Raw genomic sequence first — 71,287 nt, 5'->3', positions numbered from 1 at the left:
TGGTTCATGGGTTGATTTCAATTGAAAATTAAATGAAATCGTGACATATATATTTGTTATCAGGTGCTAAGCAATTCATACAAAAGAGAGAGACTTGGAGAGAGTGCATATATTCTTTATGTGTCTACCTCTAGTGATGTCCATTTAAGGGCATGGGCTAGTGCATGGCACACACACAGTGATGAGAGTATCTCTCAGATAAAAGGCACATATAGCTAGCAAAATAGACACACACATAGAGAGAGACAGTCACTGCAGCTAGCTATGTATCTGCATCAATCTGCAAAAGAATTATGGGGTGGCATGCCCTCATCCATCATCATGCTGACTATTGATATTTCAGATAAAATATCTGAGTGACATGGACAGCTAGCTAGCAGCAGCAAAGGCCCTCATTCCTGGGCTCTTAGGTTATGAATGAACATGCTTGTGTGGTTGTCATGACCTTGACAAGTTCAGTGAAAGGAGTCAATGAACCCATGTGCAAAAGCCAACATTTTAGGGTTGTTTTTGTTTATTTCTTTCCCAGCCCACTTACAATTCTGGCTCAAAACATCCAACTAAAGGTATGTTTGGATGTGGATTCAAATTGGGGTGTAAGAATTTTAAAGTAAATTTATTAGTCTATAAATTCTGTTTTATAAAAGGAAAGGTTTCCATGTTTCTCGAAAATAGAGGTGGACCCAGACGTAGGTTTGAATCGGAAATTCAAACACGCACAAATTAAAAATCCAAAATGGTTTTTGCAAACATCATGTGGGTTATCTATTTTTCACTTCACAATGTGACTTTGTCCTTTTATGCATGTCTAGTGTATTTTCGTTTTTGTTGTTATTGTTGTTTGGTTCACTGACATGCATACTGTTTGTTATTGGAAAAAGCTACTGTATTAAATAAATTTTAACTATGTAGTGGTTTGTCGTGTGTGTGTATATATATATATATATATATATATATATATATATATATTTTTTTATTTTTTTTTATTTTTTATAATTCCTATAGGGAACTTTGTTTTGTCCTATGCGTTGGAACAAAGACAAAAAAGAGAAGAGACGTTTGTTTTATTTAAATATTTTTTTCCTAGGATAAACAGTAAACACTAGAGAAAACTCAGTCTGTTGATATCCCAATGAGATGGGAGAAGAAAGACAGTGCCCTGCAGAGAGTAAGGCCATAGGGCAATTGTCTTGTGCCTTATTTTATTTTTACGAATTATTGTTATTATTGTTTCTAAGTAGGAGTGGAAGTTCGTAAGATCAATTAGGGATGGAAGATGTTTTTTTAAAATAAAATAAATAAGAAATTGATAATGACATACGATTGCAAATGATAGAAGCACTTTAATTAATGTATTTAAAGTTACATGTGTGAAGAGTCGTTCAAAGAAAAAAACACAATGTATGTGTATAGATAAAAACTACAATTACTTGTTTATATATTTAAAGGCTTAAATATATATATATATATATATATATATATATATAATTTAACATTTTTTTATTTTATGTTTTTGTAATTTTTTAAATTTTAGTTTTCATAAATTATATATATTTTTTGTATTTAATGTTAACCTCCATTACAAAAATGACGATATGACAAATAAAATAATAATATGATCATGACCATCACTTGATAATATCATGTTGTCATCTCAACACTAAGTGTTATATCATCATTAATTTATAGAAATTAAAATAAAAAAATACATAATTATAGGATCAAAACAAAAAATGACATATTTATGGGAATGAAAAACATTTTAAGTCTCAAATTAATATTAATATTAAAATAAAGACTTAATTTTTAAAATAAAGTCTCAAATAAAGCCTATTTTAAAACCATAATAGTTAGATGAGGATGAACGAGAAAAAAAAATATTGTATTGATTTTGAAAAATAAAATAAAATAAATTTTAGTGACATTTTAATTTATTTTTCAGAATTGAAAATATTTGAAAAAAATGTTAGGAGAAGAAATTAAGTAAACTCCAAATAAACTATTTTTTCAACATCGAACTTAAATCCGATAAAAAATGTTGTTAGATGTATTGAATGAAATATCCATTTTACATTTTATTTATTTAGAATAAAATTTTGGAAATACTTAATTATAAAATTTTGATAAAATATTTCACAATTCAGAAGTTAAAATATTAATATAAAAAATATAATTTATATTACATTAAATAATTAAAAACTTTACCTTAAATTTCAAATTCTTTTAACACAACCCTAGCTAAAAGAGTGAAACAAACATAGAAGCGAAATGGATCGACTTGAAGACTTTAAATTTAGAAATTGATTTTTAGTTTTCTTTTAAATAAGAATATTGATGCCATACTTAAGAAATAAATGAGAAGAAGAGTGATAAATTTGATTGTCATAAGTTATTTTGATAATATCATATTTAATTCTTTGTCCGAGTACCAGAATTGTCAAAATAAATTTGACTTAATGAGCATGTAAATTAGGTCATATTGGACTCTAAATTGAATCAAGCTATTTTGGCCTGACCCATCTAACCCACAGACCAAATGAGTTTAGGTTGGGTTGGCCTGTTAATATTTTGATTGACCTCTTTAATAATGTAATATTAATAATAATATTAAATAAGTTAAATCAAAAGATAACAAAACACTAAAAAATCAAACACAAACACTCAAATTATCAATTGTATGCTTGTCTTGTGAGTGAGCCCATCTTGGATGTTTGTGGATTGAATTGAACTGATTTTGAAGAAAAATTATTTAATTTAATTACTTTATTTTTTTAATTTATCGTCTAATCAATTTTGTTCAAAATTTTAATCCCATTTGATCCAATCCAATTTAACGTGGTTTGGATTGAATTGATTTTTTTTTTAATTTTAATCATATTTTTATTTTTTTGAAAAATATTAAATATATGATAATTATAATAAAAATTAATTTAAAATATCAAATATTTAGTTATATATCATTATATAATTACATTTATGCATCTTAAATCAAATAGTTAATAAAAATAATCTTTAATTAAATAATTTTAATAAATATATATAAGTTATATGATGATTTTATAAATATAGAAGAAATAAAAATATAAACATGAGTGGTATTATCAAATTATGAATAAATATTAAATCAACCATAAGATATATGATAATTATAAAAAAAAATTGATTTTTAAATTTTTTTATCCGTTCCATTTTGGTTTATTTGATTTTGGATTTTTGGATGGTTTTTCCGGATTTCAGTGGATAGGATCTGTTCTTGGTCACCCTAAGTCTGTGACTTTGGATAGAATTTTTCATACTTTTCTTATATCCTTATCAAACATTTTAGTTTGGATTTAATTAATACTCTCTCAATGTTTAGTTTGGATTTAATTAATACTCTCTCAGACCTTGATTATAAGAAAAAAAAAAAGAAGAAGATACGTATCGCATTTATTAAAAAAATTATTCAACTCATTAAATTGTGTCATTTTTTTTATTAAAAATAAATATTTTTTTAAACTATCATTCATTAATAAAACTTAATATGAAATATAAAAAGTCTTTATTAGCTTTATTAAATGAATTTTTTTAGAAATAATCTTATTAAATAAGGTATACGTAATTAAAATTTATTTATATTTGAGAAAAAAATAAAAGATTAATTTTTGTTGCTTTTACTCGTGACCGGATGGAGTAAATAATAATGAAGGATGTTATGTGTGAATATCATCATAATGAAATGGGTATCAATGTACCTGCTGCTCTACGAGGCATGCAGTTGAGGGACTTCACACTACCAGCCAAGTGTCAATGATAATTATAAAAAAACAAAGACAACAAAATGAACCTCTTCATACATTTTCTTGACAAACACATGGTAAAGGTAAAGTGGCCTGAAACTCACCAAAGAAACAAAAAGAGTAATGACAAAAATTTATGCTACGTACCTAATATTCAAGTTGATGCAATTGCTGCTTGTTTTAATACTGCACCCGTTAATTCATTTTTTCAAGTGTTGATTTTTTATTTATTTATGATTTAATTTCCAGATTTAAAATTATTATTTATTTATTTATTAATCAAGCTAATTTGGTCCCTTGGCCTGCTGGCCCGATATAAGGCCAGACTAGGCCTTGAAGACTTCAGATTTAGGACTCTCTTCTTATTTTATTTATTTTTGAAAAGAACCATCTTATTTATATACCTTTTAACTCATTTTAAAATTTTAACCAACCAATTTAAGATTTATTCCTTAAACACTTCCTTGATGTCTATAAGTATAAGTGGTACTCTATAGGGTCCCTAAATGGTAGCTAAAGCACTAGACAGCTAGGGAAAGATGTTGAAACACATAGAAGTTATTTTCTATGAGCACATCACTTAGATTTCCCGTTTTGAAGTGTGTATGTAGATCCCTTCTCATGCATATGCCATATTCATGAGATGAAACATATCTCCATTAATATGAAGATATTAGAGTTTTAAGTTTTAACATGATCATGCCAATTAACTTCCCCACCGACAAATATTTATCTGTTACAAAATCCCGCGTGGAAGCCTGGCAATTTCCTTTCCACAAATGGTTACACCAGATATCGGTCCTCTATTGATTATTATTGCTCACTAATCACAATGAAATTTTTTTATATTTTAATTTGACCCTATCAAAATTGTTATGGCTACTACAATGTTAGCCCAAAATGTTACCATTTTATTTTCTTATTATAACAGAATATATGTATATCAAACATATCAAATAACACTTTGTATTTTTTAAAATAAAAATTATCACTAGCATTTGTAAATTAATGAGTAGTTTTAAATTTAAGTCATGGCATGTAATTTTAAATTTAAGTCATGGTATATAACGTGTGGATCAACTAGCATTTGTTGTTCTAGCTTAATTAATGAGTAGTTTTAAATTTAAGTCATGGTATGTAATTCTGTTAAATACTTGAATGGAAAGGATTGTCATCATAATGATCCTACGTGACTTAGGATTTCAATGGAGGATACCTGTGGTTTAATTTTTTTTTACAATAATCCATCTCTTTGTGATTGCTTTGCCCTTTTCTTTTCATGGTAAGACCAAAATTAAGAAACTTTAACAGTAACAGTATCCTAATTCAAGATAGCGAGATTATGAATAGCACTCAGCCACTCAGATTCACTAACAATTTTTCTTGTAGATGAAAATGATACTGGTTTTGCCTTAACTGAGTGTGTTTATGTCATACATAAGCTTAAATAAACAGTAAATAAGCTCTTCCAAAGGTAAAATTAGTATATCCCTTCTTTATACTAAAGATTTTACATTTCAAGCACAATTTTCTTGATTGTGGTTGTTTATACTTTTTATTGTTATGCTGCTCTAAAATGTCTATGTTTTAGCTTGCTTATGTTAACTGTTACTAGCTTAGCTATGTTTACTGATGTTTTGCTTTGTACCTTTTTTCATTTAACCAAGTTATGTCTAAATTAACATTTCTGCTTTTTTTTTTGTCACTGTTCATGCGTCTTGACACATTGAAGTCCTCATAATAAGGTGGTAGAATAAATTGCTACACAAAAGGCTCTATCTAGTCTTGAGACAAACGAGTAATACTCAAATCACACACTCCACTGCCTTTTTACCAGTGGGTTAATAAAAAACATAGAAGAATATGCTGGCTATCATTGATGCAAAAATCTTGGGATCGTACAACAGTCCTAGAGATGATCGTTAAAAAGGTGGAGTAGAAAGAAATGGAAGTGTTGGAAATGAGGGAATGTGTCATGCTATTCTGTTTGGATGCAGAAAGAAAAAGAAATAGAAGAGAAAATGATGAAAAAAATTTGACGAACATTATTAATCTTTTAAAAATTTGGAGTTAGTCGTGTTAATTCATGCAAGATGAAAATATCATGTTAGTATACGAAAAAGTTGATTAATCTAGTCATTCTTTTACATCAATTTAATTTCTAAAAGAAATAAATTCTTTTCAGCGATTAAGTTGATTGACATTTTCATCTTGCAAGAATAAAAATGGTGACTCCCATCTTCCACAGACTAATGTGACCGGCTTCAAATTTTTAAGGGATCGAAATATTGTTTTACTTAAAAAAATAAATCTTATTTGTATGATGAGTAAAATGTGAGGAAAAAAATCTTATTGAATTGGCAAACAAAGAAAACATGAAAAAATTATGTAATTTTATATTCTTTCAATTAATATTTTGTGAATTTGTCATAATTTTTTATTCTATCTCCATTTGAATTAAACAGTAAGGATCTTGTTAACCAATACTCTTGGAACATTAGTTAAGAAATTAAAAGAAAAAAATATTTTATGTACTATCATAAGAGAACATAAAAAAGATTATAGACGGGGACATTGATTGATGATGAAAGGGCAGTGCTCTAGTCTCTAGACAAGAGGCAAAGAAGTTATGACTTATTATTAGGGGTGGGGTGGTGTGTGGTGGTCAGAACTCAGTGGTCACTACTTACTCACTAGGGTGTGTTAACTAGACAACTTGTGCAGTGGAGTAGTAACTATCATCAGGGACTCCCATCTCAACCCATAATCTTCCGACTATGCTCTAATGGGAAATGACAGTGTCTTGGGTGGAAAAGAAACACATTGAAACAGAAGCAAGGGATAAAAAAACACTGTGTGGTCCCTGCTAGACCAAATGCTTAAACAACTCTTCAAACTAGTACCACACTAGAACACAGAACCTACAACTTAGGAAGGGGAATAGACCTGACCAGCCCTGAGAAGAAAAAGTGAAACACATAACACAGTGGCCAGGGGCTGATAGCTTTGTTGATATAGTGATCTTATTTTAATCTATATGACTTCTGATTGTTTCCTTTTCTCAATTCTGTTTGGGGAGCTGTGTAGTCCATGCTAACAAGGGAGGTTAAGTCTAATGGTAGGAGCTAGTCCCTCACAATATGATGAACCACAATTCAAATTTTGACTAAGATAAGTGTCCACATTTAATGACTAATAGTTGTCTTTGAAGAATGATATCTGTGGGTAGAAAAAAATCTTAGGGAAGCACAAAGAATTGTAGCAATTTTAGAATTAGCAAGGTAAAATCAGATGAAGTCAGATGGAAATTTTGATATAGTGATGTTTTTTTTTTATAAATCTATATGACTTCTGATTGTTTCCTTTTCTCGATTCTGTTTTGTCGGGTTGTATAGTCCATGGTGAATTTTAACTTCTACTATCTTTGGGAAGCACACAATGGGGGTTAAGTCTAATGGAAGGGACTAGTCTCTAAAACATAATGAACCACAATTCAAATTCCAGACAAGGTTTTCTGTACTTTCACTTGGCATTGCAGGGGATAGCTGAATGACCTGTTTCTCCATTGGAGTTCCTGGATAATTTAAATGTTGAGTAAGGCATAAATAACTAATGAGTAAGACCCATCTTGATTCTAGTTTTATTTCTGGAATTATGAGAAAAGATGAATGCTAATTGGTAGTTCATATAGCATCAATTTAGGAAGTTCACCACTTTTTCTTGTCCCCCCATGACTTTTTGTACATCTCATCCCCTCTTTTTCTTTGTTTATATTTCTTTGGCTTGTGTTTCCTCTCAGCCCCAAATAGTGGTGTCATCCTGGTTGGGATTACTTCTCTGTGGTTGAGTTACAGCCAGTCTTTATTAAAAATTTAGGAAGCTCACAAGTGTTGAAAATTTCTTCATAATTAATGGAATGCCACATTCAGGTAATCTTGTTAATGCACAGGAGTTACAATGATGTGAGGAGTTGTGAGAAATTATAGGTTTATAATTAAAAGTATTCAATTTTTTATTCATGTAATTTTTAATTTATTAAATATTTTTTTATTGGATTAGATGAATTTATCACCACTCATTCCTATTTACATTCGCGGCAAATTTCTCCATTTGGGGTTCTTTTAAAAAGTATTTCTCCAGATGAGGTTCTTTTGTTATTATTTTCGGCAGGGGACACTTTTTTACGTGAAAAGCATGCCATGCAGTGACCAACTCGCCAGAACCAGTGGCGAGTTTGGTCTCAGTGAGCAAATCGCTCATGCTACTGGCGATACGTGCATGCAGGCCTGAAATCGCTATTAAAACTGGCGATATGCAGAAAGCGTAGGGAACCGCCAGTCAAACTGGCGAGTTCCATGGTCTGACGCTGCAGCTACGTCGCAGGCGCTTTTTCAGTGCAGGCTAGGTTGCAGGAACTTTTTTCAGAGAAAGGGGAGTTGCAACTGCCATTGGCGAGTTGGCTGCAAGTTGCAACTCCCATTGGCGATTTAGGGCACAAAAAATAGCCATCAGGAGTGGCGATTTTATGCTTATAAATATGAATACTCTTCTTTCAGTTGTGTGCTCACAATCACAGAAGTAGCTTAGACGAAGAAATCTTTCCTCTTTCAGCTGTGTGTGCTCACAATCAGTGGCTTTGAGTTTTCTGAATGCACAAGGAGTTTTGAGTTTTCTGAGTGTTTAGGGTATAGTTTTTGAGTTTTTTGAGTTTTTTCTGAGTGTTTAAATTTCTGAACTTTTTTCAGTGCAGGCTGAGTTTTGAGTTTTAGAAGGTATAGTTTTTAGTAATTCTTTAATTAAATTAGTTTTATATTTTTATTTCGTAATGTCCCGTAAAATAATTTGTATTATTATTTTTTTAAGTAATTTTTTGTAGCAGTTTCAATGTATAGTTTTTATGAAATTTTTAATTAAACTAGTTTTATATTTTATATGATTGTTTGTGTGTAAAAAATAGAAGAAATTTGTCATCATATTTTTAATTGGTTTGAAATTTGGTTCTTGAGGGTTAAATTTGTGAATGAGGTTCGTAAATTTCTGTCAAATAAATTATATTATAAAATATTTTTGAAGTAATTTTTGAGACCAGTTTGAATTTATAGTTGTTAATAATTTTTTAATTAAATTAGTTTTATATTTTATATCCTTGTTTGTGTGTATAAAATAAAAGAAATATGTCATGATATTTATTTAAAGAAAATTTTTGAGTCCTGAAAAAATTTGGTAAATATGAAATTTTTAGTATATTTTTAATTAGATTAGGTTGGTGTTGATAGTTTGTTAAAAATAACATGTTCTTATATATATTAAAAAAATTATAATTGATAATACGTTCCTTTTTTGGAAGTCAAAATAATACGTTCCTTTTTTGAAATTAATAATTTGTGTTATAATTTTATGTAAGTAATTATTTATAGCAGTTTGAATGTATAGTTTTCATTAATTTTAGAATTAAATTAGATTTATAGTTTATTTTGTAATTTCCCGTAAAATAATTTATATGAATTTTTTTAAGTAATCTTTAATTAGAAGTAGATTTTTGCTTTAAAGTAATTTTTTTAAGTAATTTTATTTATTTATTAGTTTGCAGTAAAATAATTTGTATCATAATTTTCTTGTAGTTATTTTTAATTAAAACTAGATTTCAGCTTTAAGAAAATTTTTTTAAGTAATTTATTTTATTTCTTAGTTTCCAGTAAAATAATTTGTATTTGTATTATAATTTTTTTAAAGTAATTTTTAATTAAAACTAGATTTCAGCTTTCAAGTTATTTTTTGTAAGTAATTTTTTTTATTTCTTAGTTTCCAGTAAAATAATTTGTATGATAATTTTTTTAAGTGATTTTTAATTAAAAGTGAATTTAAGCTTTCAAGTAATTTTTTTTAAGTAATTTTTTTTATTTCTTAGTTTCCAGTAAAATAATTTGTATGATAATTTTTTTGAAGTAAATTTTTAATTAAAAGTAGATTTCAGCTTTAAAGGAATTTTTTTGAAGATTTTTTTTTATTTCTTAGTTTGCAGTAAAATAATTTGTATCATAATTTTTTTAAGTAATTTTTAATTAAAACTAGATTTCAGCTTTCAAGTAATTTTTTTTATTTGTTAGTTTGCAGTAAAATAATTTGTATTATAAATTTTTTAAGTAATTTTTAATTAAAACTAGATTTCAACTTTGAAGTAAATTTTTTTAAGTAAATTTTTTTTATTTCTTAGTTTGGAGTAAAATAATTTGTATTATCATTTTTTTATTTCTTACATTTTACTATTTTGAATTTGTTATGAATAATTAATTAAAATATTGTTTTTGTAGGTACATGATGAATTCCGTTATAACAGTGTTGTATTTCAATGGAAGGGTATATGAAGATAATGATGGTGTAATATTTGAAGGCAGCAAAAAAGCGATTCAGATTAAACGTGGAATTAGTTTCAATGCTTTGAAGAAAAAAATTGGAGACAAGGTAAAGTTAGAAAATAATGAAATTATTTCTGCTATCAGTTGTAGATTTTTAGTGTCAGAAAAATATATTGCATTGCAAATTTGCGATGACGAAGACGTTGAAACGATGCTGAAAAGTTTTAAACAACAACAAGAAATGTCAGTTCTAGAATTGTACATAGAAAATGATATGGCTGGTGGTTCAATGTTTCATTCTGCAAATTCCCTTACATCATGTGGAAATTATGTATCTAATGATGACACACAACCGCCAACAAATATGAGCAATTTAAATCTTGACGAAGATGATGATCATGATGATGATGATTATCTTGTGTCTAACTCATACGTTGAAGAGTCGTTAGACGAAGATGACAATGTTGACGGTATATCAGATACAGACAATGAAGTCCCCGAGATGATTCCACCAGTAAGAATTGTTCACCCAGCAGAAGGTATGATTTCCTCTTAAAAAATACTTCACTCAATACATTTATTATTTCACGACAATTGTATTTAATGCTTAATAAGTATGATTTGAATTTTTTTGGACTATAAGGTGTACAAGGAATTCAGAAACCATTTTGGAATGATGCTTTGCATTATAATAATATCAACTGGAGCCATCCTGATGAGGAGGACATTTATGGTTTGGAGATGCCATCCACTTTTAATGTTGGCCAAGAATTATATGTTGGCATGAAATTTGATAGTAAAGATGCGGTCAAACAATATGTTATAAGGGTGCATCAAAGTTTCAAAGTGGTTGAAAGCAAATGGGACAAGTATGTGGTTTGTTGCTTGAATAGAAATGCAGATTGTCCTTGCCCTTTCTACATGAGGGCAATTCTATCTAAAAAGATTGATTCATGGAAAGTCACTCAATGGGGTGGACCACACACATGTCTCAATATGACCATGACCCAAGATCACGAGAAACTTGATTCAGATTTAATTGCCACTTGTGTAGTAGGTACGTATTTTATGTTCATATTATGTTATTGTTTAGCCTTAATTGTCATTTAAATTTTGTTATTCTATTGACAGACATGATCACAGAAGATCCATCGATAAAAATTTCATTGATTCAAGAGAGGATTAACAGTCAATTTGCGTACAAGGTGTCGTACAAAAAAGCTTAGTTGGCGAAACAGAAAGTCATTGCTATTGAATATGGCGATTGAGATGAGTCATATGCGAAACTTTCGTCGTGGCTAAAACACATGCAAAATCATTCTCCTGGATCGTATTTTCAAATACTACATGACGATTTTATCGTTGGAAATACGGTTAGTCGCGAACACCGCCAATGTCATAGAGTTTTCTAGACTTTTGGCCAATGTAAAGAGGCTTTCAAGTACTGTAAGCCAATCATACAAGTTGACGGCACACATTTGTACGGCAAATACCGTGGGACCCTCTTAATGGCCACATCACAAGATGAAAATGGTGGCGTCCTTCCTCTAGCATTCGCGGTGGTTGAAGGTGAGACGTTGACAGCGTGGTCATGGTTTTTGGAACACTTGCGTGAACACGTCACTGATAAAAATGGTATTTGTCTCATATCTGATCGACACGTGAGTATAAAGTCCGTTGTTGCTAACGAAGCACTTGGTTGGTAACCTCCCCACGGTTATCATGTCTACTGTGTGCGACACATAGCAAACAACTTCAATCGAAAATTCAATAATGCCAAACAAAAAGAAATGTTGAAGAAATTGGGTAAGATTTCAATTATTAAAATACGTACATAAATTTAATTAAATGACCATATTTTTTTCCAATTATTAAAATTTAAATTAAATAACAAATATTATAAACAAAAAAATGGTATTAAATCAAAAAAATTTCATGAAATAAAAAATTTAAAGAACGTATTTTAGTATATATATATATAAAATTAATAAAATATCATATATTTCAATAAAAACTATAAATAAGTCAATTAAATAATATTCACATTCTAACTAAACCTAAAATATCATATATAAAATACAAATAATATCATACAAACCTAATAAATCTAAACCAAATAATAATAACATAATAACTAAAATTAACCTACAAATAATTTTATCACAAATAATAACATACAAATTTAAAAAATCTTAACAAAATCATATTAATAAATTCACTACAACTAACGTACAAATCATAATATACCAACTCAAATTTGTAACATAACTAACCTAACATATATCTATATATATAACGTGCAAATCATAAGAATCTAACTTAAATCATAATATATCACTACAATTAAAGAAAATAATATATATCAATTTAACTATAACTAACCTAACATATATCTATATATATAACACAACTAATAACATATTATTTTTAAAACCTAACTTAAATAATATTAACCTATCAACTAGAGTTACCAAGTTAAGAATCACTTACCAAGTATAGAGAAGTCACGCGTAATATGAAGAGGAGAAGATGAGACAAACCACGTATAAGGAGTGAAACAAACCACAGCCCTACAAACATTAACAAAAATGAAGAACGCAGTAAATATTTATATATATATATGCACAATAAATATTTATCATTCAAAAATACTTACCAAAAACAAAAGACAGCAACAAAATGAAGAACGCAGTCAATCTAATGGAGAAACTTATGAAGAACAAGCAAAGAAGGAAGTGCAGCTGTGCACTCTCGAACCTCCAGCTTTTATAATGGAAGAACCAAAATTTTCAACAAAGGCAACCCGCTAGCCATGCTGGCGATCCGTGGGCAAGGCAAATCGCCATTACCATTGGCGATTTGGCCTTGACTGACGTGCTGCTGCACTGCCATGGCAGGACTAGCCCTGCTGCACCCTCAGCTATTGGAACTCGCCAGTTTGACTGGCGGTTCCCTACGCTTTCATGACTGCATGCACGTATCGCCAGCAGCATGAGCGATTTGCTCACTGAGACCAAACTCACCACTGGTTCTGCCGAGTTGGTCACTGCATGACATGCTTTTCACGTAAAAAAGTGTCCCCTGCCGGAAATAATAACAAAAGAATCCCATCTGGGGAAATACTTTTTAAAAGAACCCCAGATGAGAAAATTTGCCCACATTCGCAATGCCTAACAAAGGATTGACTAAATTTTAGAGCAAACTATACTATGCCCTCACCTTTTTTTTTTTGAATTACGCATATATATATATTTTTTATTTCTCCACAAACACTTTCTAATGCTTACAAATATGACACTAATACCCTTTAATATTTGAACAGAAAAAAACTCAGGGGTATTAGTGTAATTTGATCTAAATTCTAAAACCCATGGCAACTGAACTCGCAGGTTGAGAACCGTTAAACCCTAGCTTCTTCTTCCTCTTCGATTAGCGTCTTCGTCTCTCGCACTTCGTTTTCACCTTCAACTCGCAGAAGAAAGAGAGTAGTAAAAGGAAGCAAAGATGAATATGAACGAAGAGAGTGGTGAAGGAAGCGCGAGGAGGGTCCAAGTGCGCTTCGTGACGAAGTTAGGCGAGCCGTACAAAGTTCCGACCACTGCCATCGCCATCCCCGCCGACCTCGCTCGATTAGGCCTCTCCTCACTCGTCAACGCACTCCTTCAATCCAACGGTAATTTCAATTTCTTATTTTCTAATTTGGTTAATTTTAGATGATTGATGAGTTTTGGTTAATATTGTTGCTGGTTGATTTTTGCAGACGCTGACCATCAGCCGGAGCCGTTTGATTTTTTAATCGATGGCGAGTTCGTCCGGATGTCGCTCGAGCAGTTTCTTTTGGCCAAGGGAATCTCTGCGGTAATCATTTTAAAACGATTATTACAATTCCAGTTTTCACTATATCTGTTGTTGTTTGATAAAGTCTGTATGATAGAAAAGTGAAACTACAAATTGATTTTATGTATGTACTGTAAGAGAATGCATTTTTTTTATGGAGGTGTTTGGAACGAAGTTTAATGGAATGGGGTTTAGCTTTAGGAACTAGTTGTTTAGATAAGTAGGACTAGGAGTGCTTGATTTATCTCTTGCATTCCAGTGATTCATTTTATTTTTTGTATTTTCTTTTGTTAAGGGTTTGCTTTGACAGCATCAATGTGTGTATATCAGTGAAGCAAATAAATGCTATGCTTGTTATGGTGATAGTGTCAAATGGGATGATGCAGTGGAATGGGGGGTGCTTGTGAAGGAAGTTGCGGCTGTAGTATACTTGTTGCTAAAAAGGGGATAGTTCAGGTTGTCAGTACAATATGACTGTAACAGTGGTAGGTGACAATTGCCATGTATTGATTGACTTTGACTCAGTTGGACTTGGATCAATTGCTAAGTTGACTTTTTAAGATAATTGGTTCCTATGAGTGTATTCAATAATTCAACACTTCAATCAATTTTTCTACTAGACATTGAAAGATGATGCTCATCATGAACATTCTGTACTTATGTGAATTCAACACAGATCTTACATTAAACAAAATTTGAGGTTTCAATCATGTGAAACCGAATGATCTACAACCTTATGCCATTTAGTCACTTACAAGGAAGTTGTTGAAATTTCAGGTATTGAAATTGGGTATACAAACAATAACTTATCAATTTCTTTAATCTTTATTTTTTAACATAGGAAACAAACCATTGTTACTACTTGCTATGATGTCATAGGATTATAGCTAACAGTTTTGAATAATCAATTATAGGAAAGGATATTGGAAATTGAGTACGCAAGGGCTGTGGCTCCGCGGAAGGAGGAGGACCCTTCTCTACATGATGATTGGGTCAGTGCTGTTGATGGTTCTTCTTCTCGGTAAGCTTGCAAATGTGTAATAGTTTGATGGAAAATTTTCTCAAAGACTTGTAGTAATTCAATTTTTCCATAATGATCCTAGTCCGTGTTAATGCGTTCTCTATTAACTCTTATGTTTATTAATGCTAGCAACTGGCGATATGCCAAAATTTGTATGAGAAAATCCTTTTGTTTTACCATTGTTTGTGAAAGATTTTACTGAGGTTGGATGGTTGAATTTAAGTTAGTGTGATTGGTTTTTATTGGCTTCCCCTGATTTTTTAATCATATTTGGTGCATGGTGATGATGGCAAGAGTGATTGCTTATTGGTGTAAACTTTTGATAATGTAGGGTTTGAGTACATCACACTATCAGATATTCACTGTTTGAGGTTCATTTTTGCATTGTGGTTGATAGCAGTAGCCAAAGAACACAACCTAACCCTCTTTGTGAATAGGTTCTTTAATTAATGTTTTGGCCATTGGATGAATGAGAGTAATTGTAAAGCCTTTATGTTTGTTTAACCCATGACTTTGTGTAATTTTCATTGGCTAAAATATACTACCTCTGGTCCTATATATAAGAAACACCAATAAAAGTAGTTATATTGGTTACTTTGTCACAAATTTTAGTTTTATTCCATGACTACCCATGGTTACTTTTCAAAGATAATTTTTCAACCAATGAGCTTAACTTGTTTTGTTGATAGCTCAATAAAGACATCACTTTTATGGGAAAATAAATGTAATCATTAGGGGTAAAAAGGAAATTTAGCAATAAAGTTATCATATGTTTCTTATAATTAGGACCAAGAAAAGGTTGCATTTTGTTTCTTATATATAAGACCGGGGGTAGTAATAATTTTGGTTCTATTTTAGTAAGTTGAATGATTTTTGTACCTGTATGCCCTTTGACAAAGAATTTAAAGTCGAGTGTTACTATTTCTGCAGGTTCTTTTTGACCGGATGTTATGATGGTTTAGGGAGGTAATAATCTTGCACAGTTTTGTTCTTTTAGAATTATTGGCATGTTTTATTATTGATTAATATTATCATTTGATTACTTTCTTCATCTACTGAGCTTCGACCACAATATGATTAAATTGTATTTTAGGGTATGGAAAGGTGCTGGATTATGTACCCATATATTGGAGGGACATAGTGACGCAATTACTTCCATTAGTATCATCAATCCCAAAGGTATAGAGACAAGTATATTCTCCTACATACTGCCAACTTTATTCTGTTTATTTTTCTGATTGCCAGTTGTCAATTTTATGGTAATATGTAATTTATTTCTGATGAGAAAATGATAAAATTTTGTATCTAACAGTATACGAAATCTTATGGCTGTTTTGCCTTGGCTATCAAGATCAAAGTCATTCTATTAAATTAGCTGTTTAGGGTTTTCTCTTTCCCCTCTTCTCGGTTTATGACTTCAAAATCTGTTTTGTAAAACAAATTTAAGAAATTATTTATGAGAAGAGACTTAAAACGAAATCTGTTTTGGTAATTTTGAATTGAAATCTGTTTTAGAAATAGTAAATAAAAAAACTTGTTAAAATTGTTTTCAAAACATGTTTTGATAACTAAAAAAATAGAAAACAGGAAACTCATTTGATAGTATTATTGTTTTATGATTTTTAAATTTATTGAAAACTTAGATATATATTTAAATATGTTTTAGTCCCCATCAAGGATTAAAATCACACATTTTTAAAGATGAAAGTAGCATTGTCTTTTACTAAATGCAAGGACTAAAAAATACCACCATTTCTTTCTTATATAAAGTAACAAAGGTTGTAATCTGCTGGGTGAAAGTTACTCACTCAAGCATTCTTTTCAAAAAGGCTTGCATTCTGAACTTATACAAATTAATATGTTAGTTTAATTTCAATTTTGATAAATAAAAAGGGTTCCCTAGGAAAATCTGCTTGAGGGGTGATGTCAACAAATTATTTTTTAATTTAATCACAATATTGGAATAAGTTTTACTCCAAAAAATGATAAGATTTTGTTAATAATTAAAGTGTAAACAAACTGTTAAATTAGTATATGTATTATATATTAGTATATGTCTTGTAATAGTCAGTCCTTTCGTATCTTTTTCTCTGCTGTAGCCATTTGATAAGATGCTTAGTCTGCACCTCTCTATATACCTATATACTGTTTGGCTTTTGTATGATAATATAAGAAGCTTCAGCTGCGTGAGGGTCACTCGAGCAATATTTTTCATATTAATAGGCAATTAAGGCACCCATTAACATAATTAGCAGGGCACCAACATAACATCGTGGGCAAGTGTGATAATCATATCCTGAAAAATGCTTACATGCTTGCAAGACAACAAAAGTTTCAGAAATGATAAAGAGAAGATATTTAAATAAATGCCATTAATGAAAACTGTAAATTCTCCGCTTATCCGGGTGTTTTGTAGATTTTAAAGCAAAAAACGAAAACTGAAAAGCAAAACATCTTAAAGCTGTTTTTGTTTTTTTACTTTAAAAAATAAAATAGGAGGTAGTTTTAAAAAACAGTTTTATAAAACTCATCACTCAAACAAGATTTTTAATTTTTAATTTAAAAAACTAGAATTTTTTGAAAAGAATAATCAAATGGGCCCTTAACATTTTGTTCTTTCCCTATTCCTATATAGGATTGGGCTGATTATGTTTTATTTGATATTAGTTAGTATTTCAATGCTTTAATTTCCTTAAAATCACTTACATTTATACCACAAGATAAAATATGTCTTGTCTCTGCTAGTGACTATGCTTATATTATATGTGCAACAGAGCAAGGTTGTCAAGATTGAATTTTTCAGCATTGAAACTGAATCCCGCAGGGGAGGGGGGGGGGGGGGGGGGGGGTTGTAGGATTGTAACACATTGTAAGATTCAATTAAAATGCAAAACTATACGTGTGTATGTGCATAGAAAACGACATATTTGGGTTTTTTGGTTGGGATTTGGGAAAAGCTTGTTGCAAACATTTGTGGTCCTTTCTTTGTGTAATCCATATGTTATATTGTTCCATAATATAGTTGCATATTATTGTTATTGAATTGTTCCAAGATATCAAGATTTGTACTGCATTCAGGTGAGGAAACTGTTACAGTAGCTACTGCTTCGAAAGACAGGACATTGAGGCTATGGAAGGTAAAATAAAAGCTGTTGAGATACAGTTCCTTATGCTGTGCTTATGCTTACTATGTTATGTTTTCCCATTTGTGTTAAAGCTCAATGCTGGGGATCATGTAAACAATCCTATGAGGGTTAGGGCTTACAAAATCTTGCGTGGTCATAAGTCTTCTGTACAGTGTGTTGCAGTGCAGACTGCTGGAGAGATGGTTCGTATTTGCTTTTCTATTTTTAACTTCTCCACTTTTTTTCTCCTTGTATGAGTAGAGTAATAGTAGTGTGTAGCATTAGTCTTCTTCTATTGTGTTTCATAGGTTTGTTCAGCTTCTTGGGATTGCACCATCAATCTATGGCAAACTAATGACTTTAATGCGGAAGATGACCTAGTGTCTAAAAAGAGAAAAATTGGAGCTCAAGTTGAGGAGTCCCAACTAGAGGTTTGTAGATTTTCATTACACCTTATTTTTTTTATCTTCTTGTGCAGTTGAAATTGGAATTTTATGTAGTCACATATATTTCTTCCCAACATTTTGTATTTAGAATTTTGTTAACTTCCAAGGGATGGTCATAGATGGCATTTTACACGTCCTTCTCTGACATGTAATTGATGCTTGGAATAGTAAAAAGTTAAGGTTGTTGCTGACTTTCTGTATGTATTTTCTACCGGTTGAATGTGAAGTATCAAGGTTACAGTTTATGCTGGCGCCAGAGGTCATGGAGGAGGATGTTTTTGAAACTATTCTAGAAGAAATTTGACCATCTAATTCTGAGACAAGTTAAAAATTCTTCTAATATTATTGTAGACCTGTAAAATTGTTAAATGAACCTTGTAGATTTTGTTACTATTTCCCCCTGAATTGGTGTTTCTTTTCTGTTTGATGTACCAATCTTTTGTTTTCATTGACAAATAAGTTTTCATTAATATTTATCTGTATTGTAGGGAGAGGCTTTTACTACCCTTGTGGGCCATACACAGTGTGTGTCTGCTGTGGTTTGGCCACAACGGGAGTCAATTTACTCTGCATCTTGGGATCATTCTATTAGGAAATGGGATGTTGAGACAGGAAAAAACTTGACAGATTTAGTAAGTTGAAAATTGATGCTCTCTCTCCTCTACTTTAAAATTGTACTCATTTGAAGTGTTAAACTGTTAATTTTTGTCTTTAGGTCAAGCTGTGACATCTTACCCTTTGATGCTCTGCCATTGATTAACTATTTGTGGGTAGTCAGGCAGCTAAAATTGGTCGTTTCTTAATGTCGTTGTAGCGATGTTTAACTTATTTGTTTCTCTAGATAAGGTTTTGTCTACTCTTTAAATTAGTGTGTGCTAGTTCTTCAACTTTTTTTTCCTCATTATGATATTTTTACATGGTTCAAATAGTTTGTTGTCTTGTTATGAAGCAATCTTGGCTTTGGCCCTTGGTTATACTTAGTTTAGAATAAGTGTGTTGAATCAACTGCAATATTTTTTCATCTAACAAATAATTTTTAGTGCTTACTGTGCTGGAGGAAGTGGAACCCTGTCATGGGCATAACTCTGATTGATGAATGCGATGTTTTCTGGTTATCTATTTTGTTCATTTATTGTTCTAAATTATTTTCTATACAAAATTATTGTTGAAAATGAATGTTTGACAATCTGAAGTAGAAGAGAAACTCAATTAAAAAAGTCAGAATTTTAGATTACATTGTCTTCCATGTACAGTTCTGTGGGAAGGTTCTCAACTGCCTTGATATTGGTGGGGAAGGTTCTACTCTGATAGCTGCTGGTGGTTCTGATCCTGTCATTAGGATTTGGGATCCTCGTAAACCAGGTCTGTTAAACAAAGCTAATTATCGTTTTCTCTCACCTCCATAGTCAATCACATGCATGATAGTATCTTATAAAGCGTTTATTTCTTCCTGCAGGCACTTCTGCTCCTGTTTTTCAGTTTTCTTCTCATATGTCTTGGGTTTCGGCTTGCAAATGGCATGATCAGTCTTGGTTTCATTTACTTTCTGCATCCTATGATGGGAAAGTTATGTTGTGGGATCTGAGAACTGCGGTAATATATCTTTATTCTGCCAAGAAATTTTTACTCCTTACGCGATTATATATCCATCTTTGGGCCTTTTCCTGATAATTTTCTCCATTAATGTTGCAGTGGCCTCTTTCAGTCATTGAATCGCACAGTGATAAGGTATACCACTTTTTTTTCCATGTTTCAGCATAACAAAAATACCTCTCCACAACTGACAACATCTTTCTTTTATGCTCAAGAAGAGCCAAAATTGTCGTTAATAGAATTGTCATTTATTTAACTCAGGTATTGTCTGCTGATTGGTGGAAAAGTAACAGTGTTATCAGTGGTGGAGCAGACTCAAAACTTTGCATTTCTTCAGAAATTCCTGTACAATAGGGTAAACTTCGTTCATATTATGGCTGTCTTTTGTGATGGTGGGATAGGGGCAGATATTTATTATATGTAGAGAACGGGTCAAGTTTTTTGGCCAATTTTGTCTTAGGCACAACTGCCAAGTGTTTTATCAGTTGTGAACAAAGTCTTATTTTGTGTTGCTAACGGCTATGGATGTAAGCACTTGAAATTATTCATATTTTGCTACTCATTGTGCATGCAAATCTTCAACATTTTACTTATTTGTGTTGTACAGTTTGTTCATTTGGATTGTTTTAGCATTCATATTGCTAAAATACTCTACAGTAATCCTCCATCATAAAGCATAGTGCTGTGGCATCTTGTTGGAGGTTTGCTTTTGCCTGTCTGTGGTTTAGATCTCGGTTGAGTCCATGGAATGCTTAAATTGCTTTCCTCCTACTATTCATGTGATACTAACTAACTACCCTGAAACAAATATTTTGTTGTATGGTGCGCTATGGAGAATTAGTGAAGAATGAACTCACCATCTTTGTCTATGATGCAGTATCAATCATCTTTGGGATGCTAGATCCCAATACCAACTGTGCTGCTGATGCAGGACAGAAGGCTGCCCTTCTAATTCTCTTTTTCTCTGAAATCTTAACTGCCCATCCAATGCTCTGATAAGCAAGCTAGGACACATGTAATCTTCTCACTTTCTGATCTATTTACGCATTCGATTAGCTCCTTAAGTCATTCGATTATCATGTCCAAGTATAATATCAATTAAGTCATTTACAAATTTGTTCTTTAGACTATTTCTAAATGAATTTGGCTTGTTTAAGGTGTCTTTACGGGCTTAGTCAATATTGATCCCGGACTATATAGTTGCCTCTGAGTCAACCATGTCTCATAGATGAATCGTTGGCTTTACAAGCGTAACGTTTAAGTAAACTTAATATTTACCTTAGAAGAAATATAAATACATTTGTTTGGTATCATAGAATGACAATGACATTCTCATAAAAAATGTATCACAATGAAATTAAAATTTGTATTAAATATTTTAATAAGAAAATCAATTCAGAAAATTTTGTCATAATAAAATGTAATAATTGTATTAGAATTAGTATTAGCTCATAATTCAAAATTTTAATGAAATGTGATAAGTTGTTAGAATTTGTAATCAATGCCATACAATTATAAATTAATTTAATTAGAAGTTGCATATTATAATTAAGAGACATAATTTGATTAAAATTTCAGTATTGGAAGAATAATATAGTATGAAAATATTATTAAATATAAATATCAGAACCGAATAATGTTGCAGTGAAAATTAAAAATTCAGTATTGAATGAGCGAATAAAGTGTTACATAATTGAAAAGATTATTTTTTTAGCTAATGGTAATAACTAATAATAGATTTTTCAATTTAATAAGATGTTGACACAACATGACTCATAACAGTAGAAAAAAAACAATGAATCTTATATTAATAAAAATAATAATTTTTTTGACAGGTAGGAAACTTATTTCTTTTCATGTATAATAAGTACACTTATACAATTGGAAATATGCTAAAAAAAAAATATGGTTGTTAGTATAAAACCTAAATGTCCTAACTAGAATGTGAAGAACTTGGTTAACTTGCCTCTAAACTCACCGGATAAAAAGAGAGTTGGTTAACAGTTTTCATGTATAGAATAAAAAACTCTGAAGCTCCCTTGAAACGAGTGTGTAGGACATCCACAACAGTTTTGTAGTCAGATTCGAATTCAATGACAATTTCGGTGAGATCTAGTTGAGGTATCCATTTTAATGCTTGGAGAAGAGCCCATGCTTTCGCCTCCCTCGGGTTCGGACTTCCACTTGTTGCTACCGTCTTCGCGCGAACAAAAGCTCCATTGTGATCTCTTCCCAGCTCCATATATACCTCTGTATTGAAAAATTGCTGCATCAAAATTGACTTCAAATGCATTATGCACTGGTTTGACCCCTCGTGAGGTGATGTTGTGATCATGTTTGAGTGTTGAAGCTGTTGCTGACTCTCGGGCCTTGGACCATGCATTCTGCTAGAAATTGCAACACATGAGAAACAGAAACGCTTGGAGGAAGCATTTTATTCTCCCATATTTTCTCATTCCAATGCTTCCAAATGCACCCCAAAATGATGGTGAAAGTTTGAAGATGAGTACCTTTGCTGATTGTGCTCCTTGCATGTTTGTGTGGACTGTATTCCAGAGGCCAGTAGTTTCTTAAACTTTCTTGACTTGATCACTTCCAAAAAAGATATGCCATTCATTTTCCAGATTATTTTCACAAAAACTGCAACAAGGTGGACAAGATACTCTGTAGTCGCGTACGTGTGGGAAGACAAGATCTTTGGGTGCACCAAAGGAAGTGCTTCATTTTGGGAGAATATTGAGGTTCCAAAGAGAAGTCTAGCTTTCATTCACTTTCAGATGATCATTGCATATTAGTTTCTCCATTAAAAAGTGATATGCAGTCTTGACTGAATAGTTGCCCGAGGCTGTAAACTTCCAAACAATGTTGCCATTTTTAGCTTGTTTACGAGAGGAAATTTTCTTGATTTCTTGCGCATCTTCATCATTAAACAGATTCACGATTGTGTCCATATGCCAGCAGCTAAGATCATGGTCAATAAGAGAGCTAACATTTAAGGATTCAAGACCATTAGGCGGAGTTGAAGAGATGAAAGACTTATATGGTTTCTAAGCCAAGGTTAAGACCAAATGTTATAAGGATATGCATTTTTGGAGAAGTGGTTTAAGGACACAAAAGCTGATTGTTCTAAGGATATGCATTTTTGGAGAAGTGGTTTAAGATGATTGGCTAGGGTCTTAGAAATAATTCTTAGAAATAATTTTGTAAAGGACGTTGCACATGGATATGGGTTTGAAGTCTTTTCATGGAATTAGGGTTAGGAATCTTGGGAATGAGGACAATTGAAGTTTGATTAATTTGTGGGGGGAAAGAGCCATTTTCAAGCTAAGGTTGCTACTCTGAAAATATCTAAACCACAAAGGTTCCAATTTATTTTTGTAGAAAGGAGGGTTCAAGCCATCTGGGCTAGGTGATTTATTATAGTCCATTTGAAAAAGAGCATCCCTAGACTCATCAATGGAAAAAAGAGCAAGAAGGGAGGTGTTAAAGGAACATGATTCACTATTTCACGAATTTCAACTAAATTAAAGTAAGATTTTTCAACATTACAAAGTTCATTTATGGTTTGTGACAACCATACCATCATCATGAGTGAGGGAGACAATAGTGTTGATCTTCTTTCTTGCAGAAGCATATGAGTGAAAAAAGTGAGAATTCATCTCATCGTCTCTGAGCCAGTAAACCTTTTCCCTTTGTTTCCAACAGGACTTCCTGTGCAATCAGATTGTTTAGCTTGTCCTTTTTCACATTATAGCAATTTGCTGAATCTTCATAAGATGCTTCCCTAAGTTGTTCCATCTCTCTTCTACAAAGGTCAAATTGTGATCTAAAAGAAATTTTGACTCGGCGGCCCCATGAGTGCATGTAAGAGGAACCACTTTCGAGCTTCAAGATCAAATTGTCATTTGAGCCATTGTCTATCCTTCCTTAACGACAACATCTAGAGATGGTTCCAAAAGCCAGGAATTCTCAAAACGAAATTGCTTACGAAAAGATTTCCTGCAATTGGCATCAAGCAAAAGATGGATGGGTGAGTGAACAAATGAATGAGCAAGTTAAACTGAACAAATGAATTTAAATAGTATATAATAACTTATATTGTTCTCCACTGCAGTGCATATTGGCAAATGATCGTTATTTTGCCTAAGAAAAATGTTGTCATCTGATTTTATTCGTTACACAATAGGCCTAATAACTACCTAAAAAGAATTATTAACAAATCAGTTGTACTTTCCAATACATTAACATTAGCATTAGTCACGAACATCAATATTTTAATTATACAATATGCATCCATGTTTGTATTGAACAATGATTTGAAAGGATTTGACGATACTCCACAAAGTAAATCCAAGACTCCTGCTAGGTGGATTGTTGTTAAAAGTAAGTCATTTAAATAATGCTTCTAATTATATTTTATTATTGTGTAGACTAATTTGTACTTAAATTTGAATATTTAAATTTCATAATGTATTTAGTGTAATAGACAAAAAAGAAGCACTGAGTGCGGATATTACATCATGCGCTGGATGTTAACTATAATCTTAAGAAGTTTCAATAATAATTGGGAAACAATAATTGTTTAATTCAAACCTATTTCATTTTGTTATAATTGGTATTATATATTATTAACTTATATTTTATTATATCATGCAGTATTTCAATGATGCTAGACCATTGGAACCAGAGAGATTAAAGACGTTTTTCATCCAGTGGGCAAGCTACTATTTGAAAGTTAAAAAATAAATAATTAGTGTTTAAGTAATTTTGGAATTGTAGTTTAGTTAATTTACATTTTTTACAATTCATGTAATGTATGCACATTAAATATTCTCTTAATTCATAGTAAATATTCAATTTTTATGAAATTTCTGCTAAGAACTGCTTGAAAATAGATTGAAAATTATCTGTTGTGATTCTACTTTTAAATTTACAGGTTAATTTGGGATAATTTAAAAAATAGACAACATATTAGAAAAATCTAAAAAACAACATTGACTTTTAGTAAAAATCGATGTTGATGTTTATAATTAAAAATCGATGTTAAATTGTAAAAATCGATGTTGGTGTCAAATAACAACATCAATTTTTAATAAAAACCGATGTTGGAGAGTACAAATAACATCGATTAGAACTAATAACCGATGTTGGGAGTACAAATCAACATCGGTCTATTCTAAAAACTGATGTTGTATGTATATATTAACATTAGTTTTTGTAAGAACTGATATTGTATTTATAAGTTAATATAGATTTTTGTCAAATGATAATACTACAAAGTATCAAAATAGAAAGACACTCCTAAATTTTAAAACATAAAGACATTAACCAATCACGCTGCTATGTTGCAAAAGTTATTCACCTTAACACGAGTTATAATGTTTTTAAAAAGTATAATAAACTAAAGCAAATCATAGGTCATGGTAATCAATCATCCATGTCTTCATTGTCATTGTTGTTCTCTCCCTCAACCTCAACAGATTAATTAATCAAATTACCATTTAACATAAGCCCTGAATTTTCTGCACCCATCCATTCATCTCTTAGCTTGGCTCATCTCGTGTCTCATCATTTGATCCTCATTATCTTTTCTTTGGAGTGCAGCCTGTAAGGCCTCAACTTGAGCCTTCAATTCAGCAACCTCCCCTACTGAAGCTTCATTAGTACAATTGAAATGTAAAGTAGTACATAATTTGACAATATATAGCAGCTTGAGATCTCAATCCAAATATGCGTCATTTCCCGTCGATGCCTCCCACAACATCTTTTTCTCTCTTGGATAGATTTGTTTTCTTTTCCCTTTCTGTGAGAAATTAATTTTCTTTTGTGTTATGCTAAGTTGAACATTTGTTTGAATTTATTATAATTAGACTTTCAAGCCGTGCAACGCTCTCGGGTTTTTTTAAATTATATATATCATTTTATATTTATTTATTTATATATATAATTTAATTATCTATTTAGTTATTATAGTTTTTAAAGTTATCTCTTTTATTTCATATAGTTACTAATTTCAAAGAAAAATATATGTATAGTTAAGAAAAATATATTAAGAATATCAAAGTACAAGATACTCTAACTTGAATACAGTGTCATACAAGACCATATCAAAGAAAATAAAGAAAAGATACGAGATTATATTATTTGTCTTGGTCTTACACCAAGCTGACGATTGAAACAAAGAAAACCTTGTGAACATTTCAATCATTCGAAAAACATACTAATTGTTGCTTGAGTTTCATGACCATCTTAAGTTTAATTTGGTCACGTTGTTCGTATGTTATTTTATCAACTTTGGACTAATATATTTCTTCCAGCTAACATAATCAATATGCATAAAGTGTCAATCCTTATTCTTTAAGCCAGTTGACAAGCCTATTAAGATTCTCTAATGATCGACCTCCATTGGTTATGTTTTTCATAACTTTGTCCTTCAATTCCAGAGACCTTGAATTTATGTTCTCATCATTAAAGAGTTGGTCTACTTTTCTTTTTAACTCCATGCGTGACACGAGTCCATTTTTATCTTTGTCAACTCCCAGCCCGACCTTCAACTCATCACAAATATATGCTTTGTTATAAAGTTGGTCTCCAAAATATGGCCAGCACAATAAAGGAACCCCATTAGACAAACCTTCCATGGTAGAATTCCAACCACAATGGGTAAGAAAACAAGCTATGGTAGGGTGGTTTAGCACCTTCTGTTGAGGAGCCCAACCAACAATCTTACCTTTACTTCCCAAGAATTCATTAGGGTATACCCTTTTATTGTCTTGACGCACAACCCAAAGAAAAGGTCTATTGGTGAGGTCAATTCCAAGAGCTAGTTCATTGAATTGGTTTTGATCAAAATGAGTGAAACTACCAAAGGCAACATACAAGACAGAACCATGAGGTTGTTGGTCGAGCCAACTCATACAAGAGAGATCTTCTTCCCAGTATTGTCCGATTGATTTTGCAGTTGCAATTGTGTCACCATAACTTCTCAACAATGGACCAATTGGCACAAGCTTAGGAATAGAGGATAATGGCCCAGGTTCAAGTTCATTTGTGGTGTTGCAAAGCCACCATTCAGTCAGATTCAAACTTCGTGTACACTGAATCAAATATTTAATTACTATTTTACCGTTTATTGTGTCGCCCATATTCAACCAAAAAAAGTCTCGTGGGTCCATCTCAGGTATACCTTGTGATATGTGAATTGTCTTTTTCGTGGTTAGTGTTAGTCCTATAATGTAAAACAAAATTAAATAAATACCAATTTATAACAAATCTATTGAGAAGATATAATAAAGTTGGCTCATAGTTGGAAAAGGATGAAAGGAGAAGTCATAAATTCAAATCCTCTATAAATATCTATATTGAGATTTATTATGCTTCTCTCTTGGGTTTCAATGGCAATAAAATTTGCTTGCTTCCTTAATCAGCTGAGTAATAAGTGAGCTTTAAAAAGTAAAGACTTGTGTGGATAAACTTCTGGTTAAACATTTATAAGAAGAAGAAAAAATTATAAAAAAAAAATGCAATACACTTTTAGATAAACTAAAATTAGTTTATGTATAAATTAATAATAAGCTTTTGGAGAAACTAATAATATGATAAGGTTTCGACAATTAGTTTATTCAAAAGTTATAATTTTAACTTATAGGAAAAAAAATATTTTAGGATTAATTATTCATTTAGTCCTTATAGTTTTCAAACTTATTTCTTTTAGTTCTTATATTTAATAAGTGAATTTTTTAGTTCCTAAAATTTAATAAGTAAATTTTGAAGTTCTTAAAGTTTACATTTTAATTCCCAAAAGATTTTTTTCGTTAAATTTTTTTAACTCCGTTAGTTAATGAATTTTGACAACAAGGACCTTTTAAAAATTAAAATATAAACTTTAAAGATTAAAAAAAATTCACTTATTAACTATATGAACTAAAAGTAATAAATTTAAAATCTATAAAAACTTAATGGGTAATTAAACTCATATTTTATTTGTTATTCTTCTTTTCTATACAATAAGTATTTATAACAAAATGAAAAATATGTATTCGATTCCTAATAAATATGAAATTTTTTTATTCATTTTTTAATAAATATTTTCTTTGGATTGAGTTTCTAATAAGACAAAAAATTTATTTTTATCCTTTGACACTTTTTTTAATTCATAATTATTTAACAAATTTTATATTTATTTTTTGATAAATTTTTTATTTGTTATTAATCTTTTTCAAATTGATTAATAATAAATAAATACAAAAATAATTGTTAACAATCACAAACATATTTTATTCATAACAAAATTTGTGCCCATAGAGCCCAAATAAAATCAAGCAAGTTCGAATATATAGGAAAATATATGATATTCTTACCACCATCAGAATCTATGATCCCATCATCGATAAGCTTGGGGATGTTGTATAGAAGGCCAAATAAAGCTGCTGGTGAAGCCCACAACAGGGCTCCTTTGATTCCCAGTTTACTCCCAACATCCAAAGCCCATCCCATGCAGAAATCTGCAACAATTAAGCTGATTCTGTTGTCACCATTCAAATGAACATCCTCTATGAGCTTCTCAAGCATAGTTGGCATGGTGTTTTGCATAGCATCACATAACTTGCCCGCATCGTTTCGGTCATCATCAGGTCCTAAACCATCGGGGATAGAAACCAACTTTAGAAGTGATTCGTCAAGGCTATCTTGTTGCTCGCCCATGGAACCTACCACTCGCTTGTGGTCGAAGTCCGTGTTCACAAAAATGACTTTGCAACCATGCTCAACCAACTTTTCTGAGAGGGTCATCAAGGGATTGACATGCCCTTGAGCTGGATATGGTAAAGCTAGCACAGTTGGAATGCTCATGTTGTATATACATTTCTTTAAAGCCGATGGTGCATGTGTCTTATGTAGCTTGGCTGGTGGGATATAATAATTTCAAGAAAAATCTGTGATTAAATAATCAATTTAGTAATATATATCTCATTGTGATTTTTTTAGTCTATATACATGTATTATATTTTTTGTTTTAGGAATCCTTTTTAACTAGTAGCTATTTATATTGTTTTTTGACTAGTAGCTATTTATATTTTTCTTCCTTTAATTTGGAACATATATTTGGCAAACTTTTTGTTTTTGTTTTTGGAATTGATATTTGGCAACCTTTGTTCCGTGGTTGAAAGTTTTACCCGAGAATGTTACAAATGAAAAAATTTAAGAGAAATACTTAATGGTACAAATAAATTTAAGTGCATTTGCTGTTGCAGATGCTCTGGCTGGGATAGGCTCTCATAAGGACCAATTGTCTCCTGAATGGAGTGACCCACCTGATCATATTTAATTTGGCTCCTCTAGGATTTGACTCAACTTAGTGGACTTACACTTCCTTTTTCTTTTTCTTTTTTTGGATACACAACTTACACTTCCTATAAGTCGATCTCTTTTTAATTTGCTTTGCTTTGTTTTTTATTCCTAAGTACCCAAAAATAAAATAAAAAATATGGCACGAATTTGACAAAACATATAACGTGGATTCCTTCAAATTCACTTTTTCTTAATTTAAATATATGCCATTGAAGGAAGTTATATTCAATTAAGATTTTAATAACTTTTGTAGTATTCAATTAGTATTTTTAAATCATATAAATAAGTCTTTTAATATTTAATTAAATTTTTTAAATATTTTCAGGAAGACAATAAAATTTGATGATATTTAATTATTTTTTTTATAACTTATAAAAAGTTTTTTGGTATTAAAAAATATATAAATTATCATAGATTATATCTTAAAAAAGATTTTCATGGATTTTATCAATCAAATTCTTAAGATTTTGTTAGAATTTTTTTTTCTTTTATAATTGGTCAGCAAACTTTTTGTCCTTTCATCATACATACTTTCTTTTCTCTTTAATATTTTTTAAGATTTATGTGTCATATATATTTGTCTTATTCTTTTGAAATAAAAAAATGTAAAATATACTATTTTTCTTTAGTTTTTAAAATTAAATTAATGTTTGTCTTATGTGCCAAGTCTAACCATTTTTTCTTATATTGATTATATTCATCACCCGCTGCTCGATATATTATTTTTACGATTGTCACTCTTAAAACTTAGTAATCCTCTACTCATTTTTATTACTTCTTTTTAGTATATGTATATTATTACACCTCATTTAAATATCTAATTAGATTTATCATGAAATAATTATAATAATTAAAAAATAAATAAAAAAATAACGTATAATTTAAAATCTATTATTCATATCCAAAAAGTAAGAATGAAAAGACGTTAATGTACACAAGATTTGTATATGAGAATATAAAATTAGAATTAATATAATTATTAAAAGATTAAAAAATTTATATTAATTTTTTTTTATCCAAACTTCAATATTTCATATTATTTTTTTCACTAAATCTTGTAATTTTGATTATGTGTTTAAAAATTCACATAATACTTTCAAACCTTATAAATTTATAAATTTCTTTTAAATTTTTTAAATTCTTATGACATAAATTTATTAAAATTTAAATATTATAAAAAATTTATAAAAAAAAATGTGAAGTTATAATATTCTTAGAAATTTTTTAAATCTATAAGTTTTTTTTATAATAAAATAATATTTTAAAATTCCAACCCAATACACCCGAAATATAAACACATATTTTCCTGGGTTGTTCTTACTCAATATATTCAAACTGTTTACAAGTGCTCAAAATTTAAAAGCCGCTACTTATATTTGTATTAATAAGTCTTTATTTAAATGTAATATCATGTAAACTGCAATGATAAATAATTATGTTATGCATTGTTATAGAACATTAAATAAATATTGACATATTATTATTTATATATGTATCCGTTGATAAAAATCTAAAAAAATATTTACTTTTTTATTTATAAAAAGGAATATTATCGTGTTTATTTATAACAATAAAAGTAAATAAAAAGTATTTATTATCTGAAAAATATAAAAGAATCATTCAGTATTTAATTTATTAATAATTTAGTGTATTTAATATTATATAAATAATACTTTCATGCTGTGGTAGAAAAATTCCTTGTATAATTTGTGGCCGACGGAGAGATAAGCCATCGACACGTGCCATCATTCAAATACTTTCCAGTTTTTCCGGATGATAAGCTCCTATAATATACTTCACAATTGCACGTTTCTTTATGAATGTTACCCTCTTGTTTGAACTTTAGAAGGTCACAATCGCACATTTCTAGTGACATCGTGATTTTTCTTGTCTTATTCTCTCCATTATTATTATTTTTATTTTTATTTTTTAACTAGTTAATTTTAATTATTACACAAAAATGACTTTGCAACCATGCTCAACCAACTTTTGTGAGAGGGTCATCAAGGGATTGACATGCCCTTGAGCTGGATATGGTAAAACTAGCACAGTTGGAATGCTCATGTTGTATATACATTTGTTTTGATTAACAGCCTCTACTCTTTAGTTGGCTTAAACATAGTTTGCAAATTCACGGCTATCAGAGTATGAATTTGTTTATACATATACTGATCTGAAAGTAAATAATGTTTGAGTTAGCTATCTGTCATGATGGTGTAGTTATGGTGGAAATGCTTATTAGTTGGTGCTGGTTGTGATGTGTGCACCAACGATAGTGTGTGGCTTAAAGTCGTTGGTGCATATGCCTTATGTGGTCCTGGGAATGAAGCTTGGGTGTGATTGATGTGTTCATAATCATCTATTATTATATCTAAGAAAATTAATAAATTTAGTAATACACCTTATTCTGATTTTAGTCTATGCATCTAAGAAAAATTTAAATAAGTTTTTGAAGTAGTTCAAAGTCTCATTTAACTTAACTATTTTTTTTACATTTTATTTCCTAAATAACTTATATACTTATATGCTTATTTAAACATATTTTTAGTTCTTATAAATATTGATAAATTTATTTGGTTTTTTATTTTAAATTGTTGCTTTTTAGTCTGTTATTTTTTAAAATATGTCACAATTAAATTTAATTAATAACTCTGCCAATTAGACTTAACGATATCTAACTTTTTGAGCTAAAAAACCATTGTAAAATATGAATTATAAATTATAATTTGACTTTTGTTTGATTCACAATAATTTGGAGGACAAGACAACACTATTAGGAAATAAAGTTTTAATATGATTTTTTTTTTTTACTTTTAACATCGATTTTTATCGAATGTTGAAACTATCGGCGTTAACATTATCAATGTTAACATTAATTTTCATAAAATCGATGTTAACATACTCAACACATTAGTTTTTAAGAAAATTAATGTCGTATAATAAGCAATAAATAAAAAATGTAAAATATGCAAAAAATAAATTGATTTTTCTAAAAACCAATGTGGTGCATAAATAAACATCGATTTTTAGAAAAATTGATATTATGGTACACTTGACAAAATTGATTTTCCTACAAATCGATGTTGTGGTGTACTTACAATTCAAGATTCAATACAACAATTAATCGAGATTGTCTGGAAGAATCATTGTATTGAATCTCAAATGAAAAACTAAGATTCACGTGTAATAAACATAATTTGTATATAAAATAATAATCATTAATCACATAACACAAGTTATAAAAATATTCATAACAAAAAAAACTATGAAAGACATTCGTACACAATAATAATTTATGTCGTGATGATGATGCAAACAGAGCAAAAGAAAAAGTAGTACTTACAAATTACAATTACAATTGCAAAAAGTTATTTAAAGGGCTAAAATGAAAAGCTCATATTTTATAGAACCAAAATGTTATTTAACTCTAAAATAAATTATAAAATTATAAAAAATTTCATAATATCATTATTTTGATAATGATAAAGAATTCAAATAATTTGTATGAATTCTGAACTTTAAATTAATTATTGTTTTATACACTAAAAATTACATATGAGCTTTTATATTGACTTTGCTCATGTTTTTACTAAGGATGGACACTGCTTTTCAAATTTTTAAACATTTTCACCAAATCATCTAACCATTTAACAAATTCATATTAACGTCAATTTAACAAAAAAAGATTAAGGTAACAAACTCATGTTATTTTTAAATATGTCATCATATTTTTGTTGGCATTCATTTTATAAGAAAGGAAAGTTAACATATGGGTATTAGAGCCATTCTTTCCCATAGTGCAAAACAAATCAAATTGTTTTCCATTTGTTCCATAAAATCGTCGCGGCACAAGATAGAACAAATATCTTGGGAGATAATTAAAGCTCCAAATTTTGCTACTTGGTAAATCAAAGTACAATGTGTTGTCCCGCAAAATAAATATTCAAAAGATAAAATTCTCCTTACTATTTTTTGCACGTCTCTCACTCTTTATCGTTTTTTGCTTGCTCTTTTGTCTTTCTGCACCATGGGCATGTCCTTCTACTATTTATTTGATGTTAGTTCTTCATTCAAGAATCGCGGTTTCCTCTCTATTCACATGTTGTTTTCTTATCTTTCGTCGAGACATCAATTGTGGTTTCACGTTTGAAAGATGCTTTCTCACAATAGCATATGTAATTTCATTAGAGTTATGTAAAATTTTCACTTGTTGAATAATGGAAAACTCTCTTTACCTCTGTTTGAGTTTTATTTTGTGTTTGTCAGGTTCCCTCTTCATCTCTAGCTTTTTGAATCCCTCTTTTATTGTCAATATTTTGTTCAATTTCAATTTGACTTGTAATTTGGTGCTAGATCATTCCATGATCACGTGATTTGAGAATCCAAAGTGGGGTTAGTTTCTTGATAACTCTCTTAATTTTTTTTAAAGCCAAATCTGAATAATACTATTTAGATCAATAACTGGTACAAGTGGTAAAATTACAGATCAGAATACAAAAGCATGTAGTCCTTTTGATACAATTAAGCATCAAACCACCTAGTTAAAAGTGCAGTTCAATATGCTTCAGCAGTTGGAAGCCTTATGTATGCTCAGGTTTGCACTAGACCTGATATTGCATTCGTTGTTGGAGTTTTGGGAAGATATCAAAGTAATCCAGGTATTGACCACTGGAAAGCTGCAAAGAAAGTGATGAGATATCTTCAAGGAACAAAGGATTACATGCTCATGTACAGACAAACTGATTGTCTGGAAGTGATTGGTTACTCCGACTCAGACTTTGCTGGTTGTGTTGATTCACGAAGATCAACATCTGGTTATATTTTTATGTTAGCCAGTGGAGCTGTATCTTGGAGAAGTGTCAAACAAACCTTGACTGCTACTTCCACTATGGAGGCTGAGTTCGTTTCTTGTTTTGAGGCTACCTCGCATGGTGTATGGTTGAAGAGTTTCATATCTGGCCTTGGAGTTGTGGACTCTATTTCTAGGCCATTAAAGTTGTATTGTGACAACTTTGCTGCGGTGTTTATGGCTAAAAATAACAAAAGTGGAAGTCGAAGTAAGCACATCGACATCAAGTACTTAGCCATAAGAGAACTTATTAAAGAAAAGAAAGTGGTCATTGAACACGTCAACACTCAGTTAATGATTGCTGATCCTTTAACTAAAGGCATGCCATCAAAGAATTTTAAGGATCATGTAGTACGAATGAGACTTGGTTCCATGATGTAATTTCATTGTACGTACATTAGTTATTTTCAATGAAACTCTAATTCAGTTAGATATTTTCTCATATGGTTTTGTGCACATATTTATTTATTTTGAGAAAAATCATTCGGTTTAGATATAGAATAAACATATGGTTTATTCATTAAGTTGAGAGCTAGTGTTGAGAGACTCGATATATTGTGGTACATGGAAGATACTACTCATCATCAGAGGACCTATCGCCATGACTCATATATTATGTTTATTGTTATGGTTGATGTTGAGTTAAATGGACCAAGCGGGAGAATGTTGGAATCCCACGTTGCATTCACGTCCCACGTTCCTTTTTTATTTTTTTTATTTTATTATTTTGGAACATTTAGTTATTTTGAATCTGGTCCATTTTCCATCCACATTCATCCCATATCTTTGCAAATATATTTGCAACCACCTTCAGTAACAAATCACGTACCCCTCATTTATCTCACGTACTGATAACTTCTTATCTCCCGTCTGATACCTTCCTATCTCACGTTCTGATAACAACAAGTTGAGAGCTCTCGGATGGACAAACTCTATAAATAGGATGAAGTACTCTCAGTTTTGTATCACCAAACCCACTTCTCTATTCAGAAAAAATACACCATCTATTCAGAGTGAGTAAGGGTCTGGAAGAACAAAACTGTCTTTCAGGTTCGTGTGTGCGCCACTTCCCGTTCAATTTGCAATGGCGCTCGTAATTTTTTTTTTTAATTTCCGCTGTTTGATCTAAATATGCTATTTAAATTTATTTGCATGTTTAGATCAGTATATGTATATTTTTACATTGGCATAATCATCATTAAGAGAAAGACAACGATGACGTTTCCTGAAATGGCCTTTCCCAAGAACCGTCTTTGAATCAATAGGGTTGAAAACACTTCTACCAAGTATGAGGTCTTCATACATATGAAAGTTAGAAAATGTCGAGACATGTAAACATTATGCAGGGATAAAGTAGGAGTAAGTGCAATTGAACCCGCTATAGTGACTGGAACAGGATCTCCATTTGTTGTTACAATACTATCTTTTGAGGGTAAACGTTTAGTTTGAAAAAAGACGAATCATATGCCATATGATCTGTAGCTCCCGAGTCATTTACCCATCCAGTATCTTGACCAGTGGAGACCATTAAAGTGACACAAATAGTACCTGAATTATCAGTTGGCTCAGTCACATCAACCTGGTTGAGAAAAACAACAAATTGGTGTCTTGAACTTTGGAGGAATTTACAGAACTACCTTGACTTGTTGCTACAGCAGCAATTCCAGCTACATAATCAATGAGTTTTGCTTGTCCTGAACGCTTGCCTTTAGCTCTCTTTTGCCTCCTCTTCTCCAAGAACCATTCGGGATAGCTGTGAAGTTCAAAGCAAGTTTCCTTTTTATGTCGAGTCGCATTGCAATGACTGCATCGGATTTTGTCTTTCTTGGCTTCATCAAGGTCCCGCAAAGAACGAGGTCGCATCCCTGAGGCAGTTTTTGAAACCATTGCATGGATTATTCTACTACAAAATCCTTCCTTCCAAGCATAGTTTCTTGCCCCTGAAATTCACAGAGGATAATATGGCAACATTCTTCAAATCTCGGGAGCGGTTTCTTTCAAAGAATGTCACTTTCAAATTGGATTGAACTGTTGGTCAAGCCCGTTGAGAAAATCAAATACTCGATCCTTGTTAAGATCGTCCATACAGTTTTTTACATCTGCTGCACACACTCCATTCTACTTGGGCATCGCTTATCCATTTTGTTGAATCTGGGTTGCATTACAACACAGTTCATAATGTTGGGCTTCATCTTCTCCGTCATAGAACATTTGGGTAACGTAATACTATCCCAAATGTCTCGAGCAGTTGGTAACTCAATAAACATACCAATAAGATGAGGTTCCATGGTTTTCGACAACCATCCCTGTGCAACCGCATCTTCGATGACCCATTTGGAATAACTAGGACCGTCTTCTCCGACTTTCACAGTTTTTTCCATTCAAGTAGCCAAGTTTATTCAAGCACGCAGCATGAACCTTCATCATCTTTGACCATACATTAAAGTTTCTGTCGTTCAATTAAGGGTATGATGTTGATATTGGATGACTCAAAGGAGTCAGAGCTAACATTCTAACTTGAGACAGGTACAATCTTTGCTTCTTAAGCCATTACAGCTTATTTGGTTTTGAGGAGTCTAGGGTTTTAGGAAAGGAGAAAAAAATTGACCGTAATTCTTTCTGATACCAAGATACAGAAAAATGTTTTCTGTTCTTGTACATTATGCTTATTACTAGAAAGTATATAAATATGCAGTTCTAATTAAAGTAATTATAGTAACTGCACATGAGAATAATTCTAGGGATCCTTATTACAAGAAAAAAGAAGAAGAAAATAACGAAAATTTACATATTATCTCCTTGACTCATGCCAACATTAGCTACTAGATTTATTGACAGTTTCGATAATAAAATGGATGCGGTGATAACTAATTTTGGAAAATGGTGGCCAAAATGCCAGATCTTTCACAGCTAGATCCTTCAAAAAGAGATTTTAAAGAATTGGTTTAAAAACTGGGATTTAGTGAAGCCCCAAGAAATTGACTTGGCTTTAAAGTTTGCTAAAAACCCTGAATATCAGAAGTTTCTTTGGAAGTTCAAGGACCAACAAAGAATGAATTATGTCAAGAGGTTATCAGATAAGGCGATGAAGGAGCAATTGAGGATGATATTTATTATTTAGATAGGCTATTAGTGGGAGATTTCGTTTTTAGTTCATTTTCCAATAATCATTTTTTTCTACTATTGTATAGTAGTCTGAGTTCTCAGTTTCATATTCATGTGGGCAAAGGAATTAATCTTTAACTTTTTAGTTTTTCTCTGCCAAGGTTATGCATATTTGAATGTAACAGAATTTATCTGTTTAGAAACATCAATTTTAGGGTCCTTGTACAAGCATCTATAACTCATTTTCGTAGGCTATCCCTTGATGTTCAATTCTGCATCTTACAAATAGGAATTATATATTGAATATGCTCTCATTTCTGCTTTTAGCAATAAATTTATGAAATATGGAGGCAGACTTTATTATTCTGTTTCAATATAAATGAAGTATTCCAATGCAGCGGAACAAAATTGAAAAGGGTACATGGAAGCATGACAGCATGTTTTGCTGTAGAATATAGCTAATTTATTTGTATATATTGGCAAGTGTTTGTGGCTTATATTTTGGGATTAACATATCATATGTACTTGTTTGGTGTAGGAGAGTGCAGCCTTGATGCATATTTGGTGGCGTATTTTTTTCTTGATGCATATTTGTTCATTCTACCTCAATCATATCCTATCTAAAACCAATTTATTATGTATCTGACGGGCTCCTTAATTTAATTGATCTTCAGGCAGCACTGATATGATTTCACTCTTTGTATAAGGTAAAGAAAACTTGGGAGACAACACAAAAAAAGAAGAAGAAATAGAGAGAAACATGACATTTAATTGCAAAAAAACATGAGTTTGAATCACAGTACACATGAGTTTGTATTGGATTTCAATTTTAGTAATCCTGAGTAGCAATGCTGAATGACTCAACAACAGCAAGTGCGCATAACCTGAGTAAAGTTGCTATTATGCTTCTGATACATGTACAACCAGATTCACATGATTTTCAGAATGTACAGCTTCTCTAACAAGTGAAATTGCTATTTGCTAATCTCACTCACTCCCTCATCATATTTAGATATATGCTATGCATATGGAGATTTAAATTACACATTTAAAAAGAAAAGTTCTTATAAGAAATCTCTTATAGATAAAGAACTGAATGTAGAAATCCTCCTTCTTCGACTCTTATTTTATCATTGTTCTTTGGTATCATTAGGCCTTCACTAGCTTGTGTTGCATTTGTTTTCAGCTCTTTCAAATGTATAATCATGTCACCCCGCAAGGTTGCTTTGTCCAACTGAGTTCAAAACTATACAAAGAAAAATTCAGATTTATAAGATATGAATGAATAATTCAACATGTGAGTTTGTAATGACATGAGTTTCATTATTGAAAGCATGAGCAAAACAGAGTGAAACGGTTAATGCCAAGTAATAAGTCATGCAAAAAGAGTCGTATGTCTATGCTTTATTTGAGGTTTCTGATAGCATCCCTTGTAAAAGAGTCGCATGTCACAGTACAATATTAGCATTTTATAATAACTATAGATGTTCAATTATTTTGTCATCATGACCCTAGTAACCAATTTACCATTAATTTGAACAAAAATTTATATGCACAAATTTCTAATGTGTAAAAGGGTAATGAGAAAATAGCTAGTTGAAGTTACACCTCCATCTTCATAAGTTCTTTGCCTGATGTAGCAGAGACAACTACATTCTGTGCACCAGGCTTAATGAAGCCTTCTTTGGCTGATGCGCTTTGGAGTAGTTATTTTTTAAGGAGTAGATAGCTTGTGTCTTGTTTTTCTTCTTTCCAGTGTTTGTAATTTCAGCTGTATAAAAAAATTACAACTGAATAGAAATCATGTTTGTGATTTTGGGAGCTTCTATTAACTAAACAATAAAATCTGAAACTAACTAATTCACTAACGGCAGAATAACATATTCTTATCAATTGACTTATTCAAACTAAAATTAAAACTGCCTTTACAGATCCAAGGTACGTTCCCAATGTACTATCAGAAACTGTATGTGAACTTTAACCTGTGCTACACCTGACCTGAATATAAACCTTTTCCATTGGCTTTGTTGTACTCTTTTCTGCTGCATAGAGGTGTTATCTATTTAACAACATAAATGGTCTCAAGTAAGCAACAGTACCCTTGGCAAAAAAAAAAATCTTACAATCAAACCCCAAGTTTTATTTCTGCATATTCAGCACAGTTAAGTTAATTCATTTCAAACACTGGTTATTTAAAGTTTTGAGAAATAACTGATACAACATATTCCATATATTAGTTAGGTATGTGAGAGGCAGAGATAGAAAGGAAACCTCTCTGTTACTTACTTGCAAAGTAGGTTCAGTAGATAGAAATTGAACCTCTCTGCTACTATATCCCACTTACTGGGTTGAGTAGGTTTGGCCACATGAATCAATTGATGCCACTGGACTCCATTAACTAATGTTAGTTAACTAGATTTTGTAAAGTCACTGTGAGGTTAATTGCAGAAAAAAGTGAAATAATGCTCAGAGTAGGCTGTGTAATTGAGATGTGCCTTGGAATCCAAGAATGATATACTAGTTTGGAGCAATGTTTTTTATCTGTTTTGCATCAGTTTTGATATTGACTATGGTATTTCTTTAAATATATAAAAAGAAATATTTACATCTTAATGAGTTTTCGTGATTTTTTTTATAAGAAAAACATATTTAAGAATTAAAGTACTAAGAGATACTCTTAACTTGAATACAATGTCATACAAGACTATATATATCAAATGAAAGGAAGAAAGGATACTAGATTACATTATCTTTGTCTTAAAGCATCCCGACGACTAAAACAAAGAAAGTGACCTTGTAAACATTTCAATCACTTGAAAAGCTTACTAAATTTTGTTTCAGTTTCATGGCCATATATATCTTCATTTTTGGGCACCTTGTAGACATTTTAATCGCTTGAAAAGCTTACTGCATCAACTTTGATCTGATTTCTTTCAGCTAACATAAATAATACAGATGCATAAAATGTCAATCCTTATTCTTTAAGCCACTTGACAAACCTATTAAGGTTCTCTAACGAACGACCTGCTTTGGCTATGTTGTTCATGACTTTATCCTTCAATTCCAGAGACCTTGATTTTATGTTCTCATCATTAAGGATTTGGTCCACTTTCCTTTCTAACTCCATTCGTGACACGAGTCCATTTTTATCCGAGTCAAAACCCAACCCAACCTTCAACTCATCACAAATGTACGTTTTGTTACATATTTGGTCTCCAAAATATGGCCAACACAAGAGAGGCAACCCATTGGACACACCTTCTATGGTAGAATTCCAACCACAATGGGTGACAAAACATGCTATAGCAGGGTGGCTTAGCACCTTTTGTTGAGGAGCCCAACTCACAATCTTACCTTTACACCCCAAGAATTCATTAGGGTATACCCTCTTGTTGTCTTGACGCACAACCCAAAGAAAAGGTCTATTGGTGAGGTCAAGTCCAAGAGCTAGTTCATTGAATTGGTTTTGGTCAAAATGAGTGAAACTACCAAAGGCAACATACAAGACAGAACCATGAGGTTGTTGATCAAGCCAACTCATGCAGGATAGATCTTCTTCCCAATATTGTCCGATTGTTTTTGCAGTTGCAATTGTATCATCATAACTTCTCAACAAAGGACCAATTGGTACAAGCTTAGGAATAGATGATAATGGCGCATGTTCAAGTTCATATGTGGTGTTGCAAAGCCACCATTCTGTCATATTCAATCTCTGTGTACACTGCATCAGATAATTGAGTACTATCTTACCATTTATGGTGTCACCCATATTCAACCAAAAAAGCTCTCCCGGGTCCATCTCAGGCATACCTTGTGATATCTGAATTGTCCTTTTAGTAGTTATTCTTAATCCTGCAATTGAAAACAACACAAAATAAATACTAATATACAACAAATTTATGGTTATTTATTGGAGTTTAATGATACATACGGTGTCAGTGTAAAAACAAAAACTTACATTATCTCTTAAAATTTGGATTAAGATTTAACTCAATATTCAAAAACTGCTTCTAAAATAGGAATTGACACTCACTTATATATTTTATTTTGATCATATTTCTAGTAGATGTAGAACTAAACCACCACTCTAGTGGCCCCAATTCCAGCAGCCTCCAAAGAGACCACAACAAAAGGTGATCACAATTAAGACAATCTTCCAACACTATCAACCAATCAAAAAGCACACTATTCATATGACTTTTATTTTATTTGTTACTAAGAGTCAATTGGTTTGTACTACCTATTCCTATTTATAAGATCCAAATAAAAAATAGTGTTTCTTCTATTTTATAAGAATAAGTCAATAATATCCTTTACAGAATAAATTATCCCTAATTAAAAGAAGAGAGTTGTATTGACAAACATTTAGAAGTGATAGAAGAGAATTAATTCCAATGGTAGTTTTGGACAAATTAATCACTTTCATCGTGATGAATTAGATAATTATGTCTTATCATGATGAATTAGATAATTATATCTTATAAATAAGAATCGAAGTAGTAAATTTTACGCTCTGAGGAGTTATAAAGAGTAAATAGAGTCAAACAAGTGTACATATAGTAAAGTATGATACTCTTACCACCATCAGAATCTATGATCCCATCATCAATAAGCCTAGGGACGTTGTACAGCAGGGCAAAAAAAGCTGCTGATGAAGGGCACAACAGGGCTCCTTTGATTCCCAATTTACTCCCAACATCCAACGCCCATCCCATGCACACATCCGCAACAATAAGGCTGATTCTATTGTCACCTTTTAAGTGAATATCCTCTATGAGCTTCTCAAGCATAGCAGGCATGTTGTTCAGCAAAGAATCACATAACTTGCTCAAATCGTTTCTATCATCATCAGGTCCTAAACCATCAGGGATTGAGACCAACTTCAGTAGTGATTCGTCAAGGCTATCTAGTTGCTCCACCATGGAACTCACCACTCGCTTGTGGTCAAAGTCTGTGTTCACAAAAAAGACTTTGCATCCATGCTCAACCAACTTCTGTGAGAGAGTCATCAGGGGATTGACATGACCTTGTGCTGGATAAGGTAAAGCTAGCACAGTTGGAATGCCCATGTTGTATTTGGATTTCTATGGATTCTGACACCCTTTAATTATATAATATGTAGAACTTAAAATAACTCATACAATGCATAAAATAAAATAAAATAAAAAATAGATTTTTATTTGTAAATAAAAAATAGTTTTATACATATAGAAGTTATATGAGAATATAATAGATGAAATTATTAATATTTATTTAAAAAATTATTATTCATGAAATATATTTTTTACTATTAATATAATGTTGATTTTATTAATATGATAAGTTCTGAAACATCTTAAAATTATATCAAATAAATTAATTCTGTAATTATGTGCATGCTTTTCTTTAATGGTTTTGAAATTTATATACTGTAGATACAGATATATATTGGCCTACTTCATATATATTTTCTTAAGAAAGAAAGCTTATATCATCTATCTAATAAAATAATAGGTCGATGAGAAGTCCAAAATACTCCTGTTTAGAACATTAACACGTGACTTTCTCCACTTACTACTTCACCCTCCCACGCACAACAATTTTACAATCAAGCTCTATAGTAACATGTTGCATGTTGAGCTGGCCAATCCATGATAAAGCTTCCAAAACAGCATCAGCTTCCGCCTCACATGTGGTGGAGGACTTCCATGATGATGAACAACACATATTTAGCTGTTTCAGAATATGCACATACCAAAGCCAGACATCACGAGACTGCCTTTGTTCACGAGACTGTCTTTGCTCAGAGTGGCCATGTTGCTGTGAATTTATCATTCGAGCCAACTCTATTGATAGGTGAGATTGAAGCATGCATGACACCATACCATATTTTATCATTCCTCCGAGGCCAAAGGATCCAAAGAAGCCCAATTTTTTTGGTTTCATCATACTTATTTTAAACTTTTTTATTTATACTCAACTAATCATCTTTTATTGGATTATTCATTTTAGAACAAAGTAGTATCTCCCAAGATTTTTAAAACCGAACTGATCATTAAAGTGATAAAAGCACTGATTCAAGATTCAATATATGGTACAACCGTTTGGTTAAATTTAGTTTATAATATCCAACCACTATAATCACATTGATCTAATTTAATATATCGTTTTTTTTTTCACATTGATCAGTTCTCATATTACCTGGCCTCTACAAGTTGAATACAATTGTTCTAATCTATGCTCTCAATTGAATTTTTCTATAAGTTGTTTTCTAATTGCCTTCAATCTTGGTTTACTTTGTTGATACTATTAGTTTATAAACTTATCCATATATTGCCTAATTTGGTCATTTATCTATACATCATTGATTGGATTTCTTTTGCTACTACAACGTGCAGGTTAGTAATCAAACAATATTTTGGATGCAACTTCTTTCGTCAGTGCACCTACAGAATTCCCTGCAAACAATGACATATAAAAAATAGTTAATTGAAGAATACAATAATATCTCAATTAGTATGCATGCAGTTATTTTTTGGCAAACTTCTTGAACTCATGTCTCACTGTATAGAGAATCATGTTGGAACTGGTATAGTTGTATAGAGAATCATCATTAAGAAATTCATGTAGATTCCGATATATATATATATATTAAATTGATCTGATACACTAAACCTCTATTGTTTGACCCCTTTATTTGGTATCAAATTAATATACTAACATGCTTTTATTAAGAATAAAGGCCTTTTTATTCAATTTTGTTAACCAGTACCTATCAGTATTTGGCCTCAGAATATAATTTGCTCATATTTGGGACTGAATGCACAAACAAATTATCTAAACATCTTTCTCCAAACTCCAACCGGAATGGTTTTTTCTTCTCTCTTTCACTTCTGTGTTTTGGATTTCTATTGATTTGAGTAAAACCATTTATAACTAGAGACTTCTTATTCAAAAGTGATTTTGTTCCTGCAAGTACACATAAACCGTTTAAATTGTGAAGTTTTCTTTACCGATTTCAAACAGTATAAGCAATCACAGTTTTTTCTGGATGAAAGGCCACCAATAGTTTGTTGTTTTCAAAAAAGGAAAAAGCACAAGATTTGGAAATGCTAGAAATAAAGGAGCAAATTCAAAATTGATTGTCTCCTAGTTATTGTTATGAATTTTTTTTTTTATCAAAAGTTATTTGATTACGATGGAGTATTGGAATTGTAGCAAGTTCAATTTTAGACTAATTGTAAATACTTAATTATGTTGGAGGAAATGCAAAGTAGTTACTTTCCTATTATTATTATGAAATTGTATGTAATATATTGTGAATTCTAATGTAAGTATATTGCAAGATGATCTATCCTTTATTCCCAGGGGACAATTTGTGTACTTAAGCAAAAATGAACATTAAATTTCATAATTACATCAAAAGTCATGATATTATTTTCCCTGAGGTTATTTGTATCTTAAAGTCATAATAGACCTTGATTAATCTAAGGACACTAAAACCATTTCGTAAATCAACCAACTCAGAGAATCTATATTTTTAATGTATAAAAGTCAAGCTAAAACATCAATTTTAAAGAAATTAAATATCTCACTACTTAGATAATATATATACTCTTGACATTTTATGTGTATCTTCATCTAACTTGAAAATTTCTAAAATTTAATTGAAATGTACTAAAATTATTGTAAAATAATTGGATAGGAGTTGCAACAAATCTTTTGTTTGAGAGCAAGAAGATCTTTAATCAAATTTTAGTTTTCTCTCTTAATTAATTGCTTTATGTTCACTTAAATGATAGAAACAAAAATTCAATGCAAAATTTTGTTTCAATTTTTCTCATGATATTTAAAATTCAATTATAATGTACATGGGAGTAATTCAGTCCCTTAGATGTTCATTAATGATTGTGATCATACCTGCAAATCATTACAGGTCTGCAGGCTCATCACAGTTGAAAATAGTGCAACCCCAGTAAAGGCAAACCCAAAACAAAATATCACCAATCTTGAAGTTTTTATTAAAAAACAAAGCTTCCCAAGTGTGGAACAGAAACAAAGAACATCATCAGCATGGAAAATTTATTCTCATCCACAGCAATGTTTGCTGTGTAGGAAGGTGTCCTAAGATTTTTCCAAATTCATCACATGATGTTAGCAATGGGAATAAAGGGAGCTTCTAAGCAAATAATCATATGACTATCCACTAATCATTAAATCAACATACATCAATCCACTAATCAATCTATGTCAATGGGTCAATTAACAAAAGTTATGCCTACGTGGTAAGCACAAAAGCATAAAGCCACTTCTCTTATGCGGGAAGATACAAAAATGTGGCAGTAAAACTAAACGAGATAACCTAACCCATACAAAAAAGAAAAATAAAAATTGTTTATATTTCCAGAACATGAAAACCTACCCAACAAGCCCAATTGAAAAAAAAAATAGTAAACATAATTGCTCAAAAACAGATATGTAGATTCAGAGGCATCGAATTGTATACCATCACTCATAATAACTCAGATCAAGTGTTGGATTATATATTCAGCTTCATCATAACCCACCAAAATCTCAAACCAACATAGTACATAAACTATTATAACCAGTAAGAAAATATGATCTAACCTCAAAGAAATGACTCAACCGGTTGGCATAAAAACAATAACATCAATATTTCATTGTACCTCAATAAAAAAACCAAATTTCTGACAAACAAAAAGAGTAATTTAGTTCCTCAATGTCCAAATGCTGCATCAAAATTGCAACACTGGATAGCAAGGCGAACACACATTATTGGCTTCAATTAAGCACCACCAAACACATTGGAAAAAGTACAAGCAAAAATCTCAAAGAAAGCTGAAGCCTTTCAAACATTAAACCCCAATTCAAAAGAACATATTTAAAAAATTAAACAACAAAAACCAAACTTTCAAAAACAAAATGTAAAAGAAAAACTAAAAATCTGGAAAACAAAAAACACTGGATAACTCAGTCCCTTAGATGTTCATTAATGATTCCGATCATCCCCGCAACTCATTACAGGTAACTCTGTAGGCTCATCACAGTTGAAAATAGCACAACCCCTGCAACTCAGTCGACCAGAAAATGCAAACCCACAATAAATAAATGATATCTTCAATAGAAAATTTGATTTAGTTGCTCCTGTATTCTCCCAAAACCAAAGGATTGTGGAAGAGATAAAAAAGAACAACACAAATCCCTATTATTGCTGCAAGGGAACGAATCAAATGGGAATCAAGTTAATCCACATCCACCAGATAGCGAAGCATATTGTGAAAGCAAAATTCGAAAGTGAAACAGAGACTAAGGAATCATAAACCCTAATTTTGTAAGACTAGTTCCCTTTTTTGGAACTCTTCCAGGGGGTAGCCCACAAGTCTTACAAACTGGCCAGTTTTAAGGTTGGATGAATGTTGTTTTAAGCATGCTTGCACAAAATGAACAAACATCAGCAATGTGATATCAGAACGAGTGTGCAACCTATCATGCAGAAGATATGCAGCTCCATGTGCATTCCATTTCTCCAAATTGAACTCCCCACCACACTTTTGTCCTTTTATTGGCTGCTGGGTGACCTGGTCAATTGTGTCAGTAGATCAAACCTATAACTTAGAAAAAGCACTTGGTATTAAACACCATTTGATAATATTTAGTTAGGCAGTAGGAAAATAACTGTTTATTGCAATTAAGGGGAAAAAGTGAATAAAAATACCAAGCAATCAACTAATCCACAAGAGCCAATATTGGAACTGTTTATCAAAATGTCTTTGAATTTGTTGTCGGCAGAAAGCAATTAAAAAGAACAAAGAACAGAAATTCTACTGTTCCACTCCCACCAGCATAAAAATCCTAACAATTTATTGAGTTTAAATTTGATATACACTATGAAGCTCACTAAACAAAACAAGTAAGATATTTTTTTCAAATTTCAGAGCAAGTCCTACCCTATGTTCTAAAAAAGACATTGAAAAAATTGGATTGTAATGTTCGGTCTCATGGCCAGTCCCAAATGGTTAAGGCAGCGACGCTGCTCCACAAGGCAATTGAATATGAAACTGCTCCGGCGGAGATGCCACCCATGAGGGCGGTGCCATCTACACCGTGAGCATTGATTTATGACGGTTACTTCAGAAATATGCAAACACGGCAATAAGTTTTAATCATCCAGCCAAAGTAAGAACCAAGTTAAGAGAACAAACAATCGCAAGATGAAGGAGGAATGAAAGGAGAAGAAAACCCTAACCCTAACCCTAACCCTAACCCTAACCCCTAGCGGTCAATGGTGGCTAGGGACTTAGTGTAGAAGAGGAGTTACGTATTACTTATAGTAAGGGTTTTGAATGTTTTTTAATTAATAATTAATAATTTATTATTATTATTTTTTGTGATTCTTATGTATGGGCTTAATGGGAGAGAGCAGATAATTACTTAACGTACCGATGTATTTGCTTTAGTGCATCCGAATTGTATCAGGGATGGTCCAAACCGTTATTACCGAGAGAGCATTGCCTACTAACTACATTAGGCCAATTAGAGTTAGGTTGTGTTTGAAATGAATGAGATAAACAATATTGAAGAGTAAATTTATATTTTTCCCGTGATTCACATTTTATACTATATTTTAATTTTTTTTTAAATCTTATATTTTCATTCTCTAAGTCAAACACATCCTTACTTACTAAGAGAATAGGAATTTTGGTGCATTTTTTGGATGAGCATGAGCAAAATTGATTTTGTAAAGTTTGTTTTTCTTGAAATTAATTTTAAATTTACGTGATTTACATTTAAATATTTTTATTTATAAATCAAGTTAGATGTAAGTACAAAATTTTGAATTTAATGTAAAAAATATTCAAAATTATTTCAACTCAAATTAATTCTAAATTCTTCTAGACTAAACATATGAAAATTTATTTCTAAAACCAAAATTGCAATTAATTTACGGAGGATTTTGTGTTTTTAAATTAGTTTTTTTTAATCGATAGTTATTCTTGCAATTTTTTCGAAATTAAATAGTTTTTAATTATTTGTTGCTTTGGACTATTTGGTCATTCCCATTCATCACCAACGGACAACATATTTGAATCCCAATCCTTCATTCCTTCTAGCAACGCCTCACACAATTCGACCGTTGCAACCCCTTTTTCTCAAACGGTCACTTAATCTTGCTTCCACCATTTTCATCATATACTTCTTCCCACACACCTACATTCATTCCCATTGAACTTGTAGTTTCCATCAACACATTAATTTTCCTTGTTCCGTGGTGGCACACACCATAATCTCATGGAAAAGGAAAACATGCTCAAAACGCCTCCAAAAGTTCCAATTCAAGATCGAACACCCGAACCTGAATGCAAAACACCAACTCCAGTTCAACAACAAGACCCCAATGATCATAACTCCTCAAATGAATTGCGCAAGCCTGTTACCCCAGATCGTCTTAGAGTCCCCAAGGCATTCAAATACCCAGAAAGGTAATATTATCCATTTATATATTAAGAGTAAATAGTGTCGATTATTTTTCATTAATAGATTAAAATTTATCAAAAATTATAATTTTTTAAGTATGATGAACACTTCTCCATTGTGATACAATAAGTTTGTTGATTTTAACAAAATAAATAATACAGAATATGATTTTTAATTAATTCACGGTGTCGAAATTTTCACATTAACACCATTGAAATTAAACTCACCAATATATACGTAGTCTTTTTATGAAATTTTAAGGAGAAAACATGCAGATGAGTTGACAATTGGGTTAGTGATGTGAATATGTGAGGTCTTAAATCTTAATGTGTTTCTTCATTTTGTCAGATATACAAGCCCAACAGATTTGATGATGTCACCAGTAACCAAAGGCCTTCTTGCTAGAACTAGAAGGGGTGGTGGTGCGGTGTTACCACCTGGGGGTAAAAATCGACCAAAGGTAAACCCAATGAGGCAATAACATATTGTTCTGCATTCACTTTTTCTAGCTATGCTACTTTACTCTTTTTTGGTACTTGCAATTTGCACAGTGCTTGTATATGTATGTCATTTTCAACTATTGCAGATTCTAGACATGCCCTTGAAGGATGTCGGTCCTATCCAGAACAAGCTTCCAATGCTTATTGATGAGAAGATCAACTCAGCTTGAAGGATTCAAAGGACTTTTGTTCAACATGATAATTCATTTGACAGTGGTTCAAAGGGAGTTTAAAGATGATGATGTAATAACAATAACATCACACAGAGAGAGAAAGAGAGAGTTTATCTCCTTGTTCCCATGTTAAACAACTCTGTTCTGAGATTATAAGCTTATGAAGTTTGTGATGCTCAATTTTCTTCTCAAAATAGCCTTTCTAGCAATAATGTGTCCGTGTTAATTAAAAAATGGCTTAAATACATTTTTCTTTCTTATAGTTGAATCTTAATAATTTTTTTTGGTTACAGAAGAATCTTTTTTCTTAGTTTTCGTCATTAATGCGTTTTGGTAACATTTTTTTCAATATTCAAAGTATTTTTTATACGTTCAACATGTTATCTAAAATGCAAATAAAAAAAATAAAACAAACATTACATGGATTAAAATGAAATAAAAAATTACAACGACAAAAATAAAATAAACACTAAATTATATAAACGAAAAATTACCTAAGCCTAAAAAGTTTTATATTTTCAGACTCTATCCAAACTTGGAGAAACTGTGTTAGGTTTCTAGTAGGATCAATTTTTTCTTAGGAGAAAACTTAAATTAAACTCTTTTTGTTATCTAAAATGCAGATAAAAAATAAAACAAACATTGCAGGGATTAAAATGAAAAAAAAAATACAACGACAAAAATAAAATAAACACTAAATTATATAAACGAAAAATTACTTAAAGCCTAAAAAGTTTTATATTTCCATACTCTATCGAAACTTGGAGAAACTGTGTTAGGTTTCTAGTAGGGTCAATTTTTTCTTAGGAGAAAACTTAAATCAATAATTACATGTTGCAAAATTTTAAAGAAACATTCATATGTCATTATTTGATTTGATTGAACAATTTAATAAAAGGAAGATATAGAAAACTTACCGAAGGTTTTTTTTTTCTCCCCTTTATTTTACCCTTCCGTTGTAGACTTGTAGTAGAATTCATTTGATTCATAATTTCTTTCAACTTTTTTCATGTTACATTAAACAACTTTCCTAGATAAATTATGGGCCACACTTTGATACTCCCTCCAAAACAATATTCTATGGTAATGTTAGTACAATGAAAGTTGTTTTGAATTTAAATATCATAACTGTTCATTTAATTAAATCCTTTTTTAAGAAAATTCTCTTAAAATAAATATTAAAATTACAACAATTTCTCAAATATTTCAAAAGAATAAATTACATTTAATAAATAAATAAAAATTCTCGAGTCAACATGAGGTGTAATGCATCGAACCTCATATAGTAAGTTATATGAACTAGACCTAGACTGGTGGAACTTAACACGCACTATAGTTGGTGTAGCAAGCTATATGAACCAAAAAGTACTTGGTGTGTGATAGTGGTCTACCAATCAAAACATACCCCCACAGTCTTTTTTTTTTCAGTCTTTAGGTCTTCCAACAGCTTGTGGTATTTGTTGATTTGTACCTTGATGTCTTTTTCTTCGTTCATGGTCCAACGATAGTAGTTGGCGATGATGAATCTCTGTCTGACCACGTCCTCGACAGTGTATTTGAGTATGAGAGAATCACATATGTCTTTGGATTCCGTGTAGGAGCAGTAGACATCAAAAAGGTCATTAGACAAAGCACTTAACAAATTGTGACGACATACCTTATTAACTTGAACCCATTGTTGAAGTTGACTGGCATCATCAGCGACATCAGGTTTGGGAGTGGAAAGAGCAAAGACAACTCCATGCATGTCTAGCAAGGTATGAGCGCATTCCTACCAGCGACAGAAGTTTTGGCCAGTGAAGACCTCAATTTTTGAGACGTTGGACAATGGCTTGGAAAAGGTTGCAGTTAGTGGCGAGGGGTTGGAAGCGTCGGCATTATTGACAGGTTTTGTTGCTTAAGCCATGATATAAATATTGCAGTTAGTGGCGAGGGGTTGTTGCTGAAGTCAAAAATCACGAACACGATTAAATTTCCTAAAGCGTGACAGTCACTTACCTAAAAGGTTTATCCGTGATGTCCCACGCAAATCTCAAAAGATACAATAGGAACATCTTAGCAGAGCTAAGATTATAGAACTCGCAAAGAAAAATAATTGACCCAAGAGTAAAGGGAGAGAAAACTTAATAGAAGGATAGAGAAGTAAGAAAATAATTGACCTCATCTCCTTTTAAAATCAAGTTCAAAATCATTGCCATTGCCCCCCTCTTAATTTCTATTTTTATTGGCATTAATAAGAAATTTAAATTTTAGATTTTGAATTTAAATGTCATAACTGTCCATTTAATTAATTTTTTTTTAAAAAAAAATCTTTTGAAATAAATATTAAAATTACAACACTTTAAAATTATAGAAATCGTGCAAAGCTAATGAAAATAATATTTTGTTTTAATATAATCCTTCGATAGTTTAATAGAACATTTTCATTAGGCATTAACCATCTAAGGCCTAACGACTACCAAAGTTGGTTGAGTTCTTATGGCATAATTAATTAATCACTCTGTACATTAACGGAGTAGTTCCCGAGATCCTCTCCTTGCCTTTCTTTATCTTCATTGCATTGTCAAACTTTTCTGTGTTTCTCCATAGACAAACCCATTTACCCCAAAACCTAGCTTCTCCCTGTTTTTTTTAGATTTTCATCTTAATTTTCTTTATTATTTTCCATCTCCTGAATTGTGCAAAACATATTAATCTCATAATAAACCTCATCTTGCACCAATTATTTGACTGAAGGATCATTGTAAATTAAAACTACAGGGTTTCCAGAATTAATTCTTAAAATTTGAGTAAGTTTTGTAGGTTTTCCCCGATATTTCATTTGGCGATTGTACAATAAGAAAAATGTATTTATTTATTATTTTACAAGAAGATCGTATGTTGTATGCTAATGATGCAAATAATCTCTTCTTATAAAAGGGAAGGGTGCATGTAATGTGTTGTAGTTCTTATGTGCAAGGCCTATATTAAAATTCTCTTAGAGGCAAAAAATCATCTGCTACAAAAGCTTGTCAATTCTATTACCAAAGTTGTATGCAAGATGGCAAGAAATTTTGTTACACTTGTGGTCTAAAAGTGCTACTTGTCTTGCTTTTGTAAAGTTCCAAAACTGATGGCCTTCTTGAATTATGAGAGCAAGAGAGGAAGTGGTAAGAAACTAAAAGTGCATTTTGATCTTCCTGAGGATGATGATTATCCCAATCACAAGCATTCAAGTTCTTCAGTTTCATCTGAATGCTCATTAGATTCAGATGATACTGACAATGACAATAGCATAGACAATGTTGATTCCAAGTATGGTTCCTATGGCTCTCCTGTGTGGAGCTTTCAAGGAGGATCAGTAACCCAATCTCCCCCAGTTCAGTTTTTGAGTTCTCCTGAGTATGATCCAAACAGAATCCCCTCTTCTATATTTAATAAACCTACAAGTCCTATGGAATGGAGTGTAGCCTCAAATGAATCAGTATTCAGCATACACTTAGGAAACAACAGTTTCTCGAGGGATTATGCTTTTCCATTCAACAACAAATCTGGGGAATTGCCTAGGACTAGTGATTTGCCCAGCATGCCTGCAACACTGCCACCTGTTCAAGAGGTGCCTGCTAAAGACAAAAATGTGGACATGGAAAGACACTCTGTGTCATCGGATTCATCAAGTGAAACCGCGGATTCGGTTAGGGGGCATGACCATAAGAAAACATCACATGAAACTGCTGGTTCAGTTGGGGAGGTTGTTGACCTCGTGAAAATAGAAAATTCAGAAGACATTGGCACTAATGAAGTAGTGTTGGACAAAACTCCAGATGATCATTCCAATGAAGCAAAGATCCCTAATGGGGAAGCCAATAACTATACAAGTGTCTTATACCGTTCGGTGGAAAGCGATATGAGCACACATTCGTTTCAATTTCCTATATGAGTTCCCTTCATATCTTGCTTATATCTGTTTTATCATTATGCTATAACTTCCCTAAGGAGGGTGGATACTTCATGCATGCAAATCACAAGACTAGGAATGTGTTTTTATCACACACACAAAGCTCACAATAAGTAGCATATAGCTGTCTCAAGCTACTCTGAAATATGATTGAAATCAAATAGAAATTCTTGTGTAATGGAATCTTAAGCAAGAGTAATGTGTAATGCATATGCAGACTAGTTCTTCCAACCTCTAAAATGTTTGCTAATGACTCATACTATCCAGCATTAATCACTAACAACGTGTTGAGATTGGCGTATGTGCTCTCAATTTTTCACGTCAAATAAAAAACCGTAAAAACTACTCTTTGTAGTTTGTAGCTTTTGGTTTGAAGTGCATCCAATGCTTCCGATCGTGGAACCAAACACACGCTAATGCATTAATGTCATAATTTAGGTGTAAAATGTACTTTGTCAATAACTCATACTATTTGTATTTATAACTTTAAAAATATCTTACTATAAAAATTTGCCATCACTAATTTTTGTAGAAGATATTTTACAGAAATTAGATGTGCTGATCTCTGTAGTCTTTACTTGTTACTTCATGTCAAGACCAGATGCTCAATGTTTGGTTTTAGACAATGTTTTCAAACCAGTTGACCATATTACTGCATTTTCTTTGGATAGTTTCTCACATGTATCATAAATCTCAGCCATGAATTTTAATCTTCAGTAAAAGTGCACAAGAAATAGATATGCACATCATTTTGGTTTCATTTATCTTTTCTGTTTAGTTTTTGTTTTTCAAGTAGCACAATTTAATTAATTTGATTTGTTTAGAGGGTGGGATATCCTGCTATTGACCATCATTTTCTTCTTGAATTCTTTCAGATTGACAGCAGAAGGAGGAAGAACTAGTTCATCAACAGTAGAGTCAGAAAAGCAAGAAAAAAGTGAAAAGCATGAGCAGCAGCCAGAGAAGCCACAGCAGCCTCGCAGTCCTAAAACAGAAAAATCACCAAAGCAAAGTGGTAAAAGTTGGTGTTTCTCCTGCTCTTGTTCACCATGCTTTTGAGAGACAAAGGTCTTCATATGATGTTGGAAAGGCAATAACTAAATGACTAAAATAATGGTTACAATGGAACTGCTGGTTACATAGGAATCATTTCCTGCATTGTGCATATCTTTTCCAAAACTCTAGAGGAAAAAGGTAGTTCCAGCTTGAAACCCTGAGCTTCCAGGTGCAGATTTGGTGTAAATGGTTGAGAAGTAAATGATTTAAATGTGAAATGATATAGATAAATCTTTTTTGTCAATAACCTCATATATGACCAATCAATTGAATATTGATTTATGTAATTGATCAAACACTACTTGAAAACGGTTAGTGTTAAAAAATGAAATAGTCCAAACCCTTCCAGATATTATTGTTTTTATTTGATCATTTGTATCTATATGTATTAAGATCCACATTCATAGATTTTATGTTTGAGAATCAAAGTAAGAGAATTGAATTATTTCTTCCGACTCTTTCAAATTTAATAAATGTTGATTGATTGTGTATTTTATTATGTTTTATGATCAAGAGAATTTTGTATTTGATACCTTTGAATTCCATACTAAAAGTTTCGATTGAGTCTATTCAACTAAGTCAAGCCATCATATGTCATAGATTGATTTGCATTTGACTTCGTAAAGTTTTGCATAATGCTAATTATCTGACTTTTATGTTACATTTCTCTGCTTACCTGTCCTTGAAATTAGGGACAAAATATTTACCTGCATTAGTGGGTTTTGTGTCCATGAATGTTTTTTCTTATAGTTTTTCCTAAAGTTTTTTAATGATCCATGACCATGGTCTTAAATTCAATCAACAAATGACTTGGCATTGTACTCTATGTGATGTGATGTGATTTGTAATGTCTTTGCTCACCTTAAATTTGGTGAAATAATCATTTATTTTTTAAAAGTTTTTACATCTCACACAAGAATCCTTTGAGTTTAAAGCCTAAAAAGATACACAATTCACCTTTAGTCTCTCAAGTGTTGAGCCTAAAATGTATGGGTGCTTGTTATGCTTGGTGTTATTTAGTTGAACGGTCCATAGCCCCTCAAATGTTCGATCGACCTTCTTGGTTGGATGATCTATATCTCAATTTTCATTTGAGCAACACTTTGATTTGTCGAAATTAAAGAAGCAACACACAATTTCACACTCATTCACTATGTTGAATATCATTTTAGGATTGTTATTATCTATGAGCTGAAATGGTTAATTGGACTTATTTCTAGCCTCAATATGTCACATTCTCAACCTAGGTGCCTTTATTGTAATTGTCAAACAATACTCCACATTTCCAAGAACCTATTTTTTCTTTGAGTGTACCAAATATTTCAGTGTTGATTGTCATTTTGTTTTTCTTTGAGTGTACCAAATATTTCAGTGTTGATTGTCATTTTGTTCCAGATGAGATTTTAAAGGGCAACATTTGACTTGCTTATGTTTCTACCACTACACAATTGGTCAACACTTGATCTTGCTTGGTGTATGTTCGACCCGCTTTATTTTTTAGCTTTTATTTGTTTTTAGTACAAATTACACATACCTTTCATTACTCAAGTTAAGTAGGATCATTATGAATGACAAAACTTTTTTGTTGAAATAAAAAAAAAAGTCAAGTGGTCCAGTGGTTTAGTGCCTAGTCTTTGTATAATGTTTTATCAAACAACTTTTAAATTAAAGGAAGCTTTTGAGCTAAAAGAAATAAAAATTATCAAGCAACTTCTATTGTATTTTTAAAGAATATATTTTAACATGTGTAGATCAAATTGTTCTCACTTAAACAAAATCCTGACATGCAAGTACGTTTAATACTTTGAGAGGAGAGCTTTACTGATTCATTATGCTCCTATTCAAGTTGAGCAAGATTGCCTTCTATAGAAAAAATAGATGTGTTATATATATATAACTTATTTTGAGCTTTAACTATAATATAACTTTTAGGCTAAAAAAAAAATTGAGTCAAACGTAACCGTAGTTTACAGGATTGGATTCCATGACATTGTGATGGGAACTGTAGGATGTGGTTACTTGGTTCTCAACAGCTAGATTAAAATAGCTTATAGAATTTTGCCACCAGTCTTTCTTATTTTTATTTTAATCAAAGGATCCTAACCAAAGTGATTTCGAGATTTTTTTTATGCTTTTGATGAAATGATTTTAGGATCTTTAGGAATGACATAGCAACCCATTTTTATTTATTTTTTAAAATATTAAAAGTAGAAGGAGTGTGTGAACCAGTTGTGAAAAACGTGGGTAGGTGAGGAACGGTCAAAGACTCAATACAATGTAGACTCTTTTCTTTTGGTCTTATGCAATGCAATGGTGACGTTAGTGATACGTAACTTGTTTAATCCCTTTTGTACAAACTAAACTACAAATTACAGCGCTCATAATTCAAACAGCTAGGTAAGTTATTCAGCAAAATATAAGATTAACTGAATGATTAAAAAAAAAAGAGAGAGAAAAGAAAAAAAGGAAGAAAAAGATAAAAGGTTCGAATCTCTCTAATAAATATTTTTAATAAAATTAATATATTAATATTTATCAATAAAAAAATATTCAACTTTACATACGTGTTGAGTGTGTTCTAGCTCAAACAACTAGGTGTGTATTTGATTCTCAGGTCAAATTGTGATAGGACGAAGTCCAAAACCACTACAAAAATAAGGATATTTTTGGTGACCTCAACTTATATTTGCATCGAGATTGAAACTCCCGTATAAAGGTATTTATAGATAAAAAAGGATCACTTTAGATTTCACACCTCAATGGATTTTTATTTTTTTTTACTTAATCGCATATATTTTTTTACACTACATAATAGCATATATATATATATATATATATATATATATATATATATATATATATATATATATATATATATATATATATATATATATTGGAAAAGAAAAAATATCAAGAAATAGAAATAAGATAAATATAAATTAGAGAAAATATTTTTTAATGCACTCTTTTAAGTACTTTTTATTATCATGTTATTAATATGAAATATTTATCAACATTTTTAATGATAATCTCTATAAAAAATTTAATTAATCACTTTTAGTAAGATTTGAATCCTAAATTACATGATTAAATAACACAAACTACTACTAGTTAGGCTAACTGTTGCTTGTACAAATTATATTATTTCCCGTAATATAAATAAAGAAAGTCTGTTATTTTTTTGTTTCAAATATAAGTAAATATCAATTATCTATACCTTATTAAATAAGACTCTTTCAAAATACCATTTATTTACTGAAATCAAAAACTTGATGTTTAATATGGAGTTTCAATAAAAAGATAATTTAGGAAAATTATTTATTTATTTATTTGAAATGAAACAATATAATGAAATTAATTAATTTTTTAATAAATATGAAATATTTTTTTATAATCAAGACTAAAAGGAAGTATTGTCTAACTAACAATTGTATAATTTCGCATTCATTTGTTGTCTATTATGTCACCAAATAACTTTTTTTAGATGATTGATAAAAAAAATTGAATTAGCATGTCCTAAAATTATTTTTCTAAATTAATAGAGAAGAATGTGGATGCTGCCGTTTTCCAATAAGAATGCAAATTCGGTGTTGTTTCCTGCATTAGGAACTCAAACGGTCACTTGTCACGGAGGCCGAGCCACATGCTATCCTTACAGCAATTTGATGGGTCAGTCATCTCCAATTAGTCAACCAACTTGATTTTTCTCTTGTCTCTTTTTTAATTGTTTTTATGTTATTTTTTTAAAATTACATAATTTTAAAATTGAATTATAAAATTAAATATTAACAAAATTAAATATTAACATAACTATATAAACAGTATCGAGACAACGGAAAGAATGACAAAAGAAAAACTAATTTCATTTGACAACATGAATATTTGAAAGTTGAAACAAATTGCAAACTGGTTGATGATAGGCATCAACTGGTAGCGGTTTCATCATTCTGATGCTAGTTTTATCCTCACGACAAACTTAGTCAATGTTTGTTTCAGAGAGAGAGAGAAACAGAGTACATAAAAATAAGAAAAAGAAAAATAGAGTAGAATAAAATAAAATGTTAAGCTATTTGATTTAAGAGAAATAAAAAGAAATAAGTCAAGTTACAAAATGATACAAACACCACTCCTTGAACTTAAGTCACGGGAACAAAAAGACAAATAAGGGTAAGCTTGAATCTTGGAGACTGTTGGATTTGGTTTGGAAGTGCAAATTGAATTTAAATAATAAACAAAAGATTGCTTATAATTATATATATATATATATATATATATATCATTAAAGGATTAATTTAATATAGTTCAAATAAATTTTAAGAACAGAAACTAAAAATTGAATTAAATTGAGATAGAAATGTTTTTCAATTTTCAATTTTCTTGTTAGTAAATTGAGGGATTTCAATGTTTTATTTTTAAAATGATATGTATAATTTTTCTTTACAGTATCAATCAATAAAAAAAAATCATATATAAAATTAAAATTATTTTAAAAATTATCGTTAGCATAATTTATAATTGAGTAATAATACAGTAAAAAATAATTAAATAATAATAATAATATAGAAATTAAAACCCTTTTGATATTTTGACGAACTGCGCCAACCATGTTAGAATTCTAATGTGATGTGTGGTTTCCTCATTTCTTTACTGCGTGTGGTCCCCACATGACCCTACTTGCCATGTCCTGTGGGTCCCATCACCACCCAGTCCCAATTTCCAAACACCACGAAACTCTTTTCCATGTAGAAATTTTAAACTAAAAAGTACTAAAAAAATCTCCATAATCATTCCTTGAAACTTTAACAACAGACAGGTCAATTCGTAAGAATTTTATCTTAATTTTAAAACATTTCACATCAATTATTTTTAAAGTCTAATACACCTGCACTTATGAATTAATATAAGAATATAAATATATACACATGCTGAGTCTGTTTAACTTTACAATAAAGTTATTTTTGAATATGATTTTTTAATTAATCGAGAGTATACATTCTGTTATATTAATAATACATGTCTTTTTAAGAGATTGTAAATAGTTTTTACAAAGAAACTATCCTAATCAAATTTAGTAACAAAAAAGTTTCTCTTAAATATTGAATGCAGTTGCATAATTATTGCTCAAACTCACCATTAATCAAACTGGAATAATTATGTAACATTTGATTCACTCACTTTTGATCAATTGGTGTATGACTGTATGTTTCTTACTTAAAAATTAATAACCTAATTACAGATTCTTTTAATTTAAGACTTAATTAAAAGTTCCAAATTGTTCAGGCCTTCACAGTTCAGGGTCTACTTATGTGTCAAAACATTTAAAAAAGACATTTTTAAAATTAAAAAACAAAAAGAAAAAAAAAGAAAGGAAGAAAAACGCGTTATGCGAAGACGACACAGTTGTGTTGTTCCTCCGTCTTCTCCATCGATTCCATCTTTTCCCCCCTCAACACCACACAATATCAAATTAGGGTTTTCAGAAAAACCCTTTCTTTTCTTCTCTTCAACTTCACTCCAAAAACGGGGAACAAGGGTTTTGGGTCTCACAGTTCAATTCAATTTTCTTCCACTGTGAGATGTTTTCTTTTTCTTCTTCTTTTTCTTCCTCTTCCTCTTCTCATAGCAGTTCAGTGATCAAATGGAATTCTCTCGCGCAATTTCTCTTCCTCGTTTTCTTCCTCTTCTTCGCGTCGCGAAACGACGCCGTTTCGGACAAATCCACGCTCCTTCGCCTGAAGGCCTCGTTCTCCGACCCCGCCGGCGTCCTCTCCACGTGGACCTCCGCCGGCGCCGCTGACTCCGGCCACTGTTCCTTCTCCGGCGTCCTATGCGACTTGAACTCTCGAGTCGTCGCCGTCAACGTCACCGGCGCCGGCGGCAAAAACCGAACCTCGCACCCGTGCTCAAATTTCTCCCAATTCCCTCTCTACGGCTTCGGAATTCGGCGAACCTGTTCCGGTAGCAAAGGTTCTCTCTTCGGAAATGTTTCTTCTCTGAGTTTGATCGCCGAGCTCACGGAGCTTAGGGTTTTGTCTCTCCCCTTCAACGCGTTGGAGGGTGAAATCCCCGAAGCGATTTGGGGCATGGAGAACCTCGAGGTTCTCGATTTAGAAGGGAATTTGATTAGTGGCTATCTTCCCTTGAGAGTCGATGGCTTGAAGAATTTGAGGGTTTTGAATCTGGGGTTTAATAGGATTGTTGGAGAGATACCTAGTTCAATTGGGTCTCTTGAGAGATTGGAGGTTTTGAATTTGGCTGGTAATGAATTGAATGGTTCTGTTCCCGGTTTTGTAGGGAGGCTTAGAGGGGTGTATCTGTCTTTTAATCAGTTAAGTGGGGTTATTCCCAGAGAGATTGGGGAGAATTGTGAGAAGCTTGAGCATTTGGATTTGTCTGTGAATTCGATGGTTGGAGTGATTCCGGGGAGTTTGGGGAATTGTGGGAGGTTGAAGACGCTGTTGTTGTATTCCAATTTGTTGGAAGAGGGCATTCCGGGTGAGCTAGGGAGCCTCAAGAGCCTTGAGGTGTTGGATGTTTCCAGGAACATTCTCAGCAGCTCTGTGCCGAGGGAGCTTGGGAATTGCTTGGAGTTGAGGGTTCTCGTGCTGTCAAATCTATTCGATCCACGAGGGGATGTTGCTGATAGTGATTTGGGGAAGTTGGGGTCTGTGGATAATCAGTTGAATTATTTTGAAGGGGCAATGCCAGCGGAAATTTTGTTGCTTCCGAAGTTGAGGATATTGTGGGCTCCCATGGTGAATTTGGAAGGCGGTTTACAGAGAAGTTGGGGCGGTTGTGAGAGCTTGGAGATGGTGAATTTGGCTCAGAATTTTTTCAGTGGGAAGTTTCCAAACCAGCTTGGTGTTTGCAAGAAGCTGCATTTTGTTGATTTAAGCGCGAACAATCTCACTGGGGAGCTTTCTCAGGAACTTCGTGTTCCCTGTATGAGTGTGTTTGATGTTAGTGGCAACATGTTATCTGGTTCAGTTCCTGATTTCTCCGACAATGCTTGTCCCCCTGTTCCTTCCTGGAATGGCACTCTGTTTGCGGATGGCGACCTATCCCTGCCATATGCATCCTTTTTTATGTCAAAGGTTCGTGAGAGATCACTTTTCACATCAATGGAGGGAGTTGGTACTTCTGTTGTTCACAACTTTGGGCAAAACAGCTTTACTGGCATTCAGTCATTGCCAATAGCACGTGACAGGCTGGGGAAGAAGAGCGGTTACACGTTTCTTGTTGGTGAAAATAATCTTACAGGACCTTTTCCTACTTTTTTATTTGAGAAATGTGATGAATTAGAAGCACTGCTTTTAAACGTCAGTTATAATAGGATATCTGGTCAGATTCCTTCCAATTTTGGTGGAATATGCAGATCATTGAAATTCTTAGATGCATCTGGAAATGAACTTGCAGGACCGATTCCCCTTGATTTAGGGAATTTGGTCTCTCTTGTATCTCTGAACCTCAGTAGGAATCAGTTACAAGGCCAGATTCCCACCAGCCTTGGCCAGATGAAGAACCTGAAGTTTCTTTCTTTGGCTGGTAATAGGTTAAATGGTTTAATTCCTACCAGCCTGGGGCAGTTGTACTCTTTGAAAGTCTTGGACCTTTCGTCAAACTCTCTTACTGGTGAGATTCCCAAGGCTATTGAGAACATGAGAAATCTGACTGATGTTTTGCTCAACAACAACAATCTTTCTGGTCACATTCCTAATGGTTTGGCACATGTCGCTACACTCTCAGCATTCAATGTGTCTTTCAACAACTTATCTGGATCCTTGCCTTCAAATAGTGGCTTGATTAAATGCAGCAGTGCTGTTGGGAATCCGTTTCTAAGTCCCTGCCATGGAGTTTCTCTGAGTGTGCCATCAGTGAATCAACCAGGGCCACCTGATGGCAACTCGTATAATACGGCAACAGCTCAAGCTAATGACAAGAAGAGTGGGAATGGCTTCAGTTCTATTGAAATAGCATCTATAACTTCTGCTTCAGCCATTGTTTCGGTTCTTATAGCCCTGATTGTTCTATTCTTTTACACTCGGAAGTGGAAGCCAAGGTCCAGGGTTGTTGGTTCTATAAGAAAAGAAGTTACAGTGTTTACTGATATTGGGGTCCCGTTGACGTTTGAAACGGTAGTCCAAGCCACAGGAAACTTCAATGCAGGTAACTGTATTGGCAATGGAGGTTTTGGCGCAACATACAAGGCAGAGATATCACCCGGAATCCTGGTGGCTGTCAAACGACTCGCAGTTGGACGTTTCCAAGGTGTTCAACAATTCCATGCTGAGATCAAGACCCTTGGGAGGCTTCATCATCCAAATCTAGTCACTCTGATAGGTTATCATGCTTGTGAAACAGAGATGTTTCTCATATACAACTATTTGTCAGGTGGTAATCTGGAAAAGTTTATCCAGGAGAGGTCAACAAGGGCTGTGGATTGGAAAATTCTTTACAAGATCGCATTGGACATAGCCCGTGCACTTGCCTATCTGCATGATACGTGTGTTCCCCGTGTTCTTCACCGCGATGTCAAGCCCAGCAACATCTTGTTGGATGATGATTTCAACGCTTATCTATCTGACTTTGGATTGGCTAGACTTCTGGGGACTTCAGAGACACATGCTACAACTGGTGTGGCCGGAACATTCGGTTATGTTGCTCCCGAATATGCCATGACGTGCCGTGTTTCTGATAAGGCTGATGTGTACAGCTATGGTGTGGTGCTTCTGGAGTTGCTCTCAGACAAGAAGGCATTGGACCCTTCATTTTCTTCTTATGGAAATGGTTTCAACATAGTGGCATGGGCATGCATGCTACTGAAGCAAGGAAGGGCAAAGGAGTTCTTCACTGCTGGGTTATGGGAAGCAGGACCAGGAGATGATTTGGTAGAAGTGCTTCACTTAGCAGTTGTGTGTACTGTTGACTCTCTCTCTACCAGACCTACAATGAAACAGGTTGTAAGAAGACTTAAGCAACTTCAACCCCCATCATGCTAGCCCCTTGTGTGGCTGTGTTCCTTTAACATTATTAATCTTAGAAATGTTCCCTTTGGAATTTAATTTAGCATTTTTGTGGATTTAGGTTGAGCTCCCGATTTGTACTTATTCCCCTCCTTGTACATTTTTATATAGTTGTATTGTATCCCCAATTTTCCATGCTCTTTTCTTGATTTGGTATTATTTAGGTTTGGGGCCTTGGTGTTGATTCTGCTGAAGAATGCAGATATTTGATTTCCCCTTCATACACGTGTATTCCATGTCTATCTGTTCAGTAAAATTGAAGAATAGAATTTGTTTTTTGAATTTTTGTTGTTGGTGCTAAATTAATTTGAGGAAAGGAATGGATTGGATTAAGATTTTAAAAAATTTTGATATAAAACAGTGATGTGAATTTTAAAATATTACTTAGAAATGATATGATTTATCAATTTTTTTTAAATAGTTTGAATTTTAGAAGGGATAAAAAAAAAGAAGTAAAGTCAATATAATTTTTTTAATCTTTTAATAATTAAATTAGTCTTAGTTTTATGTCTTTTTATTTTAATTTTTCATGCATTAATATCTTTTTATTTTCATTTTTAGATTTGAATAGATTTAAAATTGTACACAGTGACATTTTAAATGGGTTAAAGTAATAAGCATATACTAAAAAGAAATAGTTTGGGTAAAAAATTGTAGATGATATATTGAGTTATTTACATCAAGCATGATGAGCATAATCAATATAAGAAAATATATGGTTAGCTTTGTCATCACAAGATAAACATTATTTTAGAAAACAAACAAAAAATGCAAAGGTGAGAAATATATTTGAAATTTTTTTTTATTCCAAAAGAATATTTTTGGCATCTAGGAGAATATTTTGTTTGACAATTTCAATTGAGTTAACTTGATTTTGTACTAGGTATTGAAGATAGAAGAGGATATGTAGATGAGAAAAAAAAGTTTAGTAAAAAAAATCTAGTAAAATTTTAAGAATTTGAAAATTGTTTGATAAATGTTTTATACTAAAAAGTCATGAAATCCATCAAAATCTATTTTAAAAAATAATTCATCAAAATTTAGATACTTTTTAATATCAAAAGACTTTTTACTATTAAATCTAAAATCTAATGATCATTAAATTTTATTGTCGTCCTTAAAAAATAATAAAAATCTTAATTAAATATTCATAAAACTTATTTATACCATTTAAAAATTCTGATAAAACATCATCACAACAATTTTTTTTATAAAAAATCTTTATCCAATGGAACCGTAAATGTCTATGTAAATAGTTTTAAAAAATATTTATTATGTCGCCGTTTCACAACTACATATTTAAAAATTCTTCTGCTAAATTTAGCAGAAGAATGCAGAATTGCAAATATATGATTTCCCCCTCCATACATGTCTATTCCAATTTCCATGTCTATTATTGAAGAATAGAGTCTGTTTTTTGAATTTCTTTTTTGTGAAGTTCTGCTAAATTTATTTTAGTGAATGTCTAAATTTATCTTTTAATGGTCTTATAATGATTACAATGTTACATTATCTTTTAAAATGTTTTTTACTAAATTTTTTAACATTTTAGGATTTAAAACGTCATTTACATTTTAACAAAAAGTAAAACGGCGACATAATAAATATTTTTTAATTATTTTTTAAAACTATTTAAAACTCGCAAGAACTAATTTAAATAAAGTAAAATAAAAATGTTTAAGATACCTTTTTTCCTTGATAGAAAAATTTAAAAAAGTACATGTCAATTAAATAAGAGTGACAATAATTAGGTAAAAGTATTGTTTTAATTAAATAACATTAGTACACCAAAAAGAAAAATAAAATAACATTCGTGAAGGATTAACATAATAATATATCATTAATTGAAGACTAACTTAAGTGTTTAACTTTTATTTAATTTTTTCATCATTAAGCCGTTAACTCCCATAGTCTCTTTTCATAAATTTCCTGCAGGTAAAAGTCCATATCCATATATATGTCCCCCATTTTCTTTTTCCAGCACACTTTTCGTTATAACTAATCTATTTGTGTACCAAAAAAATACTGTCTGCTTAAAATCATGTTCTTGTAGGATAAAACTCATCGATGAAATGTATAAGTGAAGAATTTTTTTTACCAAAGAAAGCTAATTGAATAATTTAACATGCGTTGTTGTCCAAAGAAAACTCTTAAAAGTGTTTAAGACATTAAAAATTAATATTCACTTTAATAAATTCTCAAACTTGAGTTTTGAATATGTAGTTGTGTCAAAGGAAAAATTTTCCCATTCACAATAATTGTATTTTATTTTAATAAGATTGTCTCTATTCGTGATTTGACAAGGATATCTCTGATTGTATACTAGTTCACATATTTTTTACTTGAGTCCAAATCATATATGATCTTTGGTTATGAATGAAATATTATAAGCATATTTCTAAAAAAAAGATACAAATATAAAAAATTATCTTTTAACAAATTATTCATGATTTATAATGTCTCAGTCGCCATATGATCTATTCAATATATTCTTTTTGATTCGTAAGTATAAATGGAATTCAAATATTAGAAAATTTATAACAATTTATGGACGCGATTTATAGTCAAGTTAAACCCTTTGGTCTCCTATACTACTTTTACAATTTGAAGACTAATTCTCATATTTTGAACAATGCCAAATTTTTCTTCTTGAAATAGTTTGCATAATTTATTTTCCGCCACTAATGTTTTTGTTTACATCCTTGCTTACCCCATCACTATCTAGCTGACTAGAATTTTCAAAATTGGAGCTTGAGGCTGTGATTCAACCATGAATGCATCAATATAAGGTTGAAAAGTTATCTTACAAAGTGATTTCTGAAAACTGATTTTTATAATAACAATTCATAAAATTTATTAAAAAAAATAGTAAACATAATATTTAAAAGGAAATTACAAATTTTAAAAAACAAAAAATAGTATATATTTCATAAAATAAACAAAATAATGATAATGTTGTCAATAATGCTAAAATATACCATATTTTAAGCGTTTCCTATATTTAGAAGTATATATTCAACTTAGTTCTTAACACATCTGGCGTGAGAAAATTTGCCATCACAAACATACAGTATCCTCACCTTTCCTATACTTGTAAATAAACCTTTTAGTATCCTTTTTTTCAATTGGGGCCCTCCCCTTTGGCAGACACACAAGATATAAGGGATGTTCATGAATTGATCTAATCAAATAAGAAGAAAAAAAATTAAAAAAATAAAAATCAAATGAATAAAAAAATCAATTTTTTTTAGTAGATTGAATTGGATTTTGAATTTAATTTTCAAAATAGATCCAATCAAATCTAAATCAAACTTATACACATACATGTGTATGTATTTGTATTTACAATTTGGTAATATTACTCACATTTATATTTTTATTTCTTATATATATATTTATAAAATTATTACATAACTTATAGTTATATAATGATATATAAATGAAATATTTAATATTTTAAATTATTTTGTATTATATATCTTATCATTATTTAATATTTTCTAAAAAATGATTAAAACAAAAAACTGATCCAATTTTAATCACTTTAAATTGGATCAGATTGAATTTTAAAATTTTAAATAAAATCAATTGGTTAATGGATTAAAACAATCGAAGTGATTGAATTGAATGTTTTTTGGGTTCAAAACTTATTCAATATAATATGTAAATACTCCTACGAGACATGTCATTCAATGTGTTTCATCTAATGTATTTGATTCTATGTGATGACGATTTAATTTTGATTTTTAATCGTATCACATGATATCATGTATTTTATGTAATTAATTTAATCTAATGTGATAAGACTTTATTATTGTTATTATTGATAAAAATTAAGGTTAAATAATTTTAACTCCTTAAAGTATTTAATTTTGATTTTAATTCCTATACTGAGTAGTAGAGTCCCTATATTTCCTTTCCATTGTTAAGAATTAGTCCCTACTTTGAGTCCTTTCTATAATGGGCCTAGTAATTGTTTGAGTTGGCTAACAATTGCATATGTGGAGCTTACATGGCTATACAATGTAGTCAACCTCACATTTATATACATGTAAACACCTGTTTTCTTATATAACCATCGCTAATATCCATCTGTTGAACCAGAGTAATCTAAAACATGTAACTTCACATTATCTTTAAGGACTTACATACCAAGTATGCAAGTTTTTTGGGATTATGTTTGTCTTGAATTTTTGGATAAAATAAAAAAAACAAATTTTTTTATTTAAACTCAATAACTCATAGAGAAGAAGAGAAATGGAAAAAGGATAGAAATTAAGGAATAGAGTGTTGAAAACGTGAGAGACAAAAAAAAAAGGTTGAAAAAATGTTAGAAGCTATGGTTTGAGATCCACGGCTGAAGCAAGGTCACAAATGATCAGCTGTGGAGGGTTGATGACATACTATGCTCTCTAGGATAGATTATGATGAGTATCAGAAATCTAAGATGAGATGGTATGAGGAAAAATACTAGTGACGCTAACATAGTGTAGCCATATACCATGAGCTCCAAATATAGAAGAAAAGTACCATAGAATAACACTGTGTAATGGATTGAATATTAAGAGATACAACTAACACTATGAGCTCTATTTAGAGCTTATGTGATTGACAAATATTACTAACAAACTAATAACGGTTGGAAAATATTAAGAATAAATCTCTTTCATCGTGTGATTAAGATAAACAATAAGAAAATAAATTAAGAGAAGAAGAATAACAAAAAAAAAATGTGACACCCCCCTCATTATGAAAGAAATTAATTGCAGGATTAAGTCCAGAAAAATATTTTCACTATGAAATAGAATTAGAATGATCTCAATCTCATCCAATAGGATGATCTGTAATATTTTTCAAATACTCACCAAATATGATAAAAATATATAACTCTTTTTTCTTGAAGAGGATTACAAAAATTCTCTCATTCTATCACTCTTAAGGGATTTCATTTGTTTGCTTTTCACAACTCCTCACAAGCCTGCATTTATAGTGGAGGGATATGACTTTTCGCAAGAATAATAAATAGATGTAGATTAATTTTCATATTTTTAAGAATCCTTGAAAATGTTATCTCCATTTTTTAAGATAAATGTGATATTACTAAGAGTCAAAGATGAAATTCTAAAATCTTAGAATCTTCACCATTTATTTTTTATGCATTTTATGTTATGAAGATTTGTTGAATATGAAAATTTGTTAAATGTGATGCTCCATAATTACGGAAGGATTTCCAACAATAAAAACCGACTAATATTCCTAATAAACAAATTACTCCTAACATATGATGCACAAATACGATATGATATGATATGATAATATTGGAGTGAATCATTGAAACATATCTAGAAATGTATAAAAATTCATAAAACATGATAAATATATAATTATAATTATACAAATCCAAATTAAAAAATACTTCTTGGATGACATTAGTAAATGTAAAAGAATTTGTTTACATTTTTATAATTTTATTTTATATATCAATAAATGTAAAAGAATTATAGGATTAATTAGAAACTAAAAATTTCACCTCTAACTAACATATGATACAATTTGACTTGAGAAAAGAAAGAGCTTAGCTCGGTGGGCCTTCTGCGTTGACAAATGCCTCCTTTCTCTTTGGAAGAAACAAGTGGGAGAAGGAGGATTCAAACCTACATAGAAAAACTTCAAGAGATTTACAGTCTGTCGCTTTTGACCACTCGGCCACTCTCCCCCTAAAATATAACTATAAAAATAATCATAACAAAAAATTATATCCTTATATTATAAAATAAGTTTTGACAAAATTATAGTATAAAAATTGAAATTTCTCATTAAAATTTAATTTTTTCCAAAACCAAACGGATATACAGGAAGTAAGGTAAAGAGCGAATAGGTAAACACGTGGCAAGAAGATTAATTAGGTAAACACGTTTCTGAATATATTCTTTAATATATTTTTTATTGATTTAAATTTAAAAAGCTTCAAAATTTTGTAATGATTCTCTTCTGTATTTTATACAGTAATTTTTAATAAATTTTAATTATTTAAAGAGTATATTCAAAAGCATATTACTAGCCCTCCTTATTTTAAATATATGTACTTATAATATTTATTTTATACATAACACGAAACAGATAAATATTTAATATTTGGTTATTTTTAATTGTTAAATAATTTGTAGAGTTCTTTTTGTTGTCGATTCTATTTATATTTATATATTTTCATGTTTAATATTGATTTTTTTAAAATAAAATAAATCTCAATGAATATTTTGTAATAATAAAATTTTAAATGAAATTATAATTTATTTATAATATGATTTTTAATGTATAAATAATTATATTTTATTAATTTACAAAAAAAGGTACAGATGTGTCCTCTTAAAAAAAATATCAAATCAATCACGGACAAGGCAATTACTTGGTCAATAAAACAAGCACCATGTGGTCAAACTAAGACATACGACTTTACGTAGAATAGACGTTTCAGACTTGAAAATATTTTAATATAAATATCAATAAATTATAGTATACTTAAAATTCTTGATAAATGCACATAAAAAATATTAAAAACAGTAAAAAATATCTAATTAATAAAGTAGAGAAAATATATTTTTCATTATTTAAGTTATGAATTCTAATGTATAATATAAGAATAGATATTTTGTTAAATAGTTTTCAATCTATCTATAATATATTTTTATTAATTTTTATTTATTGTAAATACATTAAATAATTTTATATTTTAATATATTAATATTAAAAATATTAATCTATTTTTAAATATTCTTTTTTTACCACAATATTTTATAGGATGTATTTTTATTTTATGATATTAATTATTAAGTAATATATATAAAAATAAATTATTTAAAGTATTGTACATTTAAAAGTAAAATGTTAAAATTTTACTTTAAACGGATTGAAATTTTCATTTTATTTTCTAAATATTTACTTACTTCACACTGATTTTTAGTTCATTATTCCTAATTCATTCTTTTATAAAAAATTTATAATTTAAAATATTTTATAGTTTTGTTCACCAATTAACATATGCATCATGTATGACACATGAGCGTTAAATTTAGTTTTAATTGAAAAATATATAATTAAACATTGATTTAAATATGTTTATCATATTTGAAAAATATATTATTTTCAATTTACTACTTGAAATTCACTTTTGATCATCTATAATATGTGTCGTTAGTCTCATGATGTGACGGACGGAGTGTCATGTCATTAAGTTTAATCACTAACACATCAGTCACACTTCATTTTTTATTATTTAATTATTTAAAAAATTCAACTCTCCTTCTTCTCCTTCTTCCTCATCAAGCCTTAATCATATTCCTTCGCTTCTCTAGTCTTCCTTTCCTTTTTGCGATTTACACAATCCTTGTCCTCACCACTGGCACTCGGCATCATCACCCTCGTACATCGTCTGTTGTTTGCACAAGCTTAGCTTCTTCTTGTTCGTGTTTCTGCACCACATCAGAGAAATCACTCTCCCTCACATAACCAAACAAATTCCAATGGAGAAATCGCTCTTAGCCTCATGCGGTGGATCGGAGGTTTCTGACGAAGCAGCGACAATGGCGATGCATAAGGGTTATGGAATATTTTTTAAACCATGTATTTGACAAGGGTAATTAGGCATGTTAGGCCCCAACAGTTAA

General features: G+C 31.1%; 6 protein-coding genes, 2 long non-coding RNA genes and 6 other non-coding genes across 18 annotated transcripts; 5 read left to right on the top strand and 9 right to left on the bottom strand.

Moving 5' to 3' along the window:
* The first annotated feature begins 13,451 nt into the window (after positions 1–13,451).
* LOC100811859 (ribosome biogenesis protein WDR12 homolog) lies at positions 13,452–20,719 on the top strand. 2 transcript variants are annotated; one of them, XM_003543900.5, is made up of 13 exons: positions 13,452–13,808; positions 13,896–13,993; positions 14,887–14,993; positions 15,924–15,959; positions 16,087–16,172; positions 18,072–18,130; positions 18,211–18,321; positions 18,427–18,549; positions 19,053–19,196; positions 19,818–19,926; positions 20,021–20,157; positions 20,257–20,292; positions 20,419–20,719. In XM_003543900.5, exons 1-13 carry the CDS (start codon positions 13,640–13,642, stop codon positions 20,509–20,511), a joined length of 1,308 nt encoding a protein of 435 aa, XP_003543948.1. In that variant the 5' UTR covers positions 13,452–13,639; the 3' UTR covers positions 20,512–20,719. The 2 variants fall into 2 exon arrangements, with proteins under 2 accessions (XP_003543948.1, XP_006593692.1); XM_006593629.3 differs by lacking the exons at positions 13,452–13,808; positions 13,896–13,993 and adding an exon at positions 14,349–14,457.
* A 5,468-nt stretch (positions 20,720–26,187) lies between these two features.
* On the bottom strand, positions 26,188–29,238 carry LOC100793076 (UDP-glycosyltransferase 83A1). The gene is made up of 2 exons (XM_003543822.4): positions 28,518–29,238; positions 26,188–27,385 (listed from the first exon to the last, which is right to left on the bottom strand). Exons 1-2 carry the CDS (start codon positions 29,005–29,007, stop codon positions 26,508–26,510), a joined length of 1,368 nt encoding a protein of 455 aa, XP_003543870.1. The 5' UTR covers positions 29,008–29,238; the 3' UTR covers positions 26,188–26,507.
* On the bottom strand, positions 27,927–28,054 carry MIR10186H (microRNA MIR10186h). The gene has a single exon (NR_161719.1). It is a non-coding gene; the product is annotated as a microRNA MIR10186h (primary transcript).
* Positions 29,239–38,333: 9,095 nt separating the features above from the next.
* Positions 38,334–42,562, bottom strand: LOC100816666 (UDP-glycosyltransferase 83A1). Of its 3 annotated transcripts, XM_041008690.1 has the most exons (5): positions 42,039–42,562; positions 39,746–41,311; positions 39,458–39,518; positions 39,068–39,230; positions 38,334–38,705 (listed from the first exon to the last, which is right to left on the bottom strand). In XM_041008690.1, the coding sequence occupies exons 1-2, from the start codon at positions 42,526–42,528 to the stop codon at positions 40,434–40,436; spliced, it is 1,368 nt and encodes a 455-aa protein (XP_040864624.1). In that variant the 5' UTR covers positions 42,529–42,562; the 3' UTR covers positions 38,334–38,705; positions 39,068–39,230; positions 39,458–39,518; positions 39,746–40,433. The 3 variants fall into 3 exon arrangements, with proteins under 3 accessions (XP_040864624.1, XP_003543952.1, XP_040864623.1); XM_003543904.5 differs by lacking the exon at positions 39,068–39,230; XM_041008689.1 differs by having other exon boundaries at positions 39,068–41,311.
* A 510-nt stretch (positions 42,563–43,072) lies between these two features.
* On the top strand, positions 43,073–43,951 carry LOC121173377 (uncharacterized). Its single transcript, XR_005888118.1, has 2 exons — positions 43,073–43,294; positions 43,837–43,951. It is a non-coding gene; the product is annotated as an uncharacterized lncRNA (long non-coding RNA).
* On the bottom strand, positions 43,473–47,939 carry LOC102666560 (uncharacterized). 2 transcript variants are annotated; one of them, XR_001384018.2, is made up of 2 exons: positions 46,943–47,939; positions 43,473–43,896 (listed from the first exon to the last, which is right to left on the bottom strand). It is a non-coding gene; the product is annotated as an uncharacterized lncRNA (long non-coding RNA). The 2 variants fall into 2 exon arrangements; XR_005888117.1 differs by lacking the exon at positions 43,473–43,896 and adding an exon at positions 45,439–46,524.
* LOC112998896 (small nucleolar RNA SNORD25) lies at positions 45,315–45,398 on the bottom strand. Its single transcript, XR_003264075.1, has one exon. It is a non-coding gene; the product is annotated as a small nucleolar RNA SNORD25 (small nucleolar RNA).
* Positions 45,500–45,594, bottom strand: LOC112998954 (small nucleolar RNA snoR31/Z110/Z27). Its single transcript, XR_003264133.1, has one exon. It is a non-coding gene; the product is annotated as a small nucleolar RNA snoR31/Z110/Z27 (small nucleolar RNA).
* On the bottom strand, positions 45,917–46,004 carry LOC112998962 (small nucleolar RNA snoR31). Its single transcript, XR_003264141.1, has one exon. It is a non-coding gene; the product is annotated as a small nucleolar RNA snoR31 (small nucleolar RNA).
* On the bottom strand, positions 46,164–46,307 carry LOC112999101 (small nucleolar RNA snoR136). The gene has a single exon (XR_003264280.1). It is a non-coding gene; the product is annotated as a small nucleolar RNA snoR136 (small nucleolar RNA).
* On the bottom strand, positions 46,424–46,511 carry LOC112998895 (small nucleolar RNA SNORD25). The gene has a single exon (XR_003264074.1). It is a non-coding gene; the product is annotated as a small nucleolar RNA SNORD25 (small nucleolar RNA).
* A 736-nt stretch (positions 47,940–48,675) lies between the features above and the next one.
* On the top strand, positions 48,676–49,866 carry LOC100305464 (uncharacterized). Its single transcript, NM_001248828.2, has 3 exons — positions 48,676–48,939; positions 49,283–49,394; positions 49,521–49,866. Exons 1-3 carry the CDS (start codon positions 48,749–48,751, stop codon positions 49,602–49,604), a joined length of 387 nt encoding a protein of 128 aa, NP_001235757.2. The 5' UTR covers positions 48,676–48,748; the 3' UTR covers positions 49,605–49,866.
* Positions 49,867–52,719: 2,853 nt separating this feature from the next.
* On the top strand, positions 52,720–54,603 carry LOC102669150 (uncharacterized). Its single transcript, XM_006595186.1, has 3 exons — positions 52,720–53,507; positions 53,762–53,842; positions 54,420–54,603. Exons 1-3 carry the CDS (start codon positions 52,720–52,722, stop codon positions 54,601–54,603), a joined length of 1,053 nt encoding a protein of 350 aa, XP_006595249.1.
* A 5,242-nt stretch (positions 54,604–59,845) lies between these two features.
* Positions 59,846–63,901, top strand: LOC100819882 (LRR receptor-like serine/threonine-protein kinase RPK2). The gene has a single exon (XM_003543908.5). The coding sequence runs from the start codon at positions 60,177–60,179 to the stop codon at positions 63,597–63,599; it is 3,423 nt and encodes a 1,140-aa protein (XP_003543956.1). The 5' UTR covers positions 59,846–60,176; the 3' UTR covers positions 63,600–63,901.
* The last annotated feature ends 7,386 nt before the right edge of the window (positions 63,902–71,287 follow it).

This window comes from Glycine max, chromosome 13, assembly GCF_000004515.6.
Source record: "Glycine max cultivar Williams 82 chromosome 13, Glycine_max_v4.0, whole genome shotgun sequence".
Classification (NCBI taxonomy): domain Eukaryota; kingdom Viridiplantae; phylum Streptophyta; class Magnoliopsida; order Fabales; family Fabaceae; genus Glycine; species Glycine max.
The sequence above is the reverse complement of the archived record's forward strand: the minus strand, read 5'-3'. Positions and strand labels throughout refer to the sequence as shown.

Coding starts and splice junctions, on each gene's coding strand:
- LOC100811859 (XM_003543900.5), top strand. CDS start 13,640: ATGAATATGAACGAAGAGAGTGGTGAAGGAAGCGCGAGGAGGGTCCAA. Junction 13,994..14,886: donor TGGCCAAGGGAATCTCTGCG/GTAATCATTTTA, acceptor AATCAATTATAG/GAAAGGATATTGGAAATTGA. Junction 16,173..18,071: donor TAGTATCATCAATCCCAAAG/GTATAGAGACAA, acceptor TACTGCATTCAG/GTGAGGAAACTGTTACAGTA.
- LOC100793076 (XM_003543822.4), bottom strand. CDS start 29,007: ATGAGCATTCCAACTGTGCTAGCTTTACCATATCCAGCTCAAGGGCAT. Junction 27,386..28,517: donor GATCATAGATTCTGATGGTG/GTAAGAATATCA, acceptor TTTACATTATAG/GACTAACACTAACCACGAAA.
- LOC100816666 (XM_041008689.1), bottom strand. CDS start 42,528: ATGGGCATTCCAACTGTGCTAGCTTTACCTTATCCAGCACAAGGTCAT. Junction 41,312..42,038: donor GATCATAGATTCTGATGGTG/GTAAGAGTATCA, acceptor TTTCAATTGCAG/GATTAAGAATAACTACTAAA.
- LOC100305464 (NM_001248828.2), top strand. CDS start 48,749: ATGGAAAAGGAAAACATGCTCAAAACGCCTCCAAAAGTTCCAATTCAA. Junction 48,940..49,282: donor GCATTCAAATACCCAGAAAG/GTAATATTATCC, acceptor TCATTTTGTCAG/ATATACAAGCCCAACAGATT. Junction 49,395..49,520: donor GGGGTAAAAATCGACCAAAG/GTAAACCCAATG, acceptor CAACTATTGCAG/ATTCTAGACATGCCCTTGAA.
- LOC102669150 (XM_006595186.1), top strand. CDS start 52,720: ATGGCCTTCTTGAATTATGAGAGCAAGAGAGGAAGTGGTAAGAAACTA. Junction 53,508..53,761: donor AGCGATATGAGCACACATTC/GTTTCAATTTCC, acceptor ATGCATATGCAG/ACTAGTTCTTCCAACCTCTA. Junction 53,843..54,419: donor AACAACGTGTTGAGATTGGC/GTATGTGCTCTC, acceptor GAATTCTTTCAG/ATTGACAGCAGAAGGAGGAA.
- LOC100819882 (XM_003543908.5), top strand. CDS start 60,177: ATGTTTTCTTTTTCTTCTTCTTTTTCTTCCTCTTCCTCTTCTCATAGC.